Raw genomic sequence first — 72,089 nt, 5'->3', positions numbered from 1 at the left:
TTAAACAAAATCCTATTAGAAGAGCTAAGATATGGCTGAAACAATTTACACACTCTCATTCAAACTCTTAATGCAACTTAAATGTTTTTACTGGTACATTAGACTGTGTGTTCAGTAATGAATGTGGAGGAAGTTTTGTAAGTATGCAAGTGAATATATGGCTAAGAGTTCAGATAACTGATAACTAGAGACACAATGTTACGTTTGCAATATTATATGATTCATTGATGACTCACTCACATGAGAAGCGAACATGTTTTTATTTGGACCTCTAAGTAAGTGTGAGTGGGATCCTCTAAGCAGCTGTCAAGAGGATTTGAATTTCTTGAAAGTGTGGGTAGAACAATGCTTTCAAACCCAGAAGGAAAATAGTATTTACATTTAAAAATATGCGATAGTGGGAAAAAGAAAGATTTATCTGGAAAGTAAGAAGACTGAATAAGTGTTCTGTCATAAAAGCAAAAAGAAGAGAGATTATAAAATGAACCACGCCAAGAATTTGAGAAAATATTGTTTTATTTTCACATAGAAACTTAGGGTAGACTTAAGTGATCCTAGATTTTTATCATTGGATTGGATTAATTATTACTTCAAGTAACTTTTACACTTTTGATAAAGCTTGGGAAATAATAACATAAATCACATAGTTATATTTTGTTAGTAAAGAACATTTTCATATAACACATCAAATAGTAGCTTCAGAAGACCACCAAGGAAGGAGCAAAAAAAAAAAAAAAAAAAAAATAGCTCTCTTTGGATTTTTGTTAATCTTTATTTTGAAGGCTCAAGTCTATGCTACCTAGTAAGAATGCATCACCACCTTGTGGAAATTCCTTCAAACTACAGACACATGATCCCAAGTTCCAGATGGATTCAACAGACTAGTAGATCAAACTATTTTATTTCCATTTAATTTAATTTGACTATTATTTCTATATAACTCACAATCCAATCTTAGTCTCTCAACTCTTCCTCACTCCTCAATGCTAGACCTATCTTTCCAGCTGCTTGGTTCACTTTCCCACCTGATGCTCTGTAACCACTTAAAATATCACAATTTCTAAAGCAAATTCTTCATAATACTTCTGTTTAAATTAGTGGACACTCATATAGTGTCCAGTCATCGAGGCTAAAAATTTAAGCTTTCTTTGATAAAAATCTCCCATAAAAATCCACTCCAACTTAAAATTAGTCACCAGATGCTGTTAGTTATAATTCCTTAATGTCTTTCCCAACTATCCTCTCCTTTTTATCTCTATTAACAAATCCTAGTTTATGCCTTCAAAATTGCATATGTAGGCCATTTTTAGTCTTATTCTAGTCTCTATGCTTCTATTGTCTCTTCTTCCCCCATTGCTACTGCTAATGTTGCATTTCTTCCCTTGTTAATCAGTTTACTTGATTTAAACTGTCTTAGGCATGGTGGCTACTAGTCTTCTCAGTGTCTATATATTCCTTTCCTTCTTTCCTACCAGTGTGTTGGATATCTGATGTTCCAACTATACTCTATTTACTATGTCCCAAATATGCTCTACTGCTTTCTTACCTCTCCTCCTAAGCTCATACTTCCTCTCTTTGTTATGCCCTTACAGCATATTTGGATTTCAAAATCCTTGTGAGTTTGAACATTTGTTTGGACAAATGTTTAAACATTTCTGCAGTGAAGTTTAGTAAACTTGAAGACAGTTTTCAGAAAAATGGTTCTTTTCAATCTGAAAACGTACTCCCATCTGGACACACAGGCATAATGGATATTCACTTGGCAAGCTAGGCAGCTAAATCCATATTGGTAATGATTGGCATTAAAAAACAAAGTGGACATATGAAGGAAGAGAGTGTCTCCTCATATATCTTAATTGTGACTTACTTAGTTTGCTATACGCCTTTTGTTCCTTCTATGTAAAATATTGAACAACTGTTTAATAGAGTTTAACAAGCATTTTGATCTTCCCACTTTGGTATCCTGAATCTCCTTACTGACTAACTTTGCATTTTAATCAAATGAATTCGAATGTTTTTCAAAAGAATCATGCATATAACTTTAGCATTTCAATAGATGTTTCTACCGGACAAAACAATATAGGGTGAGTTGATGACAGAGGAACTGGTCATAGGGTGGCAGGTCTGGGTGACGAGTAGAGCTTGGCACATGTTTAGAATCAGATCAGATCAGAATTGCAACAGGCGTTCCCAAGAGATTTGGTGGGACTGTGAGGAGGCAAAATAGATCACTTTTAAGCAAAATGTACCACAGACAGATCAGATAAGCAGATTCAGAAGAAGATTAAACAGAGGAGGCAGTCTTTCGTCAAGTTTTTAAGCAGCACCAGGGAGAGCTCCCCGCGTATGTCAGTCTCCACTTGTAGGAAACGGATGGTGTGTTCTTTTATCACTGGCTAGGAACTTTTCAGATGGACCTGATACCCAAGGTAGTCTATCTGACAGCATAGACCTCTGGCCTGTTTAGTCAAATCTCAATCCTCAGTGGATGAGGCTTCATTCTCATAAACCTAAAAATTTTTGGGATACTAACCCAGGTTGATTTGATGCTTGGGTTAGAAGATTAATTTTGGTGGAAAGAGATTCTCCTGAAGTCTCAAGTTCTTTGTGTTCAGTTCCCCAACCCCCATCATATAATCATGCTGGAGAAAGGGGCAGAAGAGAGTCACCTTGCTCAAAATTATACCCTCCTTCCCAGGGCAGCCCACAGCTAGTGACCGGTTGATTCAGTCAAGTTCTCTTTTCCTAACTCAGAGCAACTCTGAAGAGCCATTAAAATTTCCAGCCTTTCACAGGGTCAGCTGAGGCCTCACTGGGACTGTACCATAGCCCAACTTCTTATTTAGCTCAGTCCTGCTTCATTCTCTTCTCCCACGAATGTTGATGCTGAGAATACCCACCATGGAAAAGACACTAAACAACCAGATAGATAGAAGAATTCAGCTAGTTGACACTAATCCAAATCCATCATTAACTACCACAGGGCTGACACAATGGACACAAAAATATAGTAGCCATGGTGGCAGAGATGGTGGCTAAGCATGGGCTATAGATCATGGGTTCTCACTCACCAAAGCTGAGACTGCTACTGCTATAGCAGATTTGCAACCTGTTAGTACCAAAGACCAATGGTGAGCACCTAATGACACTATCCCTTGAAGAAAAAAATTAGTCATTTGGTGGCAAGTCTATTATATTTGATCCTTTCTACCACGGTAATGGGCATTGATATGCCTTGTCAGTAACTGGTGTGTATTCCAAGTGTGAGTGTGGCTTTATTGTCCGTGAGTTTTAACTAGCACCGTCCTTCAAGGGCTTAAAGAATGTCTGATACACTCACACACCATCCCCTATAACTTTTCATCAGATGTATGGGTCCACTTAACAACATAGGAGGTATGATAGTACATGATCATGAAGTCCCCTGGTCCTGTCACAAATTACACATACAGTGGCTTATGGCCTCATAGAGTATGTAATTACTTATCAAAAGCATAGCTAAGGCGACAGCTTGGAGATGCTACCCTACAAGGATGATGGTATTATCCTCCAGGACACAGTATACACAGTAAACAAATGACTATTATAGAATACAACGACCCCAATAGATAGAATACATAGGTCTGAGAACCAAATGATGAAGTAGCAGAGGCCCTGCTTGCCACTGCTTTCAGTGACCCGCTCGGAGAATGTGTGCTTCCTAAAATCTGCAACTCTGTCACCAAGGAACACAAAAAAGTCACAATGAATTTTCAACTACAGCTGTTGCCTAGACACTCCAGGTTCCTCATTCCAAGGTACCAGCAGGCAAGAAGAGAAACTGTCATCCAGGCAGGAATAATTAACTCACCTCATCAAGAACGGGTAGGGCTGCTATTACACAATATGGACTAGAGGGAATGAATATGTGTGGCACTCAGGCTGTTGTGTGGAATGCCTCATGGATATGGATAGCAGCCTCAAAAGAGCATGATAACCAGAAGCTTGGACCTCTTAGGGATGAGGGCTTGATCATCCCCACCAGATAGGCCATCCAAACCAGCAGAGTTGCTCACTAAGGATAAGGCAATCTAGAATAGACAGTAAAGGGGGGAGATGCTAAGTATCCGTTGGAGCCTCAGACCTGCTGCAGCTGCAGATCAACTTTCTCTTATCTGTTCTCGTAAGGAAGAGAGCCCCACCAGAGTCCTGAATGAGTTTCTGTGGAAACAAGTAGCTCAAGGGTTGGACTGTCATGGATGCTGTGATGTCCTTCTTAAATCCATCTTCAAAATGGAAGAAATGATTTTTCAGCTGCTATGAAGTTGACTGAAGGCTCTCAGATCTGTTCTCATCTTAGAATTACCACCAGCTTAAGAGAGCCGTGTTGCCTCTCAGAGCAGTCCATATCTAATGACTGGTAAATACAGAGTTATAAGGGCTAGGCCTCCTCACCTTAACTTGGGACAGCCGAGAAGAGCCCAGCTCCAAAGCAGCTCACGAGGTTGGCTGAGACCTTTGTTACATTTGCATCACCGCCCAACTTTCCCCTCTTCCAAACCCTGCTTCCATTCTTTTCTAAGAACAAACTTCCTGCATACTAATCTTCCACTTTAAAGTTTGCTTCCTTGGGCACGCAATCAGTGGCCTCTACTAACAGTAAGTGGATCAGATACTTTTTGTGGATTATATAAACTTCTGTTAATGTCTAGAACAAACATAACCTTCATGGTCTGTATAAAAGAAATTCCAATTCTCTCATGAGTATTTAGTAATATCATCAATGTGTTCAGTTGATGGAAAAGTATAAGCTCTCTGGACTGATTCTCATTTCTACCCAATAGGAATATATATATATATATATATATATATATATATATATATATATATATTTTTTTTTTTTTTTTTTAAACACCCTTAATTGTTGGGAAAATATCTTAACACTGAAGAGAACTGAAGTTGTAAAGCCTTAATGTCTATAATCCATAATCATAGACAAAGATTACATGATATATAAAGTTTAATTTTTAACAAATGCATCCCAGGTTTTAGTTTCAGGAAGACCATTCCTCAAGGAGAGCAAACTCTCTATTATCTGTCTGATCAGGAAAAGGAATGTGTTGATTAATCATATTCTCCTTAATAGAGATTCCATATGTACTATGTTTGAGCAATTTTCAAATGATTCAAATATATCAATATACATTTAATATCCAGATGACTATGAAAATAATCTAATAATACCTTTTTTAAATGAGTCAAAGTCATTTTAGGATCCTCTTACATTACAGGTTTATGAATACAGATATTGTAATTTAGACTTGCAGGAACAATTGTTAAGAAAGACTTCCAGGGGCGCCTGGGTGGCTCAGTCGGTTAAGCGTCCGACTTTGGCTCAGGTCATGATCTCACGGTCTGTGAGTTCGAGCCCCGCGTCAGGCTCTGTGCTGACAGCTCAGAGCCTGCAGCCTGTTTCAGATTCTGTGTCTCCATCTCTCTCTGCCCCTCCCCTGTTCACGCTCTGTCTCTCTCTGTCTCAAAAATAAATAAACGTTAAAAAAAAAAAATTAAAAAAAAAGAAAGACTTCCAAACGATCTACTGGTGGACCCCAGAATGACTATTATACTGTCATAACACATTTTGAACCACACATTCTAGGTGCAAAGACCACCAGAGACCAGAATGCTATTCCCTAACTGTAGCCCACAGTCGTAAAAAACATAGATGAGGGGTCTGTTTAGCTTTCAAGTTATAAACTAGTTGGTCAGTATGTGTGACTTAAGAATAAATGGGGAAAAGTGAACAGTACAAGTAAACAAATACAAAAATGTGATAGGTGGGTGTTGAGTATCATGTGTGCCTATCCCTCTGCTCCATGGAAATCACTGTCAATGAGAAGCTCCTTCATTAGCATCTTTGCTCACAAAAGAATACAAGGTTGTTCTGATATATTTCCTCTGAACAACTACAACTCACTTTATGAATACATCTGACATGCACTCAGTATCATTGCAGCACTCACCCTACCTAGTTGTCAAGGAAACAGACATCACCATCACTTAGGAAGTAGTGAAAAGAAATCTGTAAAAGAACAGAAATGTATTGTATATTGAAAGGGTAAGAGTTCCTTTCTCTGAAGGAGAATTTGATGAGTTTCCCATTTTAATGAATTGAACTCAAACTCACTGCAAAGCATAAAATCTGAGCATGACAAATAAGATGCTATAAACAATGCTTACTGATGGCAGAATAATAACGAAGGTGAACTGGCTTTATATTTACAGGGAGATTTATTACAGAGTATATTCATTATACCCAACATAAGGTATGCTATGTCCATATCTGAAAATTACTAAACTGGCTTAATTTAGTGAATTCGTCATTTTTTAAAAAATATTAGCAATTACAAACCAGTATATAAATAGTTGACTAAATGCAACGAATTCACCTCAAGTTGTAAATCCATTTGCTTGGGAGATGTGTTTTTGTTGAAGTCAACATATTGAAATGATTAAGAACTTAGCTTCTAATTCAAATATCTTTGTAATCAAACTGCAGTTAATTTACAAAAGGAGAGAAAAAGATGGCACATTCAGAGGGGTTTAAATGAAAATAATGAAGGGATTATTTACAGAGGTGTGGGAAAGTTGAAAAAAAACCATAAGGGATGGTGACAAACCCCAGGACCAGCAAAAATGCAAGTCATTACTACTCCCAAGAAGTCAAGAAATGGTATTCCCAGAATTTGGTTAAGAATGAAAAGAATACCCAATAGAAACTATAGCTACATAGGAAAGCAAACCCTCTATGCAGCAAGGCAGGAGGGGAGAGGGAGTGTAGAGTAATGAAAAGTAACACCATTTCTCTCTTCTTTCACTATCAAGCTTGCTGAGCTGTCCCTTTCATTGAAGCCAATCAGAAGCCAGGGGCAAAGACAGCCTGGATGATGCCCCAAAACAGAGCAGAGTAGAAAATTGATCTAGGGAAGCAAATGGAAAATGATATCCAACATATCCACTTATTAGTTCTATTACCAGAGACATATTACTTAATCTACGTATCTGTTTCATCATCTCTAAAATATAGTTAATAATAGTATCTTTCTTACAGGGATGTTGTGAAAGTAATATATGAAAATAGCTAGAAAATCATAACCCAATAAACCTTACTGATTATTATTTTTCCAAGTCAGTTTCTTTTGAATAAAAAATGTGAAAGTATTCATGCCATGAGAGATGAAGAAGGTAACTTGAGAAGTTGAAATTTAGAAGATATTCAAAACATAAAGCCCTAAATATATACAACCATGTTAACATTAAACAGAATAGTAGTTCGACATTTTCTGCATTCGTCAAAAAAGAAATACATTTCAAATTTTAAAAAGTAATTCATTATTAGTTATAAAATGTTAAATACATTTTCTAGTTTTAACCTGCCTATAGCAGAGATATCAATTTCTCTCACATTAATAGCTTGTGGGGGTCTGTGGTCTGCAGACAGAAAAAGGGCTCCTTAAAGATGTCCATGTCCGTGTCCTATCCTGTGAGTACCTTACCTTCTTTTGCAAAAGGGATTTAGCTGATAGGATTAAGTTAAGGATTTTGAAATGAAGAGATTATCCTGGATTACTCTGGTGGGCTCAATGTAACCACAAGGATCCTTAGGAGAGGGAGGCAAGAGGGTCAGAGGGAAAGAAACTGTTGAGATGATGGGAGCAGAGGCTGGAGTGATTAGAGGAAGGGATCGGGAGTCTCTAGGAATGCCCACAGACTCTAGAACTGGAAAAGGCAAGGAAACTAACTTTCCCCTAGAGCCTCCGGAAGGAATGCAGCCCTGTAGACACCTTTAGTTTAGGACTTTTGACTTTCGGAACTGTAAGATAATATATTTGTGTTATAGTAAGCCACTAAATTTGTGGTAATTTGTTACAACAGAAATTTTTAAAAAATAGTAATATAGGGTCTGTACTAATTGTTTCTCTCTGGCTCCCTAGATCCATTTTCTGTCTTCTCCATCTTGATCTGTGCCACAAAAGGCTAACTTTTGCTTCTAGCTGAGATCAATGAATGGGAAGTAGTGGCTGGCAATGGGAAGCCTGGAAGAGAGAGGCCAGAGTATTTATCCCTACCTGACCAGCCAATCACTGCTGTTTTGGCCACAGGCATCCTACCTTTCAAAGCTTCCAGGATCCAAGGCTCAGGGATGATAACAACTCCCCATGTTGCTACTCCTAAATGTTTTATTACCCTGTTGGTTTCCTTAACCCTGACCACACTTCCCTAAATAGTCCCTTCATTAATAACTCTCGTTAAACCTTTTGAGTACACCATCTTTTTGCTGCCAGATGCACTGTCCGATTCAGCACAAAGTATCTGTTTCATAACTATTCATTTAAAGTTCAATTAATGGAGTATTAAATTGTCCTTGAGGTGCTCTGAAGGAATCCCAAGCATAAGAGAGTTTGGCAGGCCAATAGTCTATCAGTAATTACAATTTTAATTTGTTCATCTTTCTTTTTGAATTATAACATCTGTCTCCACTACAGAGAAACAAAATCCTCACCCATTAAAACAACAACAACAACACACATTTATAGCAGCTATTCATATTTGCATATAAAAAATAACATTTGCAAAAAATGTTACAAAAATACCTTCAAAGAGAGAAAAATGTGTTCTAGGCACTTTTAAAACTAATTAGCAAAGGCAGACAGAAGAATATAGACATTTTTCATAAGGTAATACAATTCACTGCAGCATTGAAGGTCAATTAGATATAACAGATCATTACAGGAATAAATAAATGGTAAGTAGAATTTAATTTTAAAAGTGTGTGTGCCCATTAGGAGCACATTTGTTTTATTTATAGTCTATCAAACCTATTACCATGGTTGTTTTTACAAACTATATCAAGGAAATGCCAAATATCTGGACTGATCAAAAATAGTTAGTCAATCTTCTGGAGATTTGCTATAATATGGAAAATAAATATCCAAATGACTGATAACCAAAATGTACTTATCACTTTACAGCTGGCTCTTTTATACTGTGTGTATAGATAGATCAACTTAATTATGACCAAGTAAGAGCTGGGTTAAAGTTGCTAATAGAAGGAACTTTCCTCTGTATGTAAATCACATACATTCACACTTCACTGAATTAGATAAATAAGGTAAAGCAATAAAATGGAATAATTTTTAAAACCCTCCACCAGTGCCCTCAAATTGGTTAAATAACTGTACTTCATGCAAATCTTGAAGTTCTTTCTCCATCTTGCAAACAATCAAACCCTACAGAATAATTTCTGCTACAGGCAGATGATGAAAGTTTGTGGGAAATAAAGCTAAAGTTCCCCACCAAGTGGGCTTGAGATTTTTCACATCAATTAAAATTGGTTTTGGTTACCATTTTGCTATAGGTTCTACCTCTTCTCACTTTACTCATGAGTAAATGTCACAAAGCACAGAGGACTAGGGATGGCTCAATACACATTACTGCTCCTGGAAATACCACAAAGAGTCTTAGATACAGAGACACAATAGTGTCAGTTCTATATTCTCACTGAAACAAAGATACAAGAACAGGCTTCACTCTCTAGATAATGCATATTTTAAAAATGCCTCAAATCAAAGGATTATAAAAATACAAAACTAATTAAATATGCACATTAAGATTATAATTTTAGCACTTGCTTTTAGCTATAAAATAGGTTCCTTTCTCTAAAGCATATTAAGAACAGAAAAGATTTATGCTCATGTTGTATGAATTAAACACTTGTGTGAACTACACTGAGCTGCCTTCGTTAGACTTAAGGCTGCTTGTTAGTAAAATCTAATGTGCTTAAAGTACATACGTAGGTGTGAACACTTGCATTTCCAAGGTCAATTTAACATTTTTATACAGTATTGTAATAAATAATTTATACTTTGTAACAGAACTAAGATGGGACTCTAATCAAGATACATGATAATTGGTCTGTCTTTGGTATGAGGTATTAGCTTCTCTTTAAGTTGATATGTACTATATTATAATGTGTGTGCAGTCTAAGTTATAATGTTGGATTATTATATAACACATTACATCATGGATAGTACTTACAAAATCTATGCACAGCATTAATGAATATGTGCTCATATTAGTATCTATTGGCATATTACATACATACATTTAGACAGACACATATATGTGATGTGTACATATATGCACATATATACATACATACATATATATGTACATATACATATGTATGTCTATATATCTAAAACTTGCCTGGCATTGCTAAGAAAAAAGAAAGCTATATATTTCTATGTGGCTAGAAAAAATATAACTATCATCAAATTCTTAACTAGCAACTAAATTCTAAGTGTACTTCCCATTCTGAAGTTTTTTGCCATTTGAACAGAAACAGATCTACTATATCCTTCCTAATGCGACTACAATCACTACCACCATTGATAATAACTATAGTAATGATGATGATGATGATAATGCTATCACTACTGCTGTCACTACGATGCCTATAAAATCAATCTGCTTGGTATTTATGAGTTATTTTCATATCAATTATCTTATTTTATTCACATCAACCTTGTCATGTGAAAATATAGTCTTTAATGTTAGAGGTCTAGACGTATGCATTGAAGGTAGTGGAATAGGAAAATTAGATTTGCCTCATATATCTCTCGCAATTTAGACTTCCACTTTACTTTTTCTGTGAGTAGGCCTTTCATGCATGACTTTAGGAAATCTGAAGCAGGTATCTTCAAAACACTTATTCTGGGTTGGTGTTTGAAAACCAACCAAACTTCAGCTGATGTGGGGCTGCCACAACCCACCAGAGGCATCAATTGAGAGCAATGAGGGTACCTTAATGGCCAAACAGGAATAGGGAACAAACCTAGAATGGACAAACCAAGGCTAAGAGAATGTGCCTTACTGTGTGATAGTCCAGATCACCTGGTTGGGCATGTGAACTCAGAACTGGCATGGGCATCCCAATGACTCTCACAGAGTTCAGAGTTTGGCAGGATATCTTCTCAAGCATCCTGGCAACAATACCATAAGATGTGGAAGGTGCTAAGAATCACTTGCTTCATCATGGTGCCTTCTCAAGAGACAGCAATGCCCATTCCCATTCCCTCTGATTCACCAGGTGACCTGGATATGAAGCAACATTTCAGTTTACAGATTGCAGGAGGCAAGTGTATAAAATGCCTGGCAAGAACAAGGACCAAGAGGGGCACCTGGGTGGCTCAATTGGTTGAGCGTCAGCTTTGGCTCAGGTCATGATCTCACAGTTTGTGGGTTCGAGCCCCGCATCGGGCTCTGTGCTGACAGCTTAGAGCCTGGAGCCTGCTTCTGATTCTGTGTCTCCCTCTCTCTCTGCTCCTCCCCCACTCATGCTCTGTCTCTCTCTCTCTCCTTCAAAAATAAAAACATTGAAGTAAAGTAAAATAAAATAAAATAAAATAAAATAAAAAAGAACAAGGACCAAGAAACTGAGTAATGAATTTGGTGCCCTTTTGGCTGCTAGGCTGATCGATGGTAATTGCTTACTCACCTCAAGCAAGGACTTGATGTAAATGCATGTTCTATGGCGCCTTTCCAGGAGTTATGGAGAGGAAAGAGGTACCGTATTGTGCTTACATTACACCTTTTTCAACAACACTAAATGGAAAGATTTGTGAAAGATTTCATGCTTTGAATACTGAAATTCGATCCAAACACTCAAAGATAACTTTCATTTTCTGACTTTTCTCCCAAGAAACTACAAGCTATCCTAACTAATTTAGACAAGCAGCCCACATTCCCTTTCAGATAACTCTGTAATTATTTTGTAGACAAGGCTTATAACACTTACTTGAAAGACTAGAAATGTGAGAAATGCACAATTCTCCATCTGGAACTTCAGAATGAATTTGGAAAGGGCCTCTTTCTCTAATAAAAGATGAGAGACCACAGTGGTTATTCGACCAATGAGTAGAATCTCGCTTCCTCTAACTTTAGGGAGAAAATCGCCACAGACTAAATCTATTCTGGGCCAAGGACATTTTGATGAGCAGATAATAAGGGAATTTCTGTAAATGCTAGAAGAGTTCTTCATTTTGTCTCAGTTGGAAGTATTTATTTGCCCACCCAAAAAGCTTCCCAAAATATAGCTTATTGAGATTATTAAAAAAGATAAATATTTAGAAGGACACAACATACACAACATATTTTTAGAAAATGTTGTTGATATTAGCAGCAGCAGCTAGTTGTTTATTTTATGCAATTTTGAAACAAAGACCAATCATGATAAATCCTACAAGTTCTCACTAATATACTCATTCAGGATATGATAGTTAATAATGCTTTCTTTTAACAAAGTAGATATTATATATTATATACTATGTATTGTAAACATATCTATGGATATCTTTAGAATAATGCTTTCTCTTAAAAATTATATATATATAAATATATATTTATATTTATATTTACATTTATATTTATATGATACACATATAAAACATGTATCTCATATATGTAGGTATGTGTGGTATGTGTGTGCATCCCACCAACATAGGCCATTTCAAACAACATTGAAATGTCTTGAAATAAAGTCTAGAATTATTAACTACACTATGTTCCTACATATATAATTATATGTGTAATGGATAGATTATGGGTGTTCTATCCCCAATTCAATGCAATACGACACAAGATTGTGTGTTAGAAAGAATGTAGACTATTTGCGCCTTGGTTTGGTGATTTGAGGGGAGGAGTCGAGGAAATGGAGGTTTGCTTACTTCGGATTCGGTGCTATCAGGAAATAGGGATAATTCTATGATTGGGTATCTTAATAAATCTTGTCCAGAAGGAGGTAATACTAGAAGGAAAATAAAGCTGTAAGGAAGCAGCAATCATTTAAATTAGCCAGGAGATGTTTGATATTTCTGTGGTTTGCACAGTGCCTTGTGCTTGGACAAAATTATCAAGCGGTCTTTCCCTTTATAGTCACAGAGAACCCTCACTTCATGATGATAATCTGTGAGATTGTTTTGGTGGGTCAAACAGGAGAAAACTGAGTCTTAGCTGGGAGGATCAGGTCAGCTCCTAACAACTAGCAAAACTGAGGCCCATCTGTAAGTGTCAGACCAAGTTCCTTAATGTCAGAGGCTACTTTTCTCTAGAGAGAAATCTCTAGAGAGATTCTATTTTTCCTTCTAGTATTCCCTCCTTCTAGACAAGATTTACTTCTAACACCATTTTACTAACACAGTCCACAGTTCTCCATGGTGTGCAGTCTCCCTTGTTGCAATGAACAATAAACCCAGCTTGTTCAACTACGGGTAAATTCCTAGTGGTCTATTGGCTGGAAGGCATTAACATACTTGAACATATTATGAAAATATCATGTAATGTGTGATTCAATTTTTATTTTACCTTTTTATGTTTATTCGTTTTTGAAAAAGGGAGAGAGAGAGAGAGAGAGAGAGACAAAGAATGAGCAGGGGAGGGGCAGAGAGAAAGGGAGACACAGAATCTGAAGCAGGCTCCAGGCTCTGAGCTGTCAGCACAGAGTCCGAGGTGGGGCTCGAACCCACAAACCATGAGATCATGACCTGAGCCGAAGTCAGATGCTTAACCTGACTGAGCCACCCAGGTGCCCCTGTGTGCTTCAACTTTTTAAAAAATGTTTATTTATTTATTTTGAGAGAGAGAGAGAGAGAGAGTGCATGCCTGCATGCCCAAGCTGGGAAGGGGCTGAGAGAAGGAGAGAGAGAGTGTGAAAGAGAGAGAATCCCAAGCAGGCTTCACGCTCAGCGCAGAGTCCGACTCGGGGCTCAATCCCATAACCATGAGATCATGACCTGAACTGAAATCAAGAGTGAGATGCTTAACTGACTGAGTCACTCAGGCTCAATTTTTAACAATTATGTATATATATATATATATATATATATATATATATATATATATACACACACACACACACATATATAATCTCTCTATATATAATTACATGTTTTATTTTATGTATATATAGAAGAGGGCTTTCACTTTTTACTCTTTTTTAACTTACATATTTATTTAACATGTTTTAGTATTATTTTGAAATTACTTATTTTTTAAGTTTATTTATTTTGAAAGAGAGAGAGAGAGAGTGGCACTAACAGTGCAGAGCTTGTGGATTCTCTCTCTCCCTCTCTCTCCCCACACTTCTCAAAATAAATAAACATTTTTTTTAAGGGGGGGATTATCCTGGGTCACCTGACTTCATCAAGCAAAGCCGTTAAAAGCGGGAATGGGCCCTTTCTGAAGAGAGAGATTCTTCTGCTGGCCTTGAAGAAGCTAACTGCCATATTGTGAACTGTGGAGATGGCCACATGGAAAAATCCTGAACTAGATGCTGAGAGTATTCCCTGAACAATAGCTAGCATGAAAATGGGGACCTCAGCCCTACAACTACAATGAAATAAACTATGCTAATATCCTGAGTGATCTTGGAAGCAGATTCTTTCTCCAGTGAATGCTCTTGATGAAAATGCTGGCTGGCTGACACCTTGATTGGAACATTGTGAGACCTTGAACAAAGGACTCAGACCCAGATTCATGACCCAAGGAAACTGAGAGATAGTAGATGGGTGTTTTAAGCTGATAAACATGTGGTAATTCGTCATGCAGTGATAGACAATACAATAGTTCAGAAATGATACGATGGCTCTAGAAAATAATCAGAGATCCAGACAACTCTTCCATCTATTATTGTGCATAGCTTCCTCCTCAAGTTTATCCCAAAGACACAAGATGGCTGCTGGAGCTCTGGCCACAATGCCCAGTTTCTAATCAAGAAGAAGAGGAAAAAAATGGGTGCCTGGGTGACTCAGTCATTCGGGCTTCTGACTCTTGACTTCAGCTCAGATCATGATCTCATGGTCATGGGATCAAGCCCCACATTGGGCTCTGTGCTGACAGTGTGTAGCCTTCTTGGAATTCTCTCTCACCCTTTCCTCTGCCTCTCCCTGGCTTATTCTCTCTCTCTCTGTCTCAGAGACAGAAAAGCTGGGAAGCCTTGAAGAAGAAGAAGAAGAAGAAGAAGAAGAAGAAGAAGAAGAAGAAGAAGAAGAAGAAGGAGGAGGAGGAGGAGGAGGAGGAGGAGGAGGAGGAGGAGGAGGAGGAGGAGGAGGAAAAGGGGAAGGAGAAAAACTAGGAGCAAAGGAGGTACATGCTAGTTGTCTGTTACCCTTTTAAGTAGTTTTCCCAGAAGACTCACACAGAAACCTCCACTTATGTCTTACTGGCCACTCTTATCTACAAGAGAGGCTAAGAAATAGAGTGTTTTAGCTGGAAATACCTAATAAGCAGCAAACAGAAATAGAATTCTATTAGCAAGAAAGACGATGGGTGGAAGGGGCATGGAAATTTGGTGAACAAATGGCAGTCTCTTCGACAAAGAGAAAAACAAATTTCCTAACATCAGTCTTTCAGTGTCCTTTTATTCTACTTTAGAAGTTTTCTGGCAGGAGATAATTTTCCAAGCAGAATGCCTATAGAAGTACAGAAGCATATTAAAAAGTAAGCTTCTGACCAGAGCAAAAGAAAGGTTTCTAATAAACACTAATATTCTTGATCTTGCTCCATTTCTTCTGCCCCCAAATGCCTCATATCCTCTCCTGTCTTTAACAGCTATTTGTTCACCCACTGGATTCATGCCCTGTCCTGTGGAAAGACCCACAAATATGAGCCACAGGCAGAGAAACTGCCTGATCCTTTCCTTGATCAGTGATGTTTAACCCCCAAATCCAAAACATGAAGAGAAATAAATCTTCTATTTAAGCACCATCACGTTTAAATCATTTCCCTTTACCTTCTCTCTGCCTCACAACAAAGCCTATGTGTTGCTGAATGATTAAAGACAGCAACAACATGACTACTTGAAGATCAGATATGAAGGTCAGCTCACGGCAATTTAAGTTTACAAGGAAGAAGGGATGAGCTGGGAACATGCTGGAGACCCATCCACAAAGGAAAGAAAGAGGAAGGTAGCTAACCTGTCTGGGAAGCCACAGGCTGCAGCCAGGTATTGGAGGCAACGCCCAAAGGGTATGAAGAGCTCAGACATAAATAAGGCTGCCTCTAGGACCCACTGGACAACAGAACAGAGTGTTCAGGAATTTTGTTCTGGTGAACCAGCCAGCTACTGACATCTGAGGAAATTCAGCCAAAGGCAGCAGGACTCCAACAATCTGGCTGGGAGATCATTTGATAGTTCATCAAAGATTTGCAGAAAGCCAATGGTTTATAATAATGGCATAGAAATGGACTCTCTCCTTAAAAACTTAAGAGTTTTGGGGAATGGTAGAAAGCCTATACTTAAAAAAAAAACAAGCAAACAAAAAAGACCTGCACCTAAACAAAACAGAAAGTGATATCATAAAAAATTACCCCCAAAGTGCTGGAAATTATAGAATTAATTTGACTTTGGGGAAGGCAGCATATTTGAGAAGCTTTCTTCAAAGTGTATGCTAGCATCCCTAACCCTGAAACTCCAAGAGGACAGAAAAGTGCTTAAGAATACACAAGTAGGTCACAGAAAATTCAGATTGGTGTTCTTGAGCAATTACTGACAAAACACCAGGCAGGCTAATGGTTGAGGTACATTTCTTCTTCTTTCCCTTCAAACACCTGATTTCATCGCATACACTGCTGTGCATGTGCCCTCTGCCCTATAACCTCACTGTAAAAAGTACATAACAATGATAATAATCATAACAATAATAATAAAGATCAAGGCAATGTAATACTCAGTTTCTCCCTTTCTTGAGATCTATTTTTAATAGCGTTATTGAAGTATAATTAACATATGATAAACTGTATATATTGAAAATGTATGATTTGGTAGGTAGATAGATAATAGTTAGATATCTGTGACACTATCACTTCAGTCAAGATAATGAAACTCCAAAAGATGTATCACTTCCAAAATTTTCCTGAAGCCCCTTGGAATCCCTCCCTGCTGCCTCTCCCTGTCACTAAACCCCCATCCGCAGGCCCCAGTGGATCTGTCACTCTATGTTAATCTGTATTTCCTAGAATTTTATATAAATGGAATAACACAGTGTTCACTTATCGGTCTTCCTTCTTTCGCTCAGCATATTTATTTTGAGTTTCAACCAGGTGATAGCACATTTCAATAGTTCATTTCTTTTCCCTGTTGAGTGGTATTTCAATGTGTGCCACTTGTTTTTAGGTCTATCATTTTTGTTTCCTTTTCAATGTCTTTCTTTTTTCCTACTTATTGTCAGCATGCTTATTATAAAAGCTTTCATAATAGTACAAAAAGATAAAGAAACGGTAAAAAAAATCACCTACAGAAAGCTTCAGTATTTAAGTTAAAAACCAACAAACAAAACTAAACAAAAATACCTGAAGACTAAAGAGGCTTTATGAGTGTCAAGGAAGTAAATACCAGGTAGTCGGCGAGCCTTGATGGAGCAAGGGATGCTATTTCGGTCATGGTCCCCTTGCTTAGAGCCCTGTAAACTGCACTGCTTAGGGCTACCTATTCAGTCTTCCGAGGGCTGTCATGTAGCATATTTTGCTTGCGCAAAAGGTGTCGTGATGAGGACAGATTATGAAATAAGGCAAGATGCTAAATCTAGAAACACAAGGGGAATCTTTAAAAAGAAAACTCCTGGAGACCCACAGGTTAATGACAACCAATAATCCTTATAAGTGGGTAATACCCCAAAGTTCACGGCATGAGCGCACAGAGAGAATGCAATTTTGGTTACCACGTGTTATCAGGAGTTTTTCTACTGTTGAACTGCAAATAATTTTTTTAACATTAAAAATCCTTAGGTGTTCCCCATTGGCCCGGATATACACTCAGCAGCTGCTTCTTTTAGCCTAGCAAAGATCAACCTGACCTTGGCCAATCGGCTCGTACTTTGAAGAGTGTGCTTTGTGAAACATGTGAGTGGAGTATTCATGCTTGGCAGAATTTGCTGTCTCTTTTGCTCAGTATTTTACCATGATTAATCCCCATCCATCTCTCTCTGCTGCTGCCTCTACCAACGCTGTCAGTCTCATATTTCTTCTCTATAGCAGACGCCTTTCAAATGTTGTTGGATTCTGGCTGGGTGTGACCTTTTATGGGGCACTGCTGCCTCCTATCAGGCTTTTATGGGCCTGTTGGTTTGTGCACATGTGCAGACACTCTGACCCTGCGACCTCCAGAATAGATTCTATGAGAACAACTGTATCTGACCTTTTCAACATTTTGGACACCCAAACTCTCTCAAGTGCATGGGCGTGAAGAATGCTCCCTGGTGGTTTGGGCTTACATTCTTCTCACATCAGAAGAAACAGTCTAGGAGAACGTGAAGCCAGGTCAGAAACGCTAACCTAACAGCAATGTTGCAGGCAGCCCTTCAAGTTGCTGGCATGAACTGGAACATAAGGCAGCTTTTATTGTGGTTTAAGCGAGCAGTTCCAAATATATGAATTACACTTTGTGTATAATCCAATCTGTAGAAAAAGCAATGGCTAACAAAACTCCAGAAACCTTTGAAGCCATTTTTTTTTAATTCCTTCTCAGATCTAGTCTTTTTTCTGAGTCCTGAATCCTGTTGTTAAATAAGCCTGCCTATCTATCTATCTATCTATCTATCTATCTATCTATCTATCTATCATCTATAGATGATCTATCTATCAATCATCTATCTATCTAGGTAGGAATCAATTTTATGATATTTCTGGCACATTTGGTCTGCCTTTTCTATGCTGTTAGTTTACCAACAGTGAGCTTATTTTTGTAAGGTTTTAGTATATATTTAAAGATGCAATGCAACTTAGAAAAACTGCCAATCTACTTTTCACAAAAAAAAAAAAAAAAAAAAAGAAAAAGAAACCTCTTAAATCAGAGTTGTGAAGCTTTAAATGCCAGATTAAAGTAACTATATGAAGTCCACTTTTTCCCAGTCTTCACCTAGTCTCCCAACCTCCATCTACTACTAATAAAGATCTGGATTTTGCCCTTCAGTGCGTGCACAGTCTAGCAGGACGAACTGGGTCACCAAAGCCTGTTCCTTTCCTTTGTTTCTCTTGACATTTACCTCACTCTTCTCTTTCCTCAATAAGCTTTCTCTTTACTTTCTCAAAACTGAATACTTTTCTCATCTTGGTCTAACGCCTATTTTCATCCTCTCTTTTGATGGCTGACAATGTCATATACACTCCATTCGTTCTCTACCACCTTATTCGGAAAGAGTGATTTTCCATCCACTCACCTTTTCTTCCACTCTGAGAGCTATACTCATGTGTCTTCCTCACTGCTGGCACAATTCAAAATAATATATTTGCCCTGGCACAGCACACCAAAGTCACGTCAGCAATTCTGCAATGGCTTGGGTACGGGATTATGGAGAGGCACATCATGTGACATTCAGGACAACTAAATCAACATCTCAAGATTGGAAGGCATACACCATCAAGACCTATAAGATATGATTTTTATTTTTTCATACACCATACAAGAATCCAAAGCCAGTGAAACTATATACAGTGCTTCTCGTCACTACCACCAATGGTTTGTGTGGTTCATAAAAAGGAGAGTGTATAATAAATTCTAAGACTAGGCCAAGAAGATTAAATAGCACGTTGTACCACATTTCTGAAGTGAGATGTAAAATAATTTGGGTCCTGATATTTAAGTGAAAGTCAGCGGGATGCTAGTTATGAGTAATAATATAATTTCTGATTTAGCATTACAGTTCAATATGCAGTGATCTTCCTAGGCTGTTACATGTATCTAGGGAGTAGGGAAAGGGTTCTTAAAATATGGCAAAACATCAATTTAGCTACCTTCAAGTGAGAGCATACATCATATAATAATAGTTCAGTGTTTTTATAACTAGATTGAACTCTCTGATAGGAGAGTGGATAGCAACATATTTATCACACATATGAATCTTATTACTATATTTTGATAACAGACCCTAAATAGCCATTATGAAAAGAAGTTTATACTTGCTCTTTTACTTTATATTAATTTCTTGTAAATTATGACATGGTGATATTATCTAGTTATACAGTTATATTAACTGTAATATATTAATATTTACATTTAAATAAAGGTGAGCACAATATTGTCAAATCAAAAAAGTTAATTATAGTAATTCCTTAAGCATTATGCAGACTTGCAGATTTTTATTTCTGGCCGATATGATGTGATCAGAGACTTTGGAACAGTTAAATGGTAAAGAAATTTTATGTGCACAAGTAAAATAAAATGAGATTGTGCAAAACAGGAAACTTATTTTCTTATATTATTAATCTGTAGCAACCTTGTTATGTACCATCATATTTGATGGGATTTCAGTTCTCGGAGTTTCAGATTTTGTTCTCTATAGAAACACCTCCAAATATCAGTTTTAAGCCTGCTAATTATTTCCTTGGACAGAGGGTGTTATGTGTATTAGAAATAGCATTTCAAACTTTCCTTTATGGTATTAACTTATGATATAAAAATGATGTTGCATTAGCATATAATTATATGTATTATACATAAAGGATGTGCTACATACACTTTTGATATATTTCATAGATGTGTATGAGGTATATATAAATGATAAACAAAGCCATTTAAAGTAGTCTGTTACCATTACTATACTTTTACTTATGTTTTTAATAGTTTTTTGGATAGAATTTTGTACAGCGGATGGAACTGCAGAAATAAGTCAACAATAGACAATTGAGAAAAGGCATCAAGGTAATTGTTATATCTTGGCTGGTGAACTCTGAAATCAACAAAGGAGCCTGTCTCTCTGCTAATCAGCCCCTGTGGGTCCCCCGCCCAACAGTTGAGCACAGAAGTGAATCTCGCTGCCGCAGGGGTTTCTCTCGTTTTCCAATTCAACGTTTCCAACACAGAGTGAATGGAATAAACTTGGGGAAAAAATGGCAACTAATACTTTGAGGTGTGTGTATTCTGGGGACGATATTAAGAATTAAGTTATTCTCTCAAATGTTGTGCACTAATAACTATACTGTCCTTTCCGGACGCTGCCATCAAAACGAATGCAGAGGGAATGTTGTCCTTACAATTTTCTGGAATGTAGGCACTCAGAGAAAGTTGAACTTCTGGCAGATGGCATGAAGAGGTGATTTGACAGAGTTTGAAGCAATTAAAATAGTACCTTGATTCTTTGATTTCCACGAGTGTATTCATTTTGGGGAAACCCGGGGTGTTGCACCAGCGGAGGAGGAAACAACCTAAAACGGAAAGTTTAACCTTCAGAGGGTTGCATCTCTGAGGCCACAGCCCGAGGTTGAACTTTTTTCCTCCACCTCGTATTTAGGAGGTTGGAAGGTCCCCCCAGCAGACAGCTCCAGGTGGTAGGCAGGCAGGGACCCCTCTTTTTTAGTGATCAGAGCTACCGGTGGCCGGATTCACCTTTGCTTTCTCGTCCCCAGCTGGGCCCACCAAAGCGCGACCCAGGGCAACCCGGGCTCTGGTCCCAAACGTGGGTGGCAAGGAGATTCACACTAAGGAACCGAGTGGCCTCTCCAGGAGCTGCTCTTGCCAACCTAGCAAGGAGAGAGGTCTTCGTGACTTTGATTTTCTCCTCAAGTCTAGCATGAGTGAGGGCAGGGGATGTAGATTCAGTTCGATTTTTCCTCTTTTGTCAATGGGAAGATGGAATCGGAAAATGCCCTTGAGTGCAGAACCCTGTGGGGGTGGGGGCCCAGCTAGAAGGTTGGCAAATTGGAAATCCTGGAGGCATAAGGCCCAGGGGATCCGGAGGTGCGGTGGTGGGTGGTGGGGGTGAGGGTGGGGGGTGTCTCTTTGTTTCACGCTCTTTGATCCCGGGCCCGGGCTAGGCTAAATTTCTGGAGACAATGTGCTGGAACGTGGAAGCATGGAGGTTTTTGGAAATATCAGAAACTTGATCGCAGGACTCTGAGCCCGAAAAGAACCCTAGGACAGGAGCTCCTGGGCCCTTGTTGAGAGGCCACCTGGGGTAGAGAGGTTGACCAGGGCGTCCCCGCAGCTGCGCGGGTGGGAAGGAAAGGCGTTCTTGACCCTTTCCGGAGCAAGTCATTAACTCAGTTGAGTTGATCAAATGACATTCTTTCTGTAAGAGGTCGTCTCCAGAGCCCCTTTTCTCGATATTTAGCAGGTAGAGGAGCAGGACAAATCCGCCTCTCAACGTGAAGTCTCAAAGAATTGATGAGTTTTCTTAACAATGTGGATCCGGAGGCGCAGATAATTCTAAACGCACACAAGACCCGAGCTCTATCCTCTCATTCACCTCCGCGGAGTTGAAGCAGACAGCAACCTTGAAAATTGTCCCTAAAATCTCTCTCGAACTGATCTTTTTCCAAGATTTGAAGATTTTTTTTTCTCCAGCCCCGAACCCACCTTCTCTTCCACTCACAGAATCTACTTGTGGGTGCCACCGATGATTGCCTCTCCCCTTAAAAACAGCCCCGACCCACGCAACTCTCAGCTACACTAAACAGCCCCGACACACTTTAGCCACCAGTTAAATTCATCGGAAGTAGCTATAACTGACATCACCTCCGCAACCCACCCGAGGACTCCGGCCCAGGACACCTTGCAATGAGGCTGATTTTTGAGCGCTGAATTCTGAGAGTAAGGGAAGGTTATTTGAGGCATCCTGATAGATTTCCGGGCTTCCAATTCCCTCCCCCGCTTGGCTGGTAATTTTCTGCTGCTCCTCCTTCTCCTCCTCCTCCTCCTCTTGACCTCCTCCAAGGTACCTTGGCCTCCCCTCCTCCACTCGTTCCCAGTAAACCTCCAGCGGGCGGTGGAAATCAATCCGTTGGCGCTAAATTCAGAGCTGCCCGTTGGACAAAATTGCAGTGGGGGAAAGGGTGTTATTTCTTTCAGAAAGAATGTCATTTGATCAACTAGACTGAGTTAACTTGCTCCCGGTTTCCTGAAAGCTCGGGTGGGCCCGTGGGTGTTTTGCTAGATCTAGTGCAGATATGGCAGCTTTGAGAGAATCGTCCAGGACTTGGGAGATAAAGCTTGTTCTCCTCTCCAGACTCCCAACTACCCCGGCGAGAATCCGATACATTTAATGAAAGCTTTGCAAGATGTAGGTTTCAGTGAGTCCTTGGGCCAGAACCTCTCAGCACATTGCACTCACTGGCTCCAACCTGGGCTCTAAGCTGAACTCTAGTCCAGTTAAAAATTACCTGTTCCTAGCCACTGAACAGTTCCAAAAACAAAAACACCCTCTCCCCAGGAAAGGGAAGAAAAAGATTTCACCTCACACTGCCAGCCACTTTTGTGCGATCATAGTATTTCCAGAGGCACAATTTTAAATGGTGTAAATTTCTGTCCTCGATTGGTCGAACTCCTCCTTGCAATGAACAGCGGAACCTGACATTCTCAAGACTGATCTGAGGTTTGTGGCTTCCCCGCTGCCCGGAGCGTGGAATTCTATCCAGGCTGGGAATCGAGCAGCAGACCGCACAAGAACGCTGCCTCCTGCGCTGCCGCCTACGAACATCGGGAACACTGGTGACATAAACAGCTACCTGAACCCAGCCAGAAGGGCAGGCTAGGAAGTTCAGCCTGCAGAAGATTCTTGCTCATTCACCCAGATTGTTTCAACTGGTTAATAAAGCAATTGACACCAACAAAACCACTTTCGCAGCAGGAGTCCTCGTCAATAAAATGAGAATCACAACTGAAGGTTTGTTGTTGTTGTTAACAACTGCCTTTATTATTATCATTGCTTGTTTTTTGTTGTTGTTGTTGGTTTTTTTTTAAGGAACAATTGAAGGAAAGAGAGACAATCATTTCAAACCCATGGTACAGAAAGAAGATCTCTTCCCTTTTCCTCTGAAATTAGAGTGCAGATTCTTTTGATTTCATCCTTGGTAAACCACCACCTAAAACAACTGGAAGAGGGTCAAATTGGCTCTAAGCACCCACACCCTAATTCCAGCATGGAATATAAATGGTTAACCATTATTCCCTTTAAATGCACATTTTTCTATCTGACCCTTGGATATAATTTAAGATACTGATGGTTTATATACCCTTATTCTACATGATTAAGACTACACAGAAAAAGTAAAAATGAGAAGAGGAATGGAGTGTATACATACATTCCATACCTATTTTCTAAGGTGAATAAAATGTGTTCATGTTTCATCTTGACGCTCAAATTGCAGGTTTTTTGGATATCACAAGAGATAAATCCTTCTGTCATTTATATATATATATTTATTTTTTTCTATCTGAATACCTTACTCATAAAAACTGGCAGTCCAATTGTTATTTTACTCTTTCAAACCTGATTCTGATGTGGGCTAAAGAGAGCTTCACCTTCCTGGGAATAAGTTTCCAAACAAACCCATAGTTCAGAGAAAGCTGATCAACAATCCCTTTCCTTCCCAATCTTAGTTAGTGGAAAAGGAAAAAGCTGTTTTCCCCTTTCTGTACATAATTTCCCAAAGAACTGACTTAAAATTCACTTATATCTGTCAGAGCTTCTTGGGAAATAAATACATTCTAAATGTGTAATGCCACTTTTCAAATGCAATTAAAACCTATTTCGATTTTTGAAAAGTAGCCTGAGAACATATTTGTTCAGGACTCTGTATCTGGCACTAAGTTTGATGTGGAATGCTTAAATTTTAAACCACAGAAAGAAAGCAACAGCACACAAGACACATGGGCTTAAGATCCCACGTGTAATAGCTGTATTATGGAAAGTGCATACAAGTGCACACGGGCGGATGTCACAGACTCAAGAGAAACTTACTAAATCTCAGGATATTTTTTATATTCAAAGACACTGTGAAGTATATTGGGGTGATGGGGAAGTAATTGGGACTATACTTTGTCACTACCAATATGCTGCTGCTTCTCTCATCAGTAGAGGAGCTCACAGCAGGGGATTCACACAACTGCTGTTCTGAAAGATACATTTTTGACCTAACAGAATATGCAAAGGTCAAAATAAGTCCGTTTTTGTCAGGAGAGGGTCTAATCTCCCCTTTGAACACAAGAGGTCGCTCCTGTGATCAAGTACTGGGGGGAAAATATTGCTAATCATAGTTTGTTATATTCTATAAAAACATTACAAATATTTTTTTACAGATATATTTGATATATTAAATGCACAGTTAGCAATCAGCTAAGGAAACAGGAGAATGATCACTGGTCACGTATGAACTTTAAAGTGAAGTGAAAAAAATAATGGCTGCTCCCCTAACTTCTGTTTTAACAAAAATACATTAGCAATAAACATAGAACTCGAGAGCACGTCCATCAGGGAACAACCTATTAGTGGGTTTCTTCAAATTTCTCCCTTTAACAAGGAGTATCTTCTGCAAGGTTTTTACCTCTATCAGCTTTGGAACTTATTAAGAAAATACTTGTTTATAATAACAGCGTGGGCTGAAAAAAAAGAAAAAAGAAAACGTGTTTTCACCATTATGATGAAATTTCCCATTTGTAAAGGCTTTCCTCCAAGCCTTGGAATTGCTATCATCATCAGTAATAATTCTTTGGAATAGGTTATTAGTTTAGGGAGCTAAAATATCACACTGTGTGTGTGACTGGTTTGAAGAGGGATGGATAGTGAAGGCGCTTTGTGGATCTCAAATATGTCATCAGGCTTCTGGTAGCTTCTGCTGTTTAATTCCATGTTATAAAGGCAGCATGATGGAATACTATTGGTTAAAATCCCCTATTTACTTTCTGGCATTATAGTGGTATCTTTTTTTCTCTCTCTCTCTCTCTCTTTTTTTTTTTTTTAAACTAGAGTCAACTTGGTTATCTATAAGGGAAACATGCCCTTATATCGGGAAGACTTGCTGGTGTTTTGATTACCAGCATCAGTTTTGCAAAAGCGGCCTGACAAAAGGCTCCATGCACATAATACCAGAGATTAGAAACTTTAAACAAAACAGATTTTTAAACAAAAACCTGATAAATTTATCAACCTATGTCTATTCCAACTTTCAATTTCACACACATACTCTGATAGAACTTTAAAACTTACAATAAAAATAGAAGGCATGAGATCCAGTTAAAACTCTTCCTTGAGAGAAAACAAAACGAAACAGATTATGTGTTCTTGGTAAAACCCAGCTAGGTCAGGAGAAAACTCAAACATGTTAGCTTCCATCTGTGCCCTGGAAACGCATAACCGTGCAAACCAAGCCATCGAGGCCAGTTGAGAGCTCACAGCTCTTATCAAGGGTTAAATCTGGCGAAAAATACAAAGAAAGGAGTTTCCTCACAAACTGGGTTTTCTCCCACCAGCAAGACACTGAAATTAAGCCTTTTACTGTTTGGGTTTGTGGACCTTTTAAGAGAAAACTGGCGGTCACATTAGATAAGGAATCGCTATTTAGAAGCTTTGGGAGACTTGTGGGTGTGGGGGTGTTCTTCGTGGCCTTTCCTGTGACTTTGCTTTTGGAAGACTGTAAAGGGTGATGAGAACATGTCAGAAATTATTGAAAAAGGTTACCGGCGAGCCAACATTCTTCTCTCTCCAGGTTGTTTCCCCGAGAGAAAAGTATTAGATAAACAAACCCGGTGAAGTGAAATAGGTATTTCACCGCTCTTCAGTATTCGATCCCTCCCTATTCACGCCCTTAGACTGACACATTTTTTTTTTTTAATCTCTAAAGACATGGAGACCTGTCCTTATAATTACCGAAACACCACCAACAAAACTGCACACGTCTGCTTAAAAACAAAGGGCAGGAGACCAGCAGGGAGAGGACCTGGACAGAATATATATAACCGCTTTACAAACTTCCAACTACTGGAAGATCATTTCACTCTTTGACTTCGGGTTAGTGCGCTTCCAAATGCTAGAGTTAAACTGCAAAAGTAGATAGACCTCAAGGGTCGGAAGAAGAGAGAGGAGTCCGCGGAGTCAACTTGGTTTTACCTGCGTACTCCCAACCTGATTCTCCGCTAAGGCAACAAGCGCTCTTTTCCTCCCACCCCAGCTCTTTGGAGATCTGAGGTCGGTGGTTAACGGGGTTTGGGGTAGCAGTAGAAAACAATTCCGGTGTGTCTAGTCATCCGATTCCCGGTTCTTCTCCCACTAGGCAGCTCCCAGCGCGCCAGGCGCAGCGGGTCCGGGAACTCACCCTCCCCAGCAGCAAAGCCGGGCCGGGCCCGGAGCTGCGCGCCACAGCGCCAGACGAAACCGAGCCAAACGGCCTATTCCAAGACGCCCCTTTTCCTAGAGTTCTGGAAGGACCTCGTCATCAGGAAGACCTACCCACCAGCCACTCGCCACCGGCGGCAGAAAAGTGCCCCGCGCGCAGCACGGCCAGCCGGATTGCGGGGACCCCAGGAGCGCAGGGCGGAGGAGCAGCGCGACAGGAGGCGAGGGCGCTGGCGGCACGGCCGGGAAGGAGCGAGGGAGGGGGACAGGAGGAGGAGCAGGAGAAGGAGAGGCAGGCCAGAAGCCAGAGCAGCCGGGCAGCCCGAGCTTCGGGGGAGAGAGCGGCCTGAGCCCGGAGCAAGTTGCCTCGGGAGCCCTAATCCTCTCCCGCGGGCTCGCCGAGCGGTCAGTGGCGCACGGCGGCGGCGAGGCTGAAATATGATAATCAGAACAGCTGCGCCGCGCGCCCCGCAGCCAATGGGCGCGGCGCTCGCCTGACGTCCCCGCGCGCTGCGTCAGACCAATGGCGATGGAGCTGAGTTGGAGCAGAGAAGTTTGAGTAAGAGATAAGGAAGAGAGGTGCCCGAGCCGCGTCGAGTCCGCCGCCGCCGCAGCGCCTCTGCTCCGCCAACTCCGCCGGCTTAAACTGGACTCCCAGCTCCGCGAGGGCGCGGCGCAGCCGGGCAGCGGCTCTCTCAGCCTTGGCAACCCCAGGGGCCACTATTTCCCACTTAGCCACAGCTCCAGCATCCTCTCTGAGGGCTGTTCACCAACTGTACAACCACCATTTCACTGTGGACATTACTCCCTCTTACAGATATGGGAGACATGGGCGATCCACCAAAAAGTAAGAGGCTATTTTACCTTGTGGGGCTCGGTGTGCTGTTCTTGTGCGCGGGTCTCTCTCAGGCACGGGTGCCAAGAGCTCTTCAGAGTTGGAGTCATTGCCTGGAGAGAGAGAAAAGGTGGCTTTTTTTTTTTTTTTTTTTTTTCCCTTGTTGCCGCCACGCCTGCATGCTTGCTGTCGGTTCTGATCTTCGGGAGACTGATCGTACCTTGTGTCTGAATTCGCCTGTATGCCCTCCAAAACCCTAGCCTTCTGGTGCTAAGCGGTGGTTTCCTCCTCGGGAGTCTTGAGCTCCCCGAGAAGGTTATTCTGTTGCAAAGGTCTGCCTGTGCATACAATACCCGGAGATGTGAATTAGCATTAGACTTGCAAAAGAGAACGAGTGACAACTGTATTGATGCCTGCTCTTGCTAACAATATCCAGTCCTGTGTGCTATTTAAGAGCGTGCTTCATGAAAAATATAAGCGTTCACTTAACGCTTCTAGTCAAAACCTTTTCTTTGACTTGACTTATCCATAATCTTTCCCGATGATTATGGCAGAGAGGGAGGAGGGAGGAAAAAGAAATACAAAATGAACGGGTTTGATTGCGTGCTAGGCTTACAAATGTAGACTATTCAAATCTGCATTTTACATATATTCCACCTCCTTTTTTAAAATGAGTCAAGGTTTTGATGGCACACTTCAATTACCATCCCAAAGTGCAATACTCTTGAAAAGAAAAAAAAAAAAAAAGAGAAGAAGAAGAAGAAAGAAAGGGGGGGAAAACTCCCAGAGTACGCCCTATAAGAGAACGACACTAAAAGTGTGTTTATCTCTGTAGGAAGTAAACGGTTAGTCAATCATGTATTTATTTTCATTTCAGAAAAACGTCTGATTTCCCTATGTGTTGGTTGCGGCAATCAAATTCACGATCAGTATATTCTGAGGGTTTCTCCGGATTTGGAATGGCATGCGGCATGTTTGAAATGTGCAGAGTGTAATCAGTATTTGGACGAGAGCTGTACCTGCTTTGTTAGAGATGGGAAAACCTACTGTAAAAGGGATTATATCAGGTACGCCATTTATATTGCTTCCTTAATTTTGTGAGATTTCCCTGTCTCTCTCTCTACTCCTTTTTTATTATTGGACGTGGCTTTGTCTTTTTGCGAAGTTTGCCTTAGTGGGAGCCAGTGTGGAAAAGTTACCCTTTAAATGTGTTACATAAATTGCACTATTCTGTTTCTTTCACTGTTTGGGGGGGGGGGAACCCCACAACTCAGTATTGGTTTTTATAAGTTGCGGTAGTGAAGCTGGTTTAATGGCTCTTGGAATTTGTGATGGTCAAATTGTGTTCTTCTTTTACCCTCCCCCTTCCAAAACAAACAAACAGAAATTTAAAGATGGATAACTTCGGGTTTCTAAACTCTCTTTTTTAAAAGGTTGGTTTTTATTGTATCATGCGGTGTTTTTCCCTATTCGTTTATTTTTTATAGTTCAGTATTTTAGTAACTTACAAATTCTGTGGAAATGTCAATGCAATACGCAAAATAAAAGTTTGAACTAAGGATGTTTAGAAGTGCACTTTGAAAGTGCAGATAGAAATATTGCCCCTTTTACTCTTAGGGCAAGAGTCCCTTCTTTGAAAATTTCAAAACCAACCCAAATATTCCCTGCAAAAAGACCGGATATTTAATCTTTTTAAATATTAACCCTTTGGTGACATCTGACTATCTTTTCTTTCTTATCTTATCTGAGCTGATGAATTAGACAGAGCAGATCAAATTGCTCATCATCTGTCTACGAACAATTGGTATATTTAGATAATTGAACAGCTTCCTTTCTCACATTAAAATCTGGTAACTGATAAAATGAGCGAATTGCCCATACTGACAAGACTAAAACCACATTGGGAACTTTCTGAGTTTTCCTTTTTTTTCTCTCTCTCTTTCAGTTTATTTTGTGCCTTAACTTCATGTTCACAAATCTCAAATTTTCTCTAACCTGTGTATATATATGTCAGAAATTTCATTTTCTGCCTTAGGAAGCAAGTAGAATTCCTAAAGAAAATTTTATTGTTTTAATAACAAACGGAAGAGATAACATCTTCACTATTATGTTAAATAATATCAAAGTATTATGTATATATTTTTTAAAAAACTCTCCAGTATCTATTAACAAGTAATTAGCTTTTGTAAGTTATAGAATTTCTGGAGCCGAGAACTTATATTAAAGTTTAGTCAAGATTTAAGTATGCAGTCACAATTTTTCCCTGTCCACTTAGTGTCCAACGCTTTTTCTTATTGCAAAATCATGAAATAGTATAATCTTGATAGGTAAAACTGAGCAGTTGGGGGGTTATTAATATTTTGCAGGGAGAGAGCGGGAGGAAATAGGGGATGTGGGGAACTAGAGGAAGGGGGAGGGATTTTCCAAATTGTTTGGTCACAGGCAAGGTAAAGTCCTCATCCTATGAAATGGAAGATCTCACAGAGTAGGCGGAGGGAGGAAAAACTTTTGAATCTACCTTCTAACCTCTGACAAATGAGCCGTTTTCATTGTTTACTTGACTAGTGTGTGAGCTTAAGATTCTGGAGAGGGAGAGCTCACTTTGCACCTCGAGAGGACTATCTTTCCTCCTATGGAGATAGGGTTTTGCTCAACTGCATACAGACCTTTCTGTATCTAATTCTGCATACACATTTATAAAAGGAGCCAATCGCTTTTACCTTTTCCCCTTCTCTCTCCCCCTCTCCCTCTCCCTCCTCTCTCTCTCTCTCTCTCTCTCTCTCTCTCTCTCTCTCTCTCTCTCTCAGTTATGTGAGTGTGTGTGTGTGTGTGTCCCTTTGAACTCCTGTCCTTTTAAAAGCAGAACAGGGGGACTATTTAGGTTTGTCTCCTGGAGGGGGGAGTGAGGTGCCCTCCTCCCACTTTGTATGGATCTTTTCCTCTGGTCCATTCTGTTTGTAGAAATGTTCCCGCTTCTGTTTTTACTGAGCTGGAGAGGGGGCCAGGGCAGTGCCCCCTAGGTGGAACCTACAAGGATTGTCCCTTGTAGGGTAAGATCAGCGAGGAAGACCTTAGAAGTGGGTCTTTTCATTTTTCTCTCTGGCCATGGTTCTCAAGCAAACTGAAATAGAAGTAGATGCTTCAACAACTTGAGAAAGATTGAGGGAGCAGGAGCAAATTTCAAAGATAATAAAAGAAAGAATGGAGAGGAAAACTTTGTGTTAACATTGTTGCCGGAGGAAAAATCCTTAGGGAAAAACTGCAACGTGGTTATTGTGCAGAAGGGGATCTGGAAACCCTCAGAGGTTTCATTTTGCTACTCTGCTTGTGCATTTGTGCATATTTACAGACCGAGTGCGTTGATAATCTCATCCCCTAACCTCTTATTATCTTGGAAGGACTTTTTGTAGCAGTTTTGGAGACATTTCTAGCAGCAGAAATTGGGGGATAGGAAGGTGAAAGTGTAGGGCCAGTGGCTACTAGAGTCACCCGGACTCTTTTCTGCCAAGAGCTATAAGGGTTACCCTGGGACTGATGGCTGGAACAGAGGCCCAGGTTTCAAACACATCAAACATTTTTATTTTGCGGCTGTTCTGAGCTAGTAGGTACGGACGGACAGAGACATGGAGGTTCATAGGAAAGGAAAGGGGGGTAAAAGAAAGGGAGAAGAAGAGAGAAAACCATTTCTATCCTCCCATTCTCAGCTAGTCGAGGGATGCTGACTTCCGTGACGCAGGGCGTTGTGGCTGGGGTCATCTGCAGTCTTGGGCCCGGGCCATGCCGGCTTGAAGTGATCCCTCTCTCTGTGTTTCTCTCCTCGCCTCCGCCGGCCCCCCGCGCAGGTTGTACGGGATCAAATGCGCCAAGTGCAGCATCGGCTTCAGCAAGAACGACTTCGTGATGCGCGCCCGCTCCAAGGTGTACCACATCGAGTGTTTCCGCTGCGTGGCTTGCAGCCGTCAGCTCATCCCTGGGGATGAGTTCGCGCTTCGGGAGGACGGGCTTTTCTGCCGTGCAGACCACGACGTGGTGGAGAGGGCCAGCCTGGGCGCCGGTGATCCGCTCAGCCCTCTGCACCCGGCGCGGCCGCTGCAAATGGCAGGTACTCCTTGCCCGGAGGGAGGCCGGCGAGGGGAGGCTGGTTCTGGGCTAGGCCAGCGCCGCCCCCAGCCAGCGCGGCGGCTACCGACCTCAGCGACCCTGGCAGCCACAGGGCAGTCCCTGCGCAGCGGCAGGCAGTTTAAGGAAGTGTTCTGGGAGCAGTTTGCACAGCGCTTTGCTCTTTTGCGCAAGGTTCAGTGCTTTCACTGTGTCCCCTGGCTCACCGCACCCCCCCCCCCGCCGCCCCGTCCAGCACACCTACGCGGCTGTGTGTGTATATATGGGTACACATAAATGTACACCACTTGCGCTTACATGTACACACGCGTCCAAACAGTACTTCCAGTTCACCTTGGCCTCCAAACCGCGGCTTACTGAAAATGGGCTTCAGCTCTCCGCCAGGTATTCTTCCTGCCGCTGCCTAATTAAAGGGGTGGAGCTCTGGGCCCTGGAGCTTCTTCCTTTAACCCAATGAAGGAAGCTCAGGTAGCCGTAAGTCATTTAGCCCCTCAAATCCTTTTTCCTTGCAACTGGCCCACACTCTAAAACGTTTTTAAAATGTGTGTACTTTTGTGAAAGAATGGATGTGAAAAGATACAGTCCAATAACTGCAGGCCATTGCACAGAGCTGTGATTTAAAACTGTCAACAAGCTAACCCGGAGTAATTGACTTTTAAAAGGAGCCTGCCTCTTTAAACCACTCATTCTATGTGATTTGGTGAGGATTTCATCCTCAGGCTTGTCGCTGTAACACTAAATTGACCCAGTAGGTTTTGACCTGACCCTAGGGGTCCTGGAAGGTGCAGGATTTGTGCCATACATTTCAGAGAGCCCTTCCCCAAGAAAGAGAGTTGGAGTAAAGCAAGGTTGGCCAGTACAAGGCCTTCCCTAAGAAGGCAGATGACGTTTCCCAACCTTGCTTCCCCTCATGAGTAGATCTACCTGGCGCATTTTTAAAGTATCAATTCTCACGAAACACTGATGTTGAGGAAACCCGGGTCTTCCCACTCTGCTTTTTCAGAGGCTCTAAGACTTCTGTTCTAGGGGGATATGTGACTAGCTTGCACATGGGCAAAGCCAGAGTGGTGATTTCTGTCCTGTGCAACCTGTGCTGTGCTTGTGGGGAGACAGGAGAGGCAGAAATACTGGGAGGAAGTCAGGAGACAGAACACTTCCCAGCTGTCATTTATCTGCAGCTCTGCAGTTTCGGTTTTCCTTTGCATGGAGTCAGCCCATCTCAGGAACGGCCAGGTAGATTTAGTAGTAGGAAAGATCGAGGACTGGAGTTATGGTCGAAATACTGAATTTCTTTAGCCCCTTGACACGATTGCCCCCTCTGGACTGAAGTTCAAGGCTTTCTGGCAGAATTCTCTTCGGCCTTTGCATTAGAGACCTCTTGGCTGGTGTAGTGTCTCTGGCTGATGCTGGGGTATACTGCATTTCCTTTCCTAGCACCTTCTGTGGCCTTTGCCCAAGAGTCTAGATGTGGGGGTTCTCCAGTAACCTGGGCCCAGTCTGGGTATGAAGAAAGGCGAGGAGGAAAGAGAAACAATGCTGAAAGATGCTACCCCTGAGACGGCCACCCCTTTCCTGAGGCTATGTTGACCAGAGCAAGGGTGGAGGCTGTGTTCTGGGCCTAAACTAGTCAGCATTGACCTCTCAGACTAGAAAGTCAGATTTCATTCTCCCTTTTGCTTCCCTGGTCCCTACCTCTGCCTCCCCTGCTTTGTCTGTGGAGGCTGCAAAGCAAGCCATTGTCCCTGCGGCACGGCACGGGAGGGTGAGCAGCCCGGCCTGGCCCGCACTCACCTCAGTGCCCCTTGCCTCGCAGCCGAGCCCATCTCTGCCCGGCAGCCGGCCCTGCGGCCCCACGTCCACAAGCAGCCCGAGAAGACCACCCGCGTTCGGACTGTGCTGAACGAGAAGCAGCTGCACACCTTGCGGACCTGCTATGCCGCCAACCCCCGGCCAGACGCGCTCATGAAGGAGCAACTGGTGGAGATGACAGGCCTCAGTCCCCGCGTGATCCGGGTCTGGTTTCAAAACAAGCGGTGCAAGGACAAGAAGCGGAGCATCATGATGAAGCAGCTCCAGCAGCAGCAGCCCAATGACAAAACTGTGAGTGGCCCTGGAGCCGGGTAGGGGACTTGTTGGGGGGGGGGCCGGGGGGGGGTGGTCGGAGCAGAGCAAGAGTGTGAGGTGCTTGACGGCTACCCAGGTTGGCCTGCACGTGGGTTCCATCCTGCTCCAGGGCAGGAACCAGCAGCCCCTTACCTCCACCTGTGCCCAGGGGGAGAAAGCACCGGCCACCTGCCCAGTGGGGTGCCCTTCAACCATACCCCTAGGCTGGAACCAGAAGGATGTGGTCACCCCTTCATGGGCAGGCGGCAGCAAGGCCTGGCTCCATTTTACCAGCTTTCAGGTTGTCAGTTCCCCAGGCACCGGAGAGAGGGACAATTCCTTGGTTCCCTATCTAATTCAGAGGTTTGATGGGAAGGTCACCCAGGCAACCCTCTGGGTGTGCCCCCAGCACCCTCAGGTCAGCGAGGTCCCCCAAGGTGACCTGTGAAAACAGGACACCCTCTGCTCTAGGTCTAGCCCAGGCTTCCAGAGATATTATCTACTGTCATCCCAGGCCCATGCCAGCACCCACTCCACAGGCTTCCTGATTGAGTTAAACTAAAGAACTTTTTTTTTTTCTTTTTACCGCTTCAGCCCTATTTTTAAATGCCATAAAACCCCTGCTGTCATTAAACTTGGCAGGCCAGCCAAGCCTGGTCTGGGGCACTTTTCAGGTTGGTGAGTGCGTCATAGCACAATAGCCGCCAGACCTAAACCCTTGGGGGTGGGGGCTGGCGCTGTGAAGAGAACTGCCTGTAGAAAATGTAACTGAAAATCTAACTAACTGAAACTGCCCAGAAAACCACCATGTCTGGAGGCTGCCGGGAGGCCTCTTTTGCCTCAGCTTTCTGCTTCTGTGATGCTATGGCCTGTGAAGGCAGATGTGGGGAATTGGGATATGCTGTGAATGTAAAAGGAAAGGAGAGGAGAAAATCAGAATAGAACTCAGTTTAATAAGATCCAAGCAGACCTACTAGTCCCGCCCACAGAAGCAGAAAAACAAAATACAATAAAACAAAACTGGACTCTGGCTAATATCCATACATGCAGCAGATTAACTGAGTCAATAATAGTCACTATATAGATAAGATAATGCCAGGGTTTATTTGCTTAGCTTGTGCAGACAATGGAGGGAGGGAGTTTGGTCATTAACATGTTGGGATTGGGGGGGGCCTATTCACAGAATATCCAGGGGATGACAGGAACTCCCATGGTGGCTGCCAGTCCAGAGAGACACGATGGTGGCTTACAGGCAAACCCAGTGGAGGTGCAAAGTTACCAGCCGCCTTGGAAAGTACTGAGTGACTTCGCCTTGCAGAGTGACATAGATCAGCCTGCTTTTCAGCAACTGGTAAGTCTCAGCTCTTGGAGTCAGGAGGCTGAATCCCCGACAAAAAGAAGATTCTGGTTTAACTGTCACACGAGGAAGGATTCAGTGGGGAGGGTGCCTCCCTGGCCCCAGGGTCGGGAAGAGAGGAAGGAGGCTTGGTGGAGAGGAGGCACGCACTCAAGGAAAACAAACCTCTTGTGAGTCTTTTCTGTGAGTTCATAACTTGACCATATAGGTTGAATTTCCTATCAGCCGGGCCTTCTTTGAGGTGTAACTTCAAGGTATCAGACTAACTAGACATGTGTGGGAAGGCGTGCAGGGTTGCACAATCATACATCTCAGACTTTTAGAGCTGGAAGGGACTTTAGAGATCACCTTGACATTTTGATCAGCAAGTAGTAAATTTATTCTCTCCTCAGCTCCTAGAGAATGGCATATTTAAAGAGCTAAATCTAGCTGTTTGTAATAATAACTGATGTAAGACACAATCAATGTTATTATCAATGGGCAGCAGGCACTTGGCTGGGTATAATTTTCAAATATATCAGTAAAGAGTTCAGTTATTTAAGGGTATGATTGATACTTTGTTGCTATTATTCCTTTCTAGGACTATCTTAATCTAAAATGTAGGACTGCTTTAACATTTTAAGTGTATGAGTTCAGACGTTATACACAATCACATACTCTGGGGGATGTACAGCAAAAGAAGCAAGAGTTCTACCAATCAGAGAGACGGCACATGAAAACCTGTTTTAGCATTAATATGTTTTACACATCCAGAGAAGGGAAAATTAACTTACCTTATGCCTACAAAAGGCTTGAGGAGCAAGATAAATAATTATTAAATATGTGTACTTTGTGATATGGCATATATACACATAATTTTCTTTTTATTTAAGAGTTAACAGCCCTATAGAATCTTGTTCTGTAAAACAAGATCTATTCTAAAAACTTTGTTCCTTTCTTTGAAAATAAAACTTGAGTTGAGGTTAGCTTTTCACCCTCGCATTTACCTGGAGAGCATTTTCTTTCTCTGTGGCAACAGTTAGGTAAGAGACCAGAGGCAGTGGTTACAAGGACTTGGCCCAGCTTTACATTTGTAAGTGGGCCAGGCTAGAAGCTAGATAAATTGGAGAAGCCCCTTAACCTCACCATGGGAAAGTTTAATAGGATAGAAAGGAAGGTAGACTCTGGAATTAGGAAAAAGAACTTATTTTAAAGTGAGGTTAATCTTATGTGTTATTTAAGCAAAACCCGGGTCATAGAAGGCAGGTAAGAGGAGGGTTCAGGGCAGCGAAGTGTTTGTACCTTCTAAAACTTTAGTGTTAGATGAGAGCAGTGGGAGGGAAGCCAAGACAGGAGGGCGGAGGGTTGGGGACAGAGTGGAGAAGGAGGTTTCCAACAGCAACACAATACTTTCGGTTTAAAAGAAGGAGGCAGATATTTATAATGCAATGACGTTATAATATATGGGGCTCCTCTTGGAAGGAAGAGCCTGATTTAAAGAGAGAGAGAGAAAGAGAAAGAAAGGCCAGAAGGCATCAGGACCAGCAACAAGGAAGAAAGCCCACGCTGTGAACCCTCTGAGGAGTTAATCATTGTTCTGTGGAGCCTCCTCTGAATCTCCTGTCACACGATCTGAGCAATCTGAGCGTGTGTTATGGATTTTCCAACTCAAGAAGAGAGGCTTTGATGCCTAGAGACTGCGAAGTCGCCTGCTCCCAGGGCAACATGTAGCCAGCAGGATAATTTTATTTTGAGCATGCATGGTAGAGTTGCGATGCCATTTTACAGTGGGAAACACATTTGTTCTTAAATAATTTAATGCAACATAATGTTGGGAACTCAGTTTCGGTTAAAACAGAGATCTCTTGAAAGATGGGAAAGCCAGAGGTTTTCTTCTCAAGTTCTTTTCTTTGAGGGCTTTCTTTAAGCCTGTTGAAACTCAATGATCTCTGTGGATATCTTTATCTACGTATCCATCTATACACACAAACACTTGTCCATGCAGAGACACATAGGACAAGCTTATAATCTTTTTAGGAATACAGTCGCAGCCTCCTTTATTCATTTCTCAACCTTCTGTGCAGGTGAATTTTTCAGAAGGAGGACCGGGCTCTAATTCCACTGGCAGTGAAGTGGCGTCGATGTCCTCTCAGCTCCCAGATACACCTAACAGCATGGTAGCCAGTCCTATTGAGGCATGAGGAACATTCATTCAGATGTATTTTTTTCCCTGTTGGAGAAAGTGGGAAAGTATAATGTTGAACTCCGAAACAAAAGTATTTAACGACCCAGTCAATGAAAACTGAATCGAGAAATGAATGCTCCATGAAATGCACGAAGTCTGTTTTAATGACAAGGTGATATGGTAGCAACACTGTGAAGACAATCATGGGATTTTACTAGAATTAAACAACAAACAAAACCCAAACCCAACATACGCTATCCAATGACCTTAGGAGTACTGAAAAAAAAAAAAAAAAGACGTTTTTAAAACGTAGAGGATTTATATTCAAGGATCTCAAAAAAAGCATTTTCATTTCACTGCACAGCTAGAGAAAAGCAGAAATAGAGATTTTCTAGTCCATCCTATTCTGAATGGTGCTGTTTCTATATTGGTCATTGCCTTGCCAAACAGGAGCTCCGGCAAGTGAGCAGGAAGAGAAAACTGGCCTCCTTGGCTGAAAGTCCTTTCAGGAAGGTGGAGCTGCGTTGGTTTGCGATGTTTTTCGTTGACTTTAACAAGGGGTTAATTGAAATCCTGGGTCTCTTAGCATGTCCTGTAGCTGGTTTCTTTTTTACTTTTGCCCCTCCCCCTCCTTCTTCTTCTTCTTCTTCTTCTTCTTCTTCTTCTTCTTCTTCTTCTTCTTCTTCTTCTTCTTTTTTGAGATCCATCCTCTATCAAGAAGTCAGAAGCGACTTTAAAGGTTTTTGAATTCAAATTTAAAAACCAACTTATAAAGCATTGCAACAAGGTTACCTCTATTTTGCCACAAGCGTCTCGGGATTGTGTTTGACTTGTGTCTGTCCAAGAACTTTTCCCCCAAAGATGTGTATAGTTATTGGTTAAAATGACTGTTTTCTCTCTCTCTGGAAATAAAGAGGAAAAAAAAAAGGAAACTTTTTTTTTGTTTGCTCTTGCATTGCAAAAATTATAAAGTAATTTATTATTTATTGTCGAAAGACTTGCCACTTTTCATGTCATTTGACATTTTTTGTTTGCTGAAGTAAAAAAAAAAAGATAAAGGTTATACCGTGGTCTTTGAATTATATGTCTAATTCTATGTGTTTTGTCTTTTTTCTTAAATATTATGTGAAATCAAAGCGCCATATGTAGAATTATATCTTCAGGACTATTTCACTAATAAACGTTTGGCATAGATAAATAAATAAATGCAATGATCCAGGGTCCCTCTTTTATATGTTTACAAGTAAGCCATTAAAATGTCTGCAATTAAGGACTGCATGTGAACGGGGTAGACTGACATACAATAGGTGCGATGTTTTATTGCAAATAGTTAAGGTCGAACTTGCCAGTTTGCATTTTAATAGTTGAATCAAAACTGGTTGGAAGCCTTTAGTTCTCAGCTGTGATAATGTTACTAACTGCTTTTTTGAAAATGAGATGCTGTCCTCCGTTCTACCCCCCACCTCTCCTCCCCTTTCTTGCCCGACCCACTCCACCCCACTCCACCCCACCCCACCCCACCCCACCCCAAATAGGAAAAAGGTCCTGCTTGAAATGCGTTTTGATTCTGAGTCTCTATTTTATTTTCTTGGAGTAAGTGCTTTATACCAAAGTCTCCTGCTTAGGATTGTTGAAATGACCCATATTTCAAGTATAAGCTCTTGCTAAAAGAGAGCCTTTCTGCCTGGTCAGTGAGGTATGACCATTATTTACCGGTGGCGGCTGTCAGCCGATTGAGAAATGCTGCTTTCTTTGCGCAGGAAGAGCAGGCCAAGAGAGTTTTCTCAGCAATTCCCAGAGCAGTCAGCGTACGTCTTTTCTGGTCTCTCTTCCCCACCCCCAACTTGTTTCCTCCTCCCCTCCCCCTTCCCCTTTCTCCCCCAACTCCCAACTCCCCAACCCTCGGAAGGCTGTCTGGCCGGTGCGGAGAACCGCGGCCGAGGCTCCGTCGGGGAACCGCCTTCTTCCGGCTGGGGCCGCGGCGCGTGCTGTGCAGGCCCTCGCGGCGCTCGGAGCCACGGGCACGAGCGCTCCCACGCTCCCCGGGCTTTTAGCTGGGGTTCCCGTGTGGGAGCCAGAACCCAGGGATAGATAAAGGGCCCTGCCCGAAATCAGGCTTCTTGGTGCTTCTTCGATTGCGGGGGTCGAGCTGGGATTTGGGGCTCCACCCTGTCCCCCTTCCTTCCTCCACCCCAGGATGATACTTGGACTCTTTAGAAAATGGATGCGTTTGTATGCGCGAGTGTCATGGCGTTTTAAATATCTGACAATTCTTAATAAATACGAGAGCTAACATACCCTAATCGTGTGTCTTGTGGCGCGTGCCCCTTCGGACCCCTGACCGGGAGCAGCTCGGAGGCCTGGCTGGAGGCCGGGTGAGCCCCGCGGCTCCCGGGCTCTCACGTCGCTTTCACCCTCTCCAAACCTGCCGCAAGTCGGGAAACGAGCCTCAATTAGGCTTTTGTTTGGCATCGTTCTACATAACGGGTTAATTACAGGCTCTAACGTGGGGGCAGAGAGAAAACAAACTTTGCATTGAAAATGTTACAGTGCATTAGACATGCCCGTTGATTACTTTGATTGTTGTGTCTAATTCTTCACAGAGGGGTAATAATTTGGCCGGCGGTAATAATGGCTTGTGGTCTTCTGTTGAGAAAAACAGGAGTTATGTCTTATCTCACACAGATCTTCTCCTGAAAAGATCCCTCTCTCTCTCTCTGTCTCTCTCTCTCTTTCTCTCTCTTATCTCTCTCTAATCTCTGGCATCAGACTTGACTCTTTTACCTTCCCGCTCATCATTTCTATTTGCCTGCCTTTTCAGTTTTCCTTTTTCCTCCCCATCATATTTGGGAATTCTAAATAATAAGTGCAAAGATAAGTAGGTCCAACCTGAATATTGGTGTCTGCAAAGTTACTCATCTCCCAAGCCCTCCTTTGGAGACCATTAAATTCCTTTTTCCAGCCATAGCCTCTGGTGGACTCTGTAGAGGTTAGATGGGGGGAAAAACCCACAAACCTTATTTAGGGTTTGAATGCAATGAGGGACTTAAATGAGGCACACATCTTTGTGATGCTTTCTCATCCTGACATTTATTCCCAAGATTAGGGGTGGGGAGGTGGTGAAGGAGGTGATGTTTTACGTATATATATCAGACTATTCTGAGGTCCACAGCTTGAATTTAAGTACAGTAATTTGGGAGGGGAGTGATGAACAATTTGGTTTCACTTGCTAGATTCAAGATATTTGTTGCCTGATGGCTGAGAATGGATTGATGGGTCGATTGCATTCTAGTTCTTGTATTATTCATATGAAAGGTGTGTTCCCTTCTAGACTCCTCAGCATGTGCTCTAAAATGTGTAGCTGAAATGTCTCCTTGTTTGCAAACCATCTCTCTCACATACTCTCCTCTTCCCTGTACACCTCTGGAGACCTAGCTTTGAGCTGTGCTCTTCTAATGAAATTCCTCCTGTTTGCTATTATCTTTGATCCTCCCTCCCCTTATTACTCTGAATTCTTCCTTCTGGATATTATGACTCATTTCCTCCAGCTTCTGCAAGCTAAAACGTAATGCAACTAAAAACATCCAGGATGCTCTCCTTAAATCAGGGAATCCACATCAACATCTATACTCAGAGAGGATCCCTGCCCCCCATTGTTTCAGAGCAATAACATCTTCTATTTGAGTTTACTGTCTCTCTTTCCCTTTCATTAAATGGACCTGGCTTTCCTTACCATTCAAAAAGTTCTTTTCTAAGTCAAAACCATATTTGAAGAGACTTTTTTTCTTCGTTGAAATAACATTTCTGGTTATTTGACATTCTTCGTGGGTGTGTGTACCCACTTACCAATTCACAAGGGTTTTTTTTTTTTTTTTGGAATTCCAGATTAAATATATGACTCTGTGATGCTCTGCTGCTATTCATCCTAACCAGCTTGTTAGACTCTTTGCATTGACCTCTTTTTTTTTGGTCTATCTTATTCTTTTGACTAGTAGCCAAAAGACAATGTGCTTTTAAGGTACCTAGAAGTAGTTGGCATTTCCCTAGCACCTTGAACTTTTAAGCCATAAGATCGTTTTCATTGATATATCTCTTGTAAGCCCCATGTGGATTTACTTAGTCTTTTCCATTTTCTTAAAAAAAATGAGAAAAAAAGTTAAAATTTTGTCTAAACCATGAGAAGAGCTATGTGTGGATGGAATTCAACCAATTTGGGTTTTTAATCCCACCCCTACTACAAGTAAACTAAGCAGAACTACTTATTTTCTTATTTGTAAAGTTTAGTCAATTTTTGTAAGAGAAATTTATAATCCAAATTATGCTTGATTTCTGTTCTATTTACTTCCTTTCTGCTAATCAACAATTAAAGATTAGTCACAACAAGGCAAGTCAAATTTTCTTTGGAGGTTCAGGGAGAAAAGGGGAAATGATATTCTGTGTGTACCTTTATTTTAAAAATGTTACTTCAAAACTGGCCCCAAATCTTGAATTCTTGCTAACTATTTGAAATAAAAATAATTAACTTGTACAGTGTGGGTTAATGTTTTTAAGCTAAAATGCAAGTAGTTAATTCAGGGCGCTGGCAGCTGATTCTGTTTACTGATCTTTTCTGATTGTTGTTTTCTTGATAACTGAGCAAGCCACTGAATGGCTGTTTGAGCCCAGGCGCCACAAACATAAACTTCACAGCTTACAATGTCCCAAGTCATGATGGAGGATCTCTCCACACCTCCCGGAGACTTCTGAAGTGTAGACAGAGAAGTTGGTTCACAGAGAGCGTAGGAGGGGGAGGGGCGGGAGGGAACGCTGCGAGTGTTTGCTGTGAGCGTTGTTACTATCACATCCTTTAATTTTTATGGCGCTTACGCTGTTGGCTCTGAGAAGCCAGTTTCTGCCTTGGGGAAGCCAGTCTCTCCCCAGAGCCGCACTTAAGACTGCTTGACCTTTTTTATTTTTTAAAATTTATTTTTCAACTCTTTATGCTTAATTATCTTTTGGAAAAGCGCTCGGCAATGGTAACCAAAGAGGTCTAAAAAGAAACCCCCACCCCCACCCCAAAGGGGACACCTAGATTTGGAGGAAAAAAATGTGGGGTAAGATTGCTTTCCGCCAGGTAGGGGAAAGGCACTTTACGACAGTCCTGTGGGAGATTCCACTGCGTCTTCTCCTTGCCTGGGATCCCCTTTCCATTCCATTGATTGAAAGTTCGCGTTTATTTCGAGGTGGTGTTATTTGTGGATTTGATTGAGGTGGCTGGGTACTTATTTTTGCCGGTCTTCCTAGGGGTGCTTCCCTCGGGTGCATTTCCCGCGGGGTGGCTGGGCGCTAAGAAGTGGGGACCCGACACTGGTCTAACCAGCCCCGCGACTCCTGCAGGCACGTCAGCCCTTGATCCCTTAAAGTAGGGACAATCGTGGTCCGGGAGAGGAAAAAAGGGTGTTGGTGGGCCCTTCTCTTTCAGGAGTTGATCAGGTTGGCAGATCTGGAGGGCTAATCCAAACAAGGCGCTTGACTTGTGAGGTCGCGAGTCTAGACAGAGCTGGTGGCTCGGCGGCTCCTTATCTTTCCCTGGAATCAGCCGAAGAGGCGCTCCCCCGGCCCACTGCGCTGCGCTCACCCTTGCCGGAGCCACTGCTCCGCACAGACGGCACAACAAACACAGCACCTGAGGCTTTACAGCTCGCTTTATTGTTTGGTGGGAATGCTGCAAAACGGTCATTTGTTTTTCGGAACCCACGCCCTGGCCGCTTCGCGTTCTGGCCACCGACTCCGGGTGGGGGTGTCGCCAGCGCCCGGCTGTCCGCTCCGGCCCCGCTCGCTAGAGCGCTTTCGGCAACTCTGTCCGGCTTCCTCCCCTTCTATCCAGCGCCACACGCCCCCCTCCGCTAGGGCCTACGGGAAACCCTCCCCAGACCTTTTCTTTTTTTCCGAACCTTGGGAGGCGAGGGGGGTGGAGGGACTGTGCGAGGAAGCCTAGGGCGAGGTGTCTTGGACTAATCCGGTATCTCTTCTTGCTGCCTGGAAATGACAGTTCTGCGCTATAGCCATTTATGGTTTGCGGGGTCAGTGAGCTCTGACTCAAGGGCGATCAATAAAAACATTTAGTTCAGTAATAAGCTGCCTCCCCCCCCCACCTCAATGTACCGAGAAGGATGCGTCACCATCTTGGACAGGGTGTCCCTGAGCAGCAGAGCGCCCTTTCTTTCCCCATGAGCACAAAGAAGTGACGTGACTTTCCAGTGTGTTCACGACCACTTCGCTGGGCAAACCGTGGAAGTCTTCCTTGATCCTCAGCTGGCTTCCCCCACAAAGAGGCTGGCACTGCCATCCACTTGGGAGCAGGGGGACCTTTGGGACAGAGCTTGGTTGCAAATGCCAACTTTGGAAGGACAGATAGCCAAGCTTGGGGATTTACAATCAAGGATTTGTGGCTTGCCACTTTAGATTAATTGAGGTTAAATTAATTATAATTTTGATCCTTCCCTATGGGATTTTTCTCTTGTTTCAAAAGGGAGGCAGGGTTTCTAGTTACATCTTGTTATTTACTATTCTTGTAGTTTGCAAACAGCATTCTGTGTATGTGTATGTAATTGGTGTGGAATAGATAATACTGCCTCTGTTTGAAAACTAACCATAAATGTGGATGAGAGTCATTTGGTTATGTGCTTAATGTGGTAGTGATACAAACACCATCATCTCCCAGCTTTGGAGGTACCACAAATCCATATCATGCTTTTCCCTGCCTGGGCTCAGCCTCACAACCGTGTGCTAGATGAAAAAAGATAAAACTCAAGTTTCACAAAATCAAGGAATTTCAGTAGGGAGGTTAAAAAAAAAATTCTGTCTCCAGAAAATAATTCTTAACTGTATTCAGGCACTGACTTGTCTTGTTCTCATGGGTAAGGGTTGCTGTTTATTTTGACCTGTCACAAATACAATGTGTTGTTTGAAACTTGTTAAACTTAGCAGGTATATGGAGATAGTACTAGACAGGCCACTGAATATGATAAAGTAAAATATGGTGGGAATGAATTTTAAGGGCTATGAAAGATTTTCCTTTTTCCCACTAGTTTTTTAATGAATATTTCTTTGATCTTTTTTCTCATGGTTATGCAATATCTATCTGTAGATTAGTAGTCTAGAGTATAGTAAGGTGTGATTGGCAAAGTGTTACTTATTCAGGTTCTATCCTGCAGTCATTTTGATAACATAAATTGCCTATATATTCTAAGTAAGTTTTCTTTTCCTTCATTAAAAAATGCCCACACCTAGGTAAAAACATTTCCTGTCTCAAAATTTTCAATAATTACTTATGAGAACAACTATTAATTTGTTGTTGTTGTTATATACAGGAGGTTTACTTTCAAAAATAGCTTTAGCAAAGGAAAAAGTGTATTTGGTTTTGGGAGAGGACTAGCAGGAAACAAAAAAAAAATGAGATAGATTTGCGAATAAAGCATATATACTTTGAAACAGTATATTTTAAGCGACAAAGGGAAAAAATATTTATGGACCAAATAGTGAAAAATATTATTTTAAACTCACAAAGTATACCTGATAGTTATTTAAAGTTTTATATCAGTAGTCAGAAACTTTTGTTGTGGGATATCAGTTCTCAAGAAAAAAAATACATGAAATTAACACAGACTGTCAACCAAAATGCATTTAGGATCTAATTCATAAAACAAGATGAGTGACTTTATTTGTAAAATACAGTAATTTGTTTCCACTAACAATGAATTCTGATGTCTAAAATGATTAAATGTGGAAAAATAGATGACCAGTTTCTGGAGAATGAAAATGCTTAGTAAATTCTGAAATTATTCACTTTTTGCAGTAATACATGGAAATATTTTTAGAGCTCACTACTTAGAATTCTGTATTTGTATCAAAGTACATTTCATACTTTTAAAACTATGTTGTATCCTTGAAATCTTTACAACTTTAGAGACACTAGCCACTCTTGCATTTTATGCATGGCCAAATTTCTACCTATTTATGAGACGTTAAACACTGGGATGAAGGATGGGTATATCACCAATAAAACCTCACCTTTTAGTTCTATTATCCCATCAATGGATTCATAGGTCTCATTAATGTTAATGGAAAATGTACTTATGTGTCGTGTGCAAAACAGGGCTTGGAGATTTTTCACCCAGTAAAGTCTTTATCGCAAGTATGCTAGGGCCAAGATGACCTAAAAAAGTAGTTTTGATCACATCAAAGCCCAGATAGTGTTAGTCTTGCAGGTGCAAATGAGCATATGAAATGTTAGGATTAGAATTGACTTTAAAAACAAATATATTATTTGTTTTAACCGCCTGAAAATATTCCCCCCCACCTTTTAGAATTTTTGGAGTAACCCTTAGCTAACTGGTAGTTCAGAAAGATTCCTGCCAGGAAAATCCAATAGCTTCTCTACCACTGAGAGACTTAGGACCAAAGCTGGTTATATACTGCTTACTCAACATATAGGAAGTTGTTTTCATTGAATTATTTACTGGAATTTGAGCGATGCTTTGTTTATTTGTTTTCATTTTGTAGTGGTGACTGACTCTATGAAATCATTCTTGTGAATAAATGTATGCATTTGTAATGTGTATTATGGCAGCCTTTGGCCGAGGTATAGAGTTTTCTCTAGGGCAAAGCTAAGTGGCTAGCATTAGAATAGAATCTGTAACATTACAGAATTGAGTGATGGACCAACAGTATAAATGATGAATGTTATTTATCATGAACATTGTTTTGGTTATTCAAGTTGAAATCTTCCAGAATCACTATACAGACTAAGAAGACTTAAAATATTCTTTATAAGGAATATCAAGAAAGGAGGCAGTTTCTCCTAGGGCAAAAGATGCAATGTGGTTGTTTCTGCCATGACATGACACTTTTCTATCTGTAAAGCACTTTACAGTCATTAGTTATGCATGAGAGTCCACAGAGCCCGTTTTCCTAATGACCTCTGTACCTGTTTCTCAGCACAATTCTCAATTCCCTCTTCTTTCCTTCATGTGTTTAAGAGCAGAACATCAAAGAAGCCATACTCTGTCCTTGATGACTTCAGTGAGGACCGCATTAGATCAGAGAATGGAAACTATTTTATAGACATTTTCAGTGATGCCACTCTCCTTGCTTCCAGGAATCGAGGGGAGATGCTGAATGTTGACATGGGTAAAGACAGTGAGTTAGCAAAACTGTAATTTATCTCCTTAAAGCAGTGACTCTCAGACTTTTTGATTTCATGACCCCATTACACTCTTCAAAATTATTGAGATCTCCAAAAGCTTTTGTTTATGTGAGTTATATCTATTCGTATTTACTGTATAATAAGTTAGAATGAGGATTTTGAAATATTTAATATTCGTTTAAAATAATATGTTACCATAAATAACTTTTTAATGAAAAATAAGTATAGGTCACAAAACCAAAAATTTAGTAAACGGAGTGGCATAGTTTTCTAGTTTTACAAATCTTTTAAGTATCTGGCTTAATCGAAGAGAGCTTAATTCTCATATCTGCTTTGTCATTCAATCTGTGGCACTATCTCCCATCATGTAGCCTCTGGAAAACTCTATGTTCACTTGTGAGAGAAAGAATGTAAAAAGGTAAATAATGTTTTAGCATTATTATGAAAAGAGTTTTGACCTCCTAAACCTCCCCAAAAGTTTCCCTTCAGGGGTCCCCAGAACACGTGGCGAGTACTTCTGCCTTAAAAATGAGCTTTTACAAGGGCCCCTGGGTGGCTCAGTCGGTTAAGCGTCCGACTTTGGCTCAGGTCATGATCTCGCGGTCCGTGAGTTCGAGCCCTGTGTCGGGCTCTGTGCTGACTGCTCAGAGCCTGGAGCCTGTTTCAGATTCTGTGTCTCCCTCTCTCTCTGACCCTCCCCTGTTCATGCTCTGTTTCTCTCGGTCTCAAAAATAAATAAATGTTAAAAAAAAATTAAAAAAAATATCTAAAAAATGAGCTTTTACAGAAGGCTTGTAGAGAAACTATTGTGTGAGGGAATTGAATTGTTTGTATTAATGCTCTAGTGATACAGGTTTGCTTTTAACCCAAGTCCAGGTCACAGTTTTATTCTGTGACTTTCAAGTTCCATCATCAAATACTGATCTGAAAGTCATTTATACCCAGGACCTTGAAGAAAACAAAAAACAAAAAACAAAAAAACTTGTGATGTTATATAACTGAAAATTTAAGTCTCCTTTCTAAAAAAAACCAATCTCTAGGAAAGACAGAACTATGAATGTGGTCTAGTATATGTAGTACGTGCTGGACCCCTTTATCTTCTTATCCTTTATCCTTGTGAAGTTGTGGAGGATGATGAGCAGTGAAATCCATAATAAATAATTCAGACTTGATGTAGGTGGGAATTCCTGGCCACAGCATTCTGAGACAAGGAATTCCAAATAGTTATACTTTGAAAAAATAAAAAATAAAAATAGTTATAATTTGGAAAAGTCATTTGGTTGTTAGAATGAGATAGGCTTGTGAGATGAAAGACCGGAGGCTAGAAAAAAAGCAAGTCAAGGATCATAGTGGTTCAGGCAGGGATGGACCTTTTTATAGATAGCATGAAGAGAAAGGAAAGCATTGGTTTGAGAGAGATTCTGAGAAATTGACTGATGTGGAGGAGAATGGCTGTTGTCCATCGGCATTTGTTTTCCTTTTCTTCATAAGCATATGGAATGGCCATGTATCCCAAGTTCTCTTACAGGTTGGGGCGGGAGGCAGGTGGTGAGCACACATGACCGCATCCTTGCCAATGGAATCTAGGCAGAAATAACATAGGTTATTCTAGCCTTGGGGATGTGTTTCCTTTACGTTCTCTTTTGCCTTCCAACTAGCTGGAACTCATGAAAACCCAGGTTTCGTTGGCAGATGATGAAAGTGCCCTATGGTACAGTGGAATAGCACGATGGAACTAACTAATGTTCTAAATAACTTTGGTGAGTGAAACTGCCCACTCACCTGAAGCGTTCAGCTCAAACTGTAATTGAGAAACAAGTGTTTATCTTCTTTAAGATACTGAATTATTATTGGGCCCATTTACTACATCAGCTCGGCCTTACCCTCGTACAAGAGAACATAGACTAGGGCTTTGAGATAGTGAAAAATCAAGGATAACTCTAAGGTTCTGAATACAACATGCATGTGTTCACTTCCTTGCTCACTTATTCATTAACCCACGCAAGTATTTATCTAGTGCTTATTATGTGCCATGTAGTGTTCTATGTGCTGGCTATACAGCAGTGGACAAAGCAAAAAGTTCTTGCCCTCAGGAAGCCTATATTTTTGTGCATTCAAATGACATACATGTAAATGCTGATGAGAGTAGTGATAGCTACTATCAGGAAAAACCAAGCAGATAAAGGGCATAGGGAAGATTGATCAAGTAAGACTTCTCTGAAGAAGTAACTTTTGAAGAAGTTGTGGGCATTTGAAAAAGTGAAAATGATATACGTATATACTGCATTGATGCTATACTGAAACTGCATATTTGAGTTTTGTTGTTCCCTTGATGTATCTGGCTCTGTACAGAAAGAAATGGATCAATGTTAGAGGATATCTGTAAGTTATTCACCTTTATAACTTAGTGAAAACAAACGAATCTGTGTAGAATAAAAAAAAAAAGCAAGAGGATATAAGGAATATAGTAATTATCAAAGATCTGTTGGAAGAAAAGTGACTGGGGAGGTATATGAAAAAAAGACATATAAATGTGAGAAATAGGTGAAGAGATCAGAAAAGTAAAAGACAATAGAAATGTCTCAGGAACTGAAGCCAGAAGTCTTCAAAGGGGCAGGTATGAAAAGCTGTGCCCCATACATCAGAAAGATCAAGGAAGATAAGGACAGAGAAAATGCCTTTGAACTTGGCTGAATTGAGATCATTGGATACCATAAAGAGGCAAAGATGGAAGCCAGATTTAGGAGAGGAATTAGGGGCGAAAATACTTTAAATATAGTTCATCTAACTCCTCACCATTGTTATTGGACATTTATTGAGTGCAGTGATTCTATAGAGCTCTACTCTGATAGCCGAAGTATTCACTGAGTCCAGTTACCACTTTGTGAAGAATAACTGAAGATCAAGTACCAGCGTCTGGTACCTCTGTTAACCCTTTTAGAAAGGCTCTGGAGGACAGAATTACAAAATGTTTTCAACCCCTCTGGCCACCTGACTTTTCTGAATTCAGGAGGACTCAAGAATCCACAGTCTAAGCAGACAAACCAATTAGATGTTAAAATCCCAGAGGCTACAACTAAGCTGTCGAAAGAAAGTGAGTATGGAGACGTAATTATCCAGCAATTATAAGAAACTAGGCAAAAGTCTAAGAGAAAAAAGGTCTATTGGCATGTTGTAAAACTGTTTGAAAGGTTAACAATTTGCTTAATTTTGTTGACATTAGGCTAAAATCTGTGTTTCATCAAAAGGTGATATTCCTTGGGTTCTATATTACCATACTATTAAAAACTCAGCTAAAAAGACTGATAAAAGGCAACATGTTTGAAAATGGCGGGAGGTAAAGAAAAAAAAATCAGAAATTCAGGTAGCAAGAAGCAAAATCCTCCTGCATTTTGTATTGTGATCCATCATCCAGCTGATGCTTTGTCAATCTGAAAACACTGGGGAATCAGATGATATACAGTTTTGCATCTCCAAGGCGCCCATGGCAAGAAAAAATCAGTGATAAAATTTGGCATAATTTGCCTTTCCCGAAATGGATTCTTACCAATAACTTATAGTTTTTCTTAGTTTTACTTTGCTCTGTGCAAAATAATAGGGCATATACAACTGTAGGTTTGTGTGTACTACAACCGCATTGGGGATAAAGACTCTATCTGGCAACACACACAAACACATTAGGTTAGTTACTGTTTGTAGTTCAAAATAATTTTACAAGATCGATTATGCCCTACCCAATACTTTGGATTGTACGCAAGAGGATAAAATACAAAATCTTTGGTAAAGGTAGCCATGCATAAAGGAAGAAAAAAAAAATACTTACTTGATTTGAGGGCCAACATAAAAGAAATAGAAAGGACACACTCACCTGATGGGTAAATGCCAAGGTAGAGTATGGAAAAGTGCATGTCGACACAGCAAAAGACTTCAGTGAGAATAGTTGAAATACTTAGTTTTAAAAACGTTTACCTATGGTGATTTCTTTAATGCTATTTTTCCTTCAGAATAAGGATTCCATTTTTTCCCCCCGAGCTCTAATTTGGGGATTATGTTAAAGTACTTAAGGCAATAAGTGAAGACACCCCTGTAACTCTAGAGGTTCTTAGTTATTCTATTCTTTGTGGAATCCAGAAATTTCTTCTGATTTAATCTTTAATTTTTTTTTCTGAAAAGATTAGCATTTCTGTTCACCCTATGTAGTTTCTTTTTTTTTTTAATTTTTTAACGTTTATTTATTATTGAGAGACAGAGAGAGATAGAGCATGAGAATGTGAGGGGCAGAGAGAGGGAGACACAGAATCCGAAGGAGGCTCCAGGCTCTGAGCTGTTAAGCACAGAGCGTGATGCAGGACTTGAACTCATGAACTGCGAGATCATGATGTGAGCCGTAGTTGGATGCTTAAGCGACTGAGCTACCCGGGCACCCCACCCTATGTAGTTTCTAATTTACCTCTTATAACTGGATTAATTTGACATCACCCAACACTAGGTGTCTTTTTTCTTTTTTTTTTTAATTTTTTTTTTTTAACGTTTATTTATTTTTGAGACAGAGAGAGACAGAGCATGAACGGGGGAAGGGCAAAGAGAGAGGGAGACACAGAATCAGAAGCAGGCTTCAGGCTCTGAGCCATCAGCCCAGAGCCCGACGCAGGGCTCGAACCCACGGACCGCGAGATTGTGACCCGAGCTGAAGTCGGACACTTAACCGACTGAGCCACCCAGGCGCCCCTAGGTGTCTTTTTTCAAAGACAAAGTCTTGATTGTCTTTATGAGAAAAAATGCCACAATACCCCAAACTACATTTGTTTCCAGAAAATTGTTTTTCTTCTAGAGAGAAAAAAAAAACATTTTCTTTAAAATTAATAATGATAAATCTATTTTTATACTTGAGTTTTAATGAGAATAAGTTTCTTCCCCACCAACCACTAAATCAGAATGGCAACCTGAAATCATTCACTATTGCTTAGCAGGAATATGTAAGCAACACGTTTTGGAAAGTTGTAGAGTTAAGTGAAAGTGTTGGTTTTGTAAGACATAATGCATTTAACTATTGAAAAAAAACAAAGAGAGAGAGAGGAGAGAAAGAAAGAAAGAAAGAAAGAAAGAAAGAAAGAAAGAAAGAAAGAAAGAAAGAAAGAAAGAAAAAGAAAGAAAGGAAATAAGGAAGGAAGAAAGAAAACAAGGAAGGAAGGAAGGAAGAAAGAAAGAAAGAAAGAAAGAAAGAAAGAAAGAAAGAAAGAAAGAAAGAAGACAAGGAAGGAAGGAAAAACCAAGGATAAATGCATGAAGTTAGGTATTCTACAAGAGTCCCTAACCCTCTTGGCATTGAACTAATTACTGCGGTAGTAAGTCACACATAAGCCAGATGGGTGGCTAGATGACAGAGGCAGTAAATGAGATCTTTTGCAACACCTTCTTCTTAGTTTAGGAATGTCCTAATTGTCCCCAGAGGCTGTATCCTGAATGGATCAAGGCTTCTGTTGTGACCTGTAGCCGCTGATCCATAGCACATATTCTTATATCAAACATGAATGAATGGGAAATAAGGGAAAGACAGGAAGGTTTTCGAATCATTAACCTAGCTGAAGTTTGCTCTTAGTGAAATAATCTTATATTTGAACAACCAGTCAAGATTGGGAGCCACGTGTGAGGCCCATGAGAAAACAGCACTTCCTTATTGTCACTAAAATGAGACTTATGGGTATTTGACTTTCTAAACTCTACTACAGCTACCATTTAGTGGTTGTCTTCTATGTACCAGGCACCAGACTAGGTACTAGCCTTATATTGTTTCTCTTTCTCATCTACAAACATGTAAGATGAGTATATCCCATTTTGCAGAAGAGGAAAGTGACCTCCAGTCAAGAGAATTGCCCGATGTCTCAGAATTTGTGGATAGAGACGATTATATTTAAATTAATTGTATTTTTAATTTGCATAACAACACTTAATTTTGTTGTGTTTATTCATAAAGCCATTTTTATTGTTGACATGCAATCAAGGAAAACCTCAAAAGTTTTAAGTGTTGCTTTCTGACATTGTAAATAATCTTTTTCTTGAAAAGCAAACGCTTAGGTCTTCAAAAAGCAAGACTCTTGTAGGTATAGCAATGTGTTTGTGGCTATGATTACACTCCAAGTCCAGATGTATGGGTCACTTTCTGTTTCTGGAATGTACCATATTTGTTTTGTCTTGTTTTTGTCTTCTTTTGATTCTTCCCCCTTGGCCCTCTACAAGGATTATTTCCTATGATGCACCATTCATCTGCCTAAGCCCAACTCAGCCTTCAGGTTCTCAGTTCAGATGTCAGTTCCTCAAGAAGCCGAGGTCATGTGCCCCAGCTGTGTGCTTCCATAACAGACTGGATTTGCCTGCTTGCATGCTTGTATCCCCCACTTGCCTGTGGGTGCCCAGAGTCTATTTTTTTCAGCTTTGTAGCCCCAGAACCAGCACAATGCAGAGCAGACACTCTGTTTATTTACTGTATGTACATTAAAGTATGAGTGAATATCAGACCTGCCAAAGTCAGATGAGAACTGCAATGCTTTATTAAGGGCTAAGGGCAAGGAAGAAACAGAAAATAGAACTATTTCAGAATGAAGACTGGAATTTAATAAAATGATGAGAGAGAGACAGACAGAGACAAAGAGGCAGACATAGGGTGGGGGGAGAGAGAGAGCAAGCATGCTGTAATTTATTGGTTAAGGACATGGAGTCAGGCAGTCTTGGATATGAATACTTACTTTTTGACCTTGGGCATGTTACTTAACTTCTCTGAACCACTTTTTCATGTGTTTAATTAAGAAAGACTTGGGGCGCCTGGGTGGCGCAGTCGGTTAAGCGTCCGACTTCAGCCAGGTCACGATCTCGCGGTCCGTGAGTTCGAGCCCCGCGTCAGGCTCTGGGCTGATGGCTCGGAGCCTGGAGCCTGTTTCCGATTCTGTGTCTCCCTCTCTCTCTGCCCCTCCCCCGTTCATGCTCTGTCTCTCTCTGTCCCAAAAATAAATAAATAAAAAAAAAAAAAAAAAAAAAAAAAAAGAAAGACTTGGACTAGTTTGATGTGTGCTATGTAATAAACCTTACATGTGTTATTATTATTATTATTATTATTATTAAGAAGGGTATGAGAAAAGTATTATTCTCTTGAATGAATGTACTTGGTTCTGTGCATCTTTTTCTTTGTTCCCTGTTGACATGGATGCTGAGTCTTTATGCTTTTTCTTGATTTTAGGTAGGGTAGAGGACGCTTTGTATTTTTATATCTGTTTTCCTTTATGTTGTTCCTATTTCTTTCATGACAGTGTTTGTATACATATACTCCTAAGGCTTCTTTTAACTGATGAGAATATGCAACATTAAAGGGATTTAACAAATAATTAAAAGACAATTAAAAAAAATCATACCACCTTCGCACAACGCATTTCTTTTTTGCACATAACTTGCCAGAAGTACAGATTCTTACCTAGTTATGATTATTATGTGTATATATGTTGCATATATAATATATATATAAACATAAATTGTATTTATGCTTTTTTGCTTAATATCTCATAATAAGTATTATCCATGTGCACTTCCAGAATAAAAAAAAAAAAAACATCTTGGGAAAAAGGCTTTGTTACATCAATTGGTCCCTTCAGCCCTTCTCATTGGTTACCATTGTACAGTCTAAATGCAATAGTCCGTCTAACATTATTGTGTATGTTCTATTATTTCATCACATTTCTTGTGGCATAGATTCGTAACCTTTTAATTATGGCAAAATATTCAAAAGGTTAGTGAAACAACCCCCAAAGGAGCTTCTAGTACACTGTAGTAGCCGAGGCTTATTGTCCCTGGCTTAAAACTGATTATGTGAAAGAACAGTGTGCACCTCTAGAAAGGCTAGCAATTCTGCCATCAGATAAATGATTGCAGCCTTCAGCGGGCTGGCTCCCTTTATTTTAGCTACCGGTTGTAGAGCTGTGAGACAGAAGCCTGCATGGAGAATGAGGGCCCAGACTTTTTTTTTTTTTTAACTGAAATGTCAAGCTATGTGACTATGCCCGGCTGAAGACGACCCCCTGCGAGATGTGATAAGCCCCAGGCCCTCTCCACACACTGCTCTGAAAATGCCGTGGGAGGGCTTCCCAGGCTGATGGAACTAATGACAGTAATAGCTCTGGGTAATTTGTCTTTTTCCTTACTGTGCACGTTCTCTCCATGTGGTGCACTTTATACCTACCACCAGGCTCACATCTGGAATGCTACGACCCTCTCGGTCCTGATTCAGATAGGTCGAATTCTCCTGTAAAGTAAATCTGACCTCTAATTTTCTTAATAATTCAGGATTATGCTAATGCTACTCAGCAACCAGTGTAGAATGGTAGAGGAGCCCTGAGGAAAGCTTAATCCCTTGTATCGGAAGCATGACCAAGTTTTCCTTGCATATTCGGCTATAATTTGTCTTCCCTATCGTTGTAATAGAGAAAATAAAAATTTTGGAAAATGGGTGATTTACATTATTTACGCTTTGTTTCTGGTTGTAGGGCATCCTCTGCTTAAGAAGAAATTTTCTGTTTCTTTTCCTTGGTAAACAGATTTTCTACTAAGGATTTATAAGAATACTAATGATAGGTTTGGGTTTTTAATTCTAACTGTAAAAAATACTTAGATAGTTAAAAAGACTGACAAAATAATTTCAGGGATAGATAAAACAGACTTCACAACAGCCTAATCTCATAAATGCAGTGTGCTTTCAGGAAGATTTTAACAATAAAAATCTTTTTTTAGTGCTGGCTCCACAACAAGATTATACTTTTAATATTGTATTTATGTCTTATACTTTTTGTATTTGTGTTAAAAATGGCCATATTATTAAAAGTGTAAACATCTGAGCATATCTCTTAGAAATACATAAATGATCTTAAGTTTTAAGAAATGTTTGTACTACATTAAAAGGGCAGCCTTCTCAATTTTAGCTCTCTGTGAATAAAGGGAGAATAAATTAGTATGTGAAATATTCCCCCAGAGAGCAAGAGATTTTCAGCCATTGTAGAGGTGTGAGAACCACACTATTTTCCAGAAAAACTATGTATACTCATTAGTATGGGTATCTGTATCATTGTCAAAATATTTATAAAGTTATTTCTCAATTATAGACACTTAATTTTATTACTTTCTTCTTCAATTGAGGTATAAGAAGGTGCTATGTTTGTTTTGAGGACTCAAGATTGTACACAAATTATGAGTTGTTCATATTGGTTAGTAATTTATGTTTCTCACAAGCAATGTAGAGATTATAAACATTTTTCTATTAATAATATCTGTGACTATAATTGGTCAATGAAAAGATAATTCATCAGTGGTGTTCAATCTGTCTCAGTACCCTTCACTATTATCTCAATTGCTCAACCTTCACACCGGTTTGAAGGCAGAAGAATTCGCATCGCTAAGTATTGGGTCCCCTCAGAATTTAACCATGGACTCACACCCACTCCATAAAATTCCTTATTTACCTTCTGGGTGGATGGTACAAACACATTCCAGAAAATAAATTTTTTTCTAACTTGGACATCCTGAGAGGTCAACACCCATCTATTGGTTCAGGATAAAGCCAATCTAATTAAGGAGGGAGAAACAGGGAAAAATGTCATTGTACGTGTCCCAGTGTCCTCCCCAGACCATTCCCTTCTGCTAGGTCTGAGCCTTTTAGGAAAGCTTGCTCTAGGAAAAAATAATGATCATTAATTATCCCTGGGTAAAGCAAAACAAGCTGCAGAAAGGCTACGGTGGCTAATTGTGACAGGTGTACTGTATTGACCCTTCCAGGGCCTCATCCCTGCGGGCAAGATTTGTGCACAGAGTGGAGCCTTCTGCTTATATGACAGATCATGGGAGGTAAAATAGTTGAGAGCAGCTTAGCTGATGAGTTTGGGATTCAACAAAAAATCTGCAGCATTTTAAATATTACACTCTTCATTTGTATATATGATGCTTTAAGGTATTTGACAAGAAAACTCCATGAAGAACAGCAGCGAATTAGATAGTATCCATGAGATTTCAGCGGAATCTGTCTAGTGTGGAAAATCAGTCAGTTCGTTTCACTAAATTAGCTGATGACCCAGTAACGCGAAATCAACAAGGACACCCTGTTCAAATGAGACCAAAGTTGACCACACCAGTTGTTTTTTGCCAACACTTTCTATTCATTGAGCTCGGATTCTCATTCAATCACCTGACATAGTCCTCATAACAGCTCCAAATGGTCCGCGTTATTACAAGAGACGAAGCTGAAGATCAGAGAGCTTCAAAACAGGGAAGGTAGTAAGATGTGAACCTAGAGTTGTTTGATGGCAAAGCCTCCATCTTGTTTCTCATCCTCTAATCCACCCTCCCTCCTCTTCCCAACTCTGTTTCCCCAGCCATGTGTGGTTTTCCTCTCAAAAGACAGTAAAGATCTAAGAAAACAAAGATCTGTAGCAAGAAAGAGTCAAACACATGGGGGTTTGAATCCTCTTTCTGCCAGTTAAGTGACCCTGGGCAGCTACCCTACGAGGTCTCACTGTTCTCCTTGACAAACTGTGGATAATCCTAACTCACAGAAGACAGAGTGAGAGAATCAGATAAGTGGCTGAGCACAGCAGACACTCAATGAGTGCCATACATTAATTTATAATGGTAAACTTCCCAAAGTTTGAGAGTTTTTTTTCAGGAACTTGAGGTAGAGGTCTTTATAAAAACATACCCTTTTTCTTTAGAAGACTCATAAAACTGAAGCACATTTATACGTAAAGGCGTATTTATTTACATTTTTATAAAACATGGCCTCTTAGGGTATTCATCACTTTTTGGACATGGTTGCTATATGTAAAATAGTACTTTGGAATATTTTTCTTTAAGCCAATTTCGTTAGCTTGTAAAACTGGTAAGCATGGCATTTTGATTTAGATAGTAGTTAAGATTTCATAGCTTATTTGGCTGATTCTTGAGAAATGCTGATAGTCATTTATCTTGAACTGCCTTCCTTCCAGTACCGCCTTTCCTAGAGAAGTGTTTCTTTGCATGTTGAAGGTGAATGGGGAAGTTAACCAGTCCTTAAGAGCCTACTGGGTGAGTATTCTGGACATGATCAACTGTTATGTTTTCATTGCTTTATTGATTTAGCCGAGGTTTATTGAACTCTTGACTATGTCTAAATTCTGCAAAATTACAAAGATAGGTAAAAAAGGCCTTTTGACGTAAGGCAGCTTATTGTTGAGTAAGGGAGCTGAAATATTATATATAAATAGATATAAACTTGTGAAAAGGCAAAAAAATTGGTTCCAGGAGGAAGAGTCCTTTTAGCTGAAGGGATTAGGCTTCACAGGTGATTTTTGAACTTGGTTTTTGAGCAGGTATGATTGGATGAAGATAAGGGGAAGGCATTTCAGGTGGAAGAAGGAAGGAATAAAATAAGCAAAAACATGGCTGATAGAGTGAGGGCTGTGTACAGGGAACAATAAGTCCTCCTGTGGGTGCATTTTCACTGTGAGTTTACAGCAGAATCACATATTCTCAAGTCCCACCTTAATCTCCCCAAAGTCCCTCTGGGATGAGGCCCAGCAGTCAGCCTATTTGCCATGGATCCCAGTGGATTCTGATAGAACCACTGAGAAACACAGACATGGATGAGTAACTGGAAGTAATGGAATGGCTGGAGGGTAGACAAATGGCTCTTAGCCCAGACTGTGCACACATTAGAATCACACAGACAGGTGGCTCTTCCTCCCTCCCTCCCTCTCTCCCATCCTTCTTTCCTTCTTTCCTCTTCTCTTCTTCCTGCCCCTCCTCCTTCCTCTCAGTCTTTCACTTTCTTTCATACCTAAGTCCCATACCAATTAAACAAGAATCTCTGTATTTTTTACTTTTTATTATGGAATTAAAAAAATTGAAGTATAATTAACATACAGTGTTATATTCGTTTCAGGCATACAATATAGTGATTCAACGATTCTATACAGTGTTCATCACAATAGGTGGACCCTTCATCCCCTTTATCTATTTTAACCCCCCCCCCACCACCACTCCCTTCTGGAAAACACCAGTTTGTTTTCTGTATGTAAGAGTCCATTTTTTGGTTTGTCTCTTTTTTTTCTTTGTTTTATTTCTTAAATTCGACATATGAGTGAAATCATATGATTATATTTGTCTTTCTCTGACTTATTTCACTTAGCATTATACCTTCTAGGTCCATCCATGTTGTTGCATATGGCAGGATCTCATTCTTTCTTATGGCTGAGTAATATCCCATTGTATTATTATGGAAAATTTAGGATATATACAAAGTAAGCAGAACAGTACAGTGGACACCCATGCACCCACTACCCAATTTCAACAACCAGAAACTTGTGGCCAGTTGTACTTCATTTGTACCTCTACCACCTTTCTCACCTTCTGTATTATTTTGAAGCAAATCTTGGATGTTATAAAATTTCATCTGTAATTTCAGTGTGTATCTCTAAGTAAGTTGTAGAAGTGCCATAATACTGTTATAACACTGAAAAAATACTTTTTTTTTTCTAATGTTTATTTATTTTTGAGAGAGAGAGAGAGACAGAGTGCAAGCATGGGAGGGGCAGAGAGAGAGGGAGACGCAGAATCTGAAGCAGGCTCCAGGCTCTGAGCTGTCAGCACAGAGCCTGATGCGGAGCTTGAACTCACCAACTGTGAGATCATGACCTGACCTGAAGTTGGACACTTAACTGACTGAGCCACCCAGGTGCCCCCAAAAATACTTTTTTAATAATCACAAAATACCCAGTTGCGTTCTGATTTTTAACCCTTTCATAAATGTAAGTGTGTTTGTGTACTATTTTTTACAGATTGTTTGAATCAGGGTTTTGACTAGGTTCATGCATTATGATTGGTTGATATGTCTCCTTCAATCTATGTGTTGCCTCTCCATTTCTCTCTTTTGGTTTAGTTTTGTTCAAGAAAATATACTGTCCTACAGTTTCCCTTCCCCTGCATTATACTGATTGCATTTCCGTGGTGTAATGCAACATATTTTCTAATCATCTATAGATATTTGGATCTAGAGCTTTGATAAGATTTAGGTTCCAGTTTTTGTTTTTGTTTTTTGCAAGACCATTTTCTAGGTAGTGATGTGTTCTTCCGTTAGGAGCATATAATATCCACATGTCTTTCTTATTGAGGTATTAGCAACCACTGATGATCAATGCCTAGAGCCATTTATTTAATATAAATTGTAAAATAATGATATTCTATCTTCATTTACTTGCTGGAATGCTTTTGCAAAGAGACATTTTCTTTCATCTACTAGTTGCTTAAAATGTGGAACAGTTTAAATAGAAAAGGCAAGGGAGACTGGGTGGCTCAGTCAGTTGAACATCTGAGTTTTGATTTCTGCTCAGGTCATGATCCCAGGGTCATGGTTGCTTGCCATTTCCTTATTTTTTTTGAAATTAATTTCTAACTTTTTTCACTGTTAAATGAAGAAAAGTATTGCCCCTTTTGAAATACAAATATATTGACTATGTAATTGAAAAAACATTTTTTTCCCTCTGTCAGTCATTGTCTTATATGCTTAGCATAGATATCCAGCTTAATAGTGTATGATATGGTCTTCCTAGAACACAGCTGAAGACCTGGTAAATCGAGGAAATGTGAGGGGTGGTGCTAGAAGACAGACGTCTGTGGAATGATGCACATCCTCTTTCAAGTTGGGAGGGTGGAGACCTGCTTCATGCTTCATGCTGGGGGTGGGGTGGGGTGGGGAGAGCATTTAACAACATGGGCACCACTCAAGGGAATCCCTTTATTTCTCTTTTGCATATGAGGACCCTAGAGTAGCTAGTTGAGGCTCTCTAGTTAAATAAAAAAATCAGGTAGTCTTATGAAGACTTTTCATCAGTATGTGTTAGTAGGGATTTTATCTGCTTATTTTGGCTGCAATTTCCAATTTTTAAAAATGCCCCTCTCCCCAAATCCTAACTCTTGTAGATTCATTAACGTTGAACCAAATCTGGCTAAATTCAGCAGACTGCTTATTTTTAAGTATTTTGTAATTGTGTTTTTTGAATTATTGTGCATGTACAATAAGCAAGACATATACAATACCCTTGCTAAGGCATGTGTATGGCTGAAGAGGGGTCTTTCAGTGGTTCAGTAGTGAAAACAAAACAAGCAACAAAGATTGTGATGGTTCAGAGCGTGTCGTTGGAAGACTTCTTAATTTCTGCTAGCAAAAGGTTATGTTGGGGGAATCTCAAGGAGAGCTGGTGATGTTTGTGTGAGGCAGAAAAATAAATATAAAAGCTAAGAGGGAAGGTAGAAGAGAGGGGAGAAAATAGTGCCAGGCTAGGACAGCAGTATCAACTTATATCTTCTGATTCTGGTTTAGCTTTCTATGGCCGGAGAAGAGGACTCAGGAGTTCTTAGAACAGGAAGGAATAAAGAAACTCTTTCCTTCTTATCGTCTCTGGATATTTCAGAGAAGAGTGAAGGCCAAGGGAGAGAACGAGATTGGGCGGGGGTGATTCTTGGTTCTGGAGGACAAAAAGAAGGAGAGGTGAAATGGGATTAGTGCAAAAGCCTCTTCTCTTAAGCTGGTAGTGATCCTTGGTTGAAGAGATCTGTACTATGGATGAATTAAATTAAAATTAAAGCTATGTATGAGGTCTGGCTGTAATAGGTTATTTGTGAAGAACTTGATCACTAGGGAGAAAGATGATTGGGTATGATAAATTGTAATATTTGTGTGTGTGTGTGTGTGTGTGTGTGTGTGTGTGTGTGTGTGTAATGAGAGATCCATATAAAATTTTTGTTTTGTTTGTCTGGAGAATGTCAACCTAGACTAAAGTGAATCTCAAAAGTCTTCATTGATATACAAAGGAGTTAACATGGGTGGCTTAGTTGGTTAAGCATCTCTTTTGTGTGTGTGTGTGTGTGTGTGTGTGTGTGTGTGTGTGTAATTTTATTTACTTATTTTTGAGAAAGAGAGAGAACAAGTGAGTGAGTAGGAGAGGGGCACAGAGAGAGGCAGAGAATACCAAGCAGACTCCACACTATCAGTGCAGAGACCAGAGACCCATGCAGGGCTTGAACCCACAAACCCTCTGAGATCATGACCTGAACTGAAACCAAGAGTGGGACACTCAATCAATTGAGCCACCCAGGCACCCTGGTTAAGTGTCTGTCTCTTGATTTTGGCTCAGGTCATGATCTCGTAGTTCATGAGATTGAGCCCCGTGTTGGGCTCCTCGCTCACAGCATGGAGCCTCTTGGGATCCTCTCTCTCTCTCTCTCTCTCTCTCTCTCCTCCCCTGCTTGAGTGTGCTCTATCTCTAAATAAATAAATAAACTTTATTTAAAAAAAACCCATATAGGGGCGCCTGGGTGGCTTGGTCGGTTAAGCGTACGACTTTGGGACTTTGGCTCAGGTGATGATCTCACGGTCCGTGAGTTCGAGCCCCGCGTCGGGCTCTGTGCTGACCGCTCAGAGCCTGCAGCCTGTTTCAGATTCTGTGTCTCCCTCTGTCTCTGCCCCTCCCCTGTTCATGCTCTGTCTCTCTCTGTCTCAAAAACAAATAAACGTTGAAAAAAAAATTTTTTTTAAAAATAAGTAAAAAAACCCATATATACATGGAAAGACTTGAGGCTTAGCAAAATGCAAAGCAATTCATCAATGAGAGCTATATTAGTATCCAGAAATCTAATGGCTGCTGTCACTGTTAATAATTGTTGGAGACTGCTTGTCAACAAATTGGATTGTTTGTCATAGACACTGACAAATTATGGTATAAGGATCTAGAACTTTTGTGTACATTTAAAATATTTATGTGAATATACATATCCATATGTATATTTGTAATGAGAGTGTTTTCCTGCATTATAGGAATGTTGTCCTGCATATACATTCCTAGATTTGTCCAATAGGGCTTGAAATCTTTTTACTAAATGCTGGAACTTATCATGACATTTATATACTCTGACATGCAATCATCTTGGTTTTAATGAAAATATTTTCCTTAAATATTTTGAAAGTAAAGCATCTTCACTGAATCAAAACTGACATTTTAATTTGAACTCTCCATTCAGGAAGGAGTTTGCAGTCAGAATTTGTCATTAAAAAAACTCAATGAAATGAAAAATAATGATATGCTGGCTTGATCCTACAGGCATCTGGAATAGAAGTGCAAAAGATTCTATATTTTAATGCACAGTTGGCTTCTTTTACTGCCAGGCAGGGATTAAGTGGGAGGCAGCTCTTGGTACCATAGAAAGGGCCATGGCCTTCAACTCAGAAGAACTGCATTTAAGACAGAGCCGTGTCGCTTATCAGTGGGATGCCTTTGTTCAAGTAACAGTTTCTTCATTCTTAAAATTGGGATGATGATAGGTATGTCACAGAGTCTTAAGGCAAAAATGCACGGAAGAGTGTTACAAACAAAATCTTATGCAAGTGTAAGATTATTGAAGATATTCCTTATATATTTTCTAATAAATGGTATTGTTTACATTCAAGTTCTATAAAAATCAATACATATTTGTTTCAATTTTTTCAATTACCTTATTGCAAAAGCAATACATAGTAAAGGTAAAATTTAAAAAGCAGAAAATTTTAAAAAAGCAAAAAGAGGAACTGAGAATTGCCCATAATCATTCTAAACAATCATTATCACGTTTATGTCATTTTCATTGAAACTTTTACTTCTGTATAGTTTTTAAAAGCATACACTATTATTGCAATGCACAATATACAGTATGTTGTTTGTACCTTTTCCCTTAACATTATATTATGATTATGTTGTTATGACAACACATGTACTTTATAGGATTGTATAAGTTAACATATACTCCTTTATGTGAATGAACCATAAATTATGATTTACTGAACTATTTCCATATTAGTTGAACAAAGACTTTAGGATTTTCCAATCTTTCAAAGACATGAATATTCTTTTCTATTACTCCTTGCATATGTTCACTAGTATTTCTGGATGAAAGAGTAAACAGCACTTGAAGCCTTTTAATATAAATTGCCAACTTCTAGGCTGACTGCCAGTTTCTATTCTTCCTTGTAGTGTGTAAAGATGCCTGTTTCCCCACATTTTAATCAATGTTGGGCATTATAATAACTTAAAAAATCTTTGTCAAGGTCATAGGTGCAAATATTATCTCACCGTTTTTACTTAGCATTTAAATCAATATATATAGTCCAGTTGTAGTTCTTTTTTAACTTGTTAATGACGTTGGTCCAACTTTTTCTCATTAATTTTTATGAGATTTTTACACATTAAGGTTGCTAATCCCTTCTTCTATATGTTGTGAATATGTTTTCCCACTTTCTCATTGCCTTTACATTATGTTTATGATGCTATTTAAAAGTGATGTACGCAAGGGCACCTGGATGGCTTGGTCGGTTAAGCATCCAACTCTTGGTGTCTGCTTAGGTCATGATCTCATGGTTCGTGGGTTCGAGCACCAAATCAGGTTCTGCACTGACAGCACGGAGCCTGCTTGGGATTCTCTCTCTCCCTCTGTCTCTGCCCCTCCCCTGCTGACTCTCTCTGTTTCTCTTTCAAAATAAATAAATAAACTTTTAAAAATGATGTATGCATTTTTAATTCACGGTAGTAGTGCTTTATTTATCTGTCATTGTTAAAGAATGAGCAATTCTACCTAAATAACGTTTCCAACTAATTGAGGCTTTTATATAAATGCAGAACTTAAAATAAAGACAATTTTTAAATGAAAAAAATGTTTAAATGACAGATCATTCTAAATTGTGTAATCTACCTCCTTGCCTCTTTGTACAAGATGTACTGCACAAATTTATAAAGATATATATACATATACATAAAAAATTTGGTCTTCAAAACAACCTTGCAAAATTATTATTATCTCCTTTTATAGCTGTGCCACTGAGGTTACAGAGACAATAGGTAACAAACACAGCTTATAAGGGGTAGAACTATGATTTGAATCTAAGCTGGGACCCACCGCTTTTGATGTATACTCAACACACTTCTATTGTGTATCAATGTTCTGAGCCCCATCAGTCTGTATGAATGTCCAGGGCTATCTTTGCGTGATATCTGTTCTTTGGATTTGTGGGTATTTCTTCTGAACTAGTTTTTTATATGTGCTTCCTCAATGTCAGCAAGGTAACTCGAAATGTACCCTGCCTTCGGTTTACTGGCTTCTGACGCAGCCAACAATAACAGATAAATACAGATGATCAGTGTGTGTCAGCCGCTTAACAGTTCCTTGGCCTTCTGCCTACCAGTGTTTTCATTTGCTACTCTTACTCTGTTGTAGGGTGGAGAGGGATAACCACGTTTGTAAAAACTATGTGCAAGCAATGAGTAAAAAATTTTTTGAGCAAAGTCTGAAAGGCTTTTCTATAAGTAAAAACCCTGAGTTTGTTTTGCCTCAATCTGACTCTCAAATTTATTGATGTTCGCAGCACCATATGTAATAAACACTTTAGTAACTTTATCCCATTTAGTCCTTAATACGACACTGCAGATTAGAATAATTATCCATTTTCACCTTACAATCGAGGAAACTGGAATGTAAAGAAAATAACTAACTTGCCCGAGATTGTATTACCTTGAGGTTGTGGCTTCTGTTTGGAACTCTTTATTTGCTGATCTTAGGCTGGGTGGCAAGACAAACAGTCTTAAAATAACTAAAGAGTTACTGTATCTCAGTATTCGGTGGCAGAGATCTGACTGGAAAATGTGAAAGGTAGCCAGTGGTCAAAATTTTTGTTTAGGAGAGTTAAGCTCTGAAGAAAATCTATGCATTTTAGGGTAAGATTGAATTTAATACTACAACGTGATATCTAGTTTGAAAGCGTACTTACCTGGCCAAAAGACAAACATCTAGTCCTTTGCTAAAGATATTTGCAGTGTACTACAAAATAAGATTCTTGTTATGATGAGAATATTTATATAGAATAAATTATACACAATTATAATTTGAATTTGATAGTGATGATTTAGTTCAATATGTATATGTTGAATGTTTACCGTTACATCTGGCACCATGCTATATGATAGAGTTGGGTGGGTGGGAGTATAATTGGGTATAGAGTAATAAAATACTGAATAAGTATACATTACAGAATAATATTAGCATGTACATCTGTATTTACAAAGTGCTGTCATATCAGATTTATTCCCAGGTGGGTTCCAAACTGAAAAAGATCAGTGGAAGTCAAAGAAAGACTTACTTTGGGTAGCAAATGGTGGTAAGATTTTGGTAGAGAATGAGAGATAAGTCTCTTAGCTAAATAAGGAATAAATTGCACTGTTTGTTGGCTTTTGGTGACAAATAACAAAATTGACTCGATAACCAGAACCAAAATCACAAAAAGAGATTTTGTGAGGCCGCCAAAACAAAAAGCAGAGTTTAAAAAAATCAGTATCTTAAAGGAAGGGAACCAGGGCAGCTTCGAGGGCCCAGAAAGCAGGAATTACACTCACCAATGGATAATTCAACTTCAACTGTCTGTGATCTTTGTTTCTTTCTGCCAAACTAAAAAATACCTGGATGTGCTAAAATCATTGTGAGGTGATTGACTAGACCTTATTTGTATCTTCTCCAGTTAAGAGCTCAATTTATCAAAGAGTTTGGTTTAGTTTAGTTTAGTTTAGTTTAGTTTTTAAATTACAATCAGTATCTGTGACCAGAAAATCGTCCAAAATGCCCTGGAATCAAACATCTGAACTGCAATATAGTTGGTTTATTCTGTAGCTTGATTGACTTGCTGACTGTCTACTCTGATCACCCTGGTAATCTGTCCAGTCTGAGACCATGTGTACCTTCCTCTGTGCCACACTGGTTTTTACAGGTCACTGGTCTAGACCTGTGGGGAGGTCTCAGGTCTTTTAGATCTTGACTGCCAAGCGAATTCCATCATTTTTTTTAGTTGGCCCCAATTTGCCAGACAATGCCGAATATTGATCTGACCCCCAGTTTGGGTTTAAGCTGATTATTCACTACAGATATAATACTGTTTGCAGTCCTCACCCATCCTCTCCCTCCAGATCAAACCCAAACGAATCAAACCAAAAGCCCACATACTACTTACATGTTTTGTTGTTTTAATTTTTTTTATATGTTCTGATCAGTAAAAATGGAAGATAGTGTAATGCTGTAGGTAAGAGATGGAATATGGAACTAATCTGCCTGGTTCAAATCTTGGGTCCACCCCCTACTGTTTGACATTGGGAAAGACACTTAACGTCTATAATTTTATCATCTATAAAACAGGGACCACAATAGTGCCTAACATTTAGAATTGCTATAAGGATTGAGAGGAGGGGGTGTGGGATGGGTTAAATAGGTAATGGGGATTAAGGAATGGACTTGTGATGAGCACCAGATGATGTATGGAAGTGTTAAATCACTATATTGTACACCTGAAACTAATATTACATTGTATGTTAGCTAATTGAAATTTTAATAAAAACTTTTAAAAAAAGAATTGCTATGAGGATTCGGAGAGTTCAAATATTTGAAGGTCTTATGTCAGTACATGGTACATAATTAATTCTAAATGTGGATTAACTGTCAGTGTTAGGGAAAAATCCAGATGGGTCTCACTCCATATCAGAGTATCTTTTAGACTAAAAAATAAATGGATCATTTTTCTGAGATAAGATATCTGATCCTTTAAAACAACTGAAAATATCTTTTTTAAAAGATTTTTTTTTAATTTTTAAGTAATCTCTGCACCCATCGTGCAGACTTGAACTCACAACCCCAAGATCAGGAGTCACATGCTCCACTGACTGAGCCAGCCAGGTGCCCCTAAAACACCTGAAAATATCTTAATAGAAATAAATTCCAATCAAAATTCTTTTTTTTAATTTTTAAAATTTTCATTTAGTTTTGAGAGACAGAGAGAGGCAGAGCACAAGTGGGGAAGGAGCAGAGAGAGAGGGAGACAAAGAATCTGAAGCAGGCTCCAGGCTCTGAGCTGTCAGCACAGAGCCCAACGCGGGGCTCGAACTCACAAACTGTGAGATCATGACCTGCACAGAAGTCAGACGCTCAACTGACTGAGCCACCCAGGTGCCCCTCCAATCAAAATTCTTAAATACAAAATCTAAAAAGTACTATTTATTTTTTTATTTATTCGAGTTCATCAAAGTTACTAAATACCTTTCATTAAAATATAATATTGACTCTAAATACTCCATAAATGTTCTGAACACTAAAGGATTTCTGCCTCTACATCATTAGATAGTTATAGTCACTCCTTATAAAACTAGTGAATATTTAATTCATACACATTTTCAAATTGTAATTCCATGAAGTCATAAGCATGGTAGGAAAAATGGGTTACTGATGTGGTGAAAAGAGGCCCAACTTTCTCTTTTCACCAAGTAAGACCAACCATTCCATGTTAGGTTTAGATGGTCAACATCTAGTTTTTCCAATAAAAAGAGAAACATATTTTAAACTTCAGCTGTGCACTAATGTATTAAAGGTGCTGGGTGGTCTACTTCACATGGTATAACTCCTTCCATCTTGATTTGAGATATGGTACTCTAAGGGTTAATTCTTTGTGTGAACTTAGCTGGGCCATGGATTACCCAGATACTTGATCAAACATTATTCTGGATGTTTCTGTATTGATGTTTTGTTTTGTTCTGTTTTTCATGCCCTTTTTTGTTTTTTAATCTCCAAATTATTTATTTATTTTATTTATTTTAAATGTTTACTTATTTATTTTAGAAAAAGAGAGAGAGTGTGAGTAGGGGAGAAGGGCAGAGTGACAGAGAGAATCTTAAGCAGGATCCACACTGAGCGTGGAGCCCAATGAGAGGCTTAACACAGGCCTGACGCAGGGCTCGATCCTATGACCACGAGACCATGACCTGAGCTGATATCAAGAGTCAGATGTTCAACCAACTGAGTCACCCAAGCACCTTTCTCCAAATTTTTACTTAAATTCCAGTTAGTTAAGAGGCAGTGTAATATTTCTGGTGTGGAATTTATAGGATTAATGATTTATCACTTACATACAACACCCAGTGCTCATCTGTGATGTTGTTTTTGAATGAGATTTACATTTAATGGTGGACTATGGTGGACTTTGAGTAAAGTGCATTGCCTTCCAAGAAGTGGCTGGGCCTCATCCAATCAATTGAAGACCTGAAGAGAACAAAAGCAGACCTCTCTGGAGTAAGAAAGACTTCTTTAGCACACTGCCTTTGGATTTTATCTGCAACATTAGCCCTTTCTGGTTCTACAGCTGATGGTCTTTAGACTTGAACTAGGATACTGGTTCTCCTGAGTCTCCAGCCTGCTGGCCCACCCTGCAAATTTTGGATTTGCCAGTCTCCATAAACATATAGCCAATTCATTATAATAATTTTTTTCCTATATATTTGCACATGCTATTGGTTCTGTTTATCTGGAGAACCTTGACTAATGCAGGTATGGCATAACACCTTTGTGTAAAGGTTTTCAAAAGTACCCTATTACCTACAGGATCGAAAAGCCTCCTTTGGTCCTTTGTGATCTAGTCTCTTGGAATTATAAAATACTTGGAATTCTCAAAAGGGAATTCCTTGTTCATGCTGACCCTTTTACCTCATATGCCTTTTGCTGCTTGTTTGAAAAAGTCTTATCCTTTATTTCTCAATTCAGATATCATTATTAGTTCAGGGAATATTGCCAGATACCCCGTTAAAGCTAAATGCTATGATTTGGAAACACCTGTTCATCTTCTTACACCATTCATCTCATTGCTAGATTTATTTGTTCATATGTCTGTCCTCTCCCTCAACTTCACGAGGTAAGTGATCTCATCAATGTTCATGTTTATAGTATTTAGTAAAGCTCCTGGCAGCATTTATAAGTCCATACTGGTATAATATTCTTCCAATCAAAAACCTCAGTCATTCTGTTGTGTGTGCTTCTGGCCACACACTAATTAGCCTTCTTGAAAATATTAATGGCTGTTTGAGTCTGAATTTCTGTGGATGTTCATTACCATTGAATTTCTAACATATACCTCAATAGTTGTGAATAATATAACAAAAGTTAAATAGATAGCCTTTGTTTGTCTAGAATAATATAGATTGTGGAGTATCTTTAAAGATGATCTTTGAGGCCCTAGTGGCTCACCTATAGGTTTTCAGAAGATTAGTTGTGATATGTTGAAAACCCAGATAAATATGAAAAGGTTTTCTTTCTTTCTTTTCTTTTTAATTTCTTTTTCTTTTAATTCTTTAATGTTTATTTATTTATTTATTTATTTACTTTTAACATTTATTTATTTTTGAGAGACAGAGCACAAGTGGGGGAGGGCCAGAGAGAGAGGGAGACATAGAACCCAAAGCAGGCTCTGGGTTATCAGCACAGAGCCTGACAAGGGGCTTGAACCCACAGACTGAGAGATCATGACCTGAGCCGAAGTCAGACTCTTAACTGACTGAGACACCCAGGTGCCCCTTTATGTTTATTTATTTTTGAAAGAGAGAGCGAGAGAGAGAGAGAGAGAGAGAGAGAGAAACTCTCATGAGCGTGGGAGGGGCAGAGAGAGAGAGGGAGACACAGAATCTGAAGCAGGCTCCAGGCAATGAGCTATCAGCACTTAGCCCCACACGGGGCTTGAGCTCATAAACCATGAGATCATGACCTGAGTCAAAGTCAGGCGCTTTACCAACTGAGCCACCCAGGCACCCGAAGAGGGCTTTCTTTATATCACAAAAGATTGTACATTTTCCTAGGGCATATTTAATTATAATACCTCCTTGTGTATTTATTTATTTAAAGTTAGTTTTTACCTCCTTGTTAGAGTGATTGGCTGCTGAGAAATAAAAAATTCCAGTTCATGAACCCCTGTAGTAAAGATCAATCTGAAATAACAATGAGAAAAATATACTGACATTGACAAAAATTATATTTACACATGTATCTCAGAGCACATATTTATCACATGAAGTTTGTCTTATCTGAAGTGCCTAGTGGAGGAGAAAAGGTCAAAAGAGTTGCAGACGCCACTACCTGGAGCGACCCGCGCTGCTGAGCCATGGTCAACCGCACTATGTTCTTTGACATTACCATGGATGGCGGATCCTTGGGCTGCGTCTCCTTCAAGGTGTTTGCAGACAAATTTCCAAAGACAGCAGAAAATTTTCATGCTCTGAGCACTGGTGAGAAAGGATTTGGTTATAAAGGTTCTTGCTTTCATAGGATTATTTGGGGATTTCTGTGCCAGGATGGTGACTTCACATGCCACAATGGCACCAGTGGCAAGTCAATCTGTGGGGAGAAATTGGATAAGAGGAATTTCATCCTGAAGCACATGGGTCCTGGCATCTTGTCTATGGCAAATGCTGGACCCAACACCAACGGTTCCCGCTTTTTCATCTGCACTGCCAAGACTGAGTGGTTGGATGGCAAGTATGTGGTCTTTGACAAGATGAAAGAGGGCAAGAATATTGTGGAAGCCATGGAGCACTTTGGGGCCAAGAATGGCAAGACCAGCAAGATCACCATTGCTGACTGTGAACAAATCTAATAAATTTAGCAATGTTTATCTTAATTACCAGACCATTCCTTCTGTAGCTCAGGACAGCACCCCTTCCCCCCCATCTGCTCAAAATATCCTATAATCTTTGTGTTCTTGCTGCAGTTTGGTGTGTTCTATATTTCCTTACACCCTCCAAGTCTAGCTGGATTGCAGAGTAAGCTTATGATTATGAAATAAAAACTCAACAACAACAACAATAAGAAAAAGTTATAGAGAGATTCTGGATAACTGTAAGTCATCATATGTTCTTTCCAAGTGAGATTTTTTTTTAATGTGATTCCTTCATGAGAAAAACTTCTGGGGGTTTCCAGCCTCTTCTGATATGTCAATTTTGTCTGCCACCCCACCACCAAATCATCAAATAGAACTACAGAACCATGATTCTTAATCCCATCCTTAGCTCACATAAACTGTTATTTCACCAATGTTTCAAATCTATTAAATACACAAAAATAAAATTCTGTATACACACACATGTATATATATGTATGGATATGAGTATCACTTCACGATTCTTATTATTATTCATTACACTCTATCCTGTTCTGTCATCTTAGGCTAGACTCATTTATTCCCAACATTACTTCTGAGAATGAAATTTCTAACAATAGAACATGTTCCTGAGGTACACTCTTCCCAT

General features: G+C 40.0%; 2 protein-coding genes and 1 long non-coding RNA gene across 6 annotated transcripts; 2 read left to right on the top strand and 1 right to left on the bottom strand.

The window, feature by feature from the left end:
* The first annotated feature begins 27,634 nt into the window (after window positions 1-27,634).
* ISL1 (ISL LIM homeobox 1) lies at window positions 27,635-57,996 on the top strand. 3 transcript variants are annotated; one of them, XM_042960285.1, is made up of 6 exons: window positions 27,635-27,987; window positions 28,853-29,042; window positions 31,818-32,077; window positions 33,908-34,194; window positions 35,381-35,548; window positions 57,918-57,996. In XM_042960285.1, the coding sequence occupies exons 1-6, from the start codon at window positions 27,960-27,962 to the stop codon at window positions 57,930-57,932; spliced, it is 948 nt and encodes a 315-aa protein (XP_042816219.1). In that variant the 5' UTR covers window positions 27,635-27,959; the 3' UTR covers window positions 57,933-57,996. The 3 variants fall into 3 exon arrangements, with proteins under 3 accessions (XP_042816219.1, XP_042816214.1, XP_007076713.1); XM_042960280.1 differs by lacking the exon at window positions 57,918-57,996 and adding an exon at window positions 37,618-38,637 and having other exon boundaries at window positions 35,450-35,548; XM_007076651.3 differs by lacking the exon at window positions 57,918-57,996 and adding an exon at window positions 37,618-38,637.
* On the bottom strand, window positions 36,975-39,547 carry LOC122240992. The gene is made up of 3 exons (XR_006220875.1): window positions 39,432-39,547; window positions 38,511-38,620; window positions 36,975-37,763 (listed from the first exon to the last, which is right to left on the bottom strand). It is a non-coding gene; the product is annotated as an uncharacterized LOC122240992 (long non-coding RNA).
* An 11,560-nt stretch (window positions 57,997-69,556) lies between the features above and the next one.
* Window positions 69,557-71,437, top strand: LOC102956148 (peptidyl-prolyl cis-trans isomerase A-like). Of its 2 annotated transcripts, none has more exons than XM_042960265.1 (2): window positions 69,557-69,706; window positions 70,875-71,437. In XM_042960265.1, the coding sequence occupies exon 2, from the start codon at window positions 70,946-70,948 to the stop codon at window positions 71,435-71,437; it is 492 nt and encodes a 163-aa protein (XP_042816199.1). In that variant the 5' UTR covers window positions 69,557-69,706; window positions 70,875-70,945. The 2 variants fall into 2 exon arrangements, with proteins under 2 accessions (XP_042816199.1, XP_042816195.1); XM_042960261.1 differs by having other exon boundaries at window positions 70,837-71,437.
* The last annotated feature ends 652 nt before the right edge of the window (window positions 71,438-72,089 follow it).

The sequence above is a fragment of the Panthera tigris genome, chromosome A1 (assembly GCF_018350195.1).
Source record: "Panthera tigris isolate Pti1 chromosome A1, P.tigris_Pti1_mat1.1, whole genome shotgun sequence".
In the NCBI taxonomy this organism is placed as follows: domain Eukaryota; kingdom Metazoa; phylum Chordata; class Mammalia; order Carnivora; family Felidae; genus Panthera; species Panthera tigris.
The sequence above is the reverse complement of the archived record's forward strand: the minus strand, read 5'-3'. Positions and strand labels throughout refer to the sequence as shown.

Excerpts from the sequence above, each read along its gene's own strand:
- ISL1 (XM_007076651.3), top strand. The coding sequence starts at position 27,960 with ATGGGAGACATGGGCGATCCACCAAAAA. Across the intron at positions 29,043-31,817 it reads TGTAAAAGGGATTATATCAG|GTTGTACGGGATCAAATGCG; the intron begins GTACGCCATTTA and ends CCCCCCGCGCAG. Across the intron at positions 34,195-35,380 it reads AGCAGCCCAATGACAAAACT|AATATCCAGGGGATGACAGG; the intron begins GTGAGTGGCCCT and ends GCCTATTCACAG.
- LOC102956148 (XM_042960265.1), top strand. The coding sequence starts at position 70,946 with ATGGTCAACCGCACTATGTTCTTTGACATTACCATGGATGGCGGATCC.